This window comes from Puma concolor, chromosome A1 (genome assembly GCF_028749965.1).
Source record: "Puma concolor isolate L17-30 chromosome A1, mPumCon1.1.hap2, whole genome shotgun sequence".
In the NCBI taxonomy this organism is placed as follows: domain Eukaryota; kingdom Metazoa; phylum Chordata; class Mammalia; order Carnivora; family Felidae; genus Puma; species Puma concolor.
In genome coordinates this window covers 157531005-157603093 of record NC_141667.1, presented here as the reverse complement: position 1 = coordinate 157603093, position 72089 = coordinate 157531005, and the positions used below count along the sequence as shown (strand labels likewise).

Below are 72089 nucleotides of genomic sequence, written 5' to 3'. Positions count from 1 at the left end.
ATTTAAATCTTATTGATGTCTGAGAAGTATTCCATTGTATATTTATATACCACAACTATTTTATCCATTCATCAATCAATGGATTTATGGGTTCTTTCCATAGTTTTGCTATTGTTAATGATACTGCAATAAATATCAGCGTTCAGGTATCCCTTTTAATTTATATTTTGTATCCTTTGGGTAAATACTTAGTAGTGCAATTACTGGGTCTTGGGTAGTTCTACTGTTAACTTTTTGAGGAACCTACATACTGTTTTCCAGAATGGCCGCACCAGTTTGTATTCCCACCAACAATGTAAGAGGATTACAGTTTCTCTGCATCTGCTGCCAATACCTGACAGGTGTGAGGTGGTATCTCATCCTGGTTTTGATTTGTATTTCCCTGATGGTGAGTGATGTTGAACATCTCTTCATGTGCCTGTTAGCCACATGGATTTCTTCTTTGTAAAAATGTCTATTAATGTCTTCTGCTCATTTCTTCACCAGATTATTTATTGTATTTGTGGTGAGTTTGATAAATTCTTTATAGATATTGGATACTAACCTTTTATCAGATATGTCAAATTCAAATATCTTCTCCCATTCCATTGACTGCCTTTTAGTTTGGTTGATAGTTTCCTTCACTATGCAGAAACTTTTTAACTTGATAAGGTTCCAGTAGTTCATTTATGCTTTTGTTTCCCTTGCCACCAGCAGCATGCCGAGTAAGAAGTTGCTATGGCCAAGGTCAAAGAGGTTACTGTCTGTGTTCTCCTCTAGGATATTGAAGGTTTTTCCTTTCTCACATTTAAGTCTTTAATCCATTTTGAATTTATTTTGGTATATAGTGTAAGAAAGTGGTGAAGTTTTGTTCTTCTGTATGTGGCTGTCCAGTTTTTCCAATACCATTTGTTAAAGAGATTGTCTTTTTTTCCATTGTATATTCTTTCCTGCTTTGTTGAAGATTAGTTGGCCATACATTTGTGGGTCCACTTCTGGATTTTCTATTCCATTCCATCAATTTATGTGTCAGTTTTGTGCCAGTACTATACTGTCTTAATGACTACAGTTTGGAAATATAGCTTGAATTCTGGAATAGTAATGCCTCCGGGTTTGCTTTTCTTTTTCAAGATTGCTTTGTATAGTTGAAATCTTTTTCAGTTCCATACAAATTTTAGGAGTGTTTGTTGCTGCTCTGTGAAAAATCCTGGTGATAGGAATTGCATTGAATGCGTTGATTGCTTTAGGTAGTATAGACATTTTAACAATGTTTGTTCTTCCAATCCATGAGCATGTAATGTTTTTACATTTCTTTGTGTCTTTAATTTATTTCATATGTGTTCTATAGTTTGCAGAATACAAATCTTTTACTTCTTGGTTAGGTTGCTCCTAGATTTCTTATTGTTTTCAGTGCAATTGTATTTTTTTTATTTATTTTTCTGCTGCTTCATTATTGGTGTATAAAAATGAAAATGATGTCTGTACTTTGATTTTATATACTGTTACCATGACAAATTCATGTAATAGCTGTAGCAATTTTTTCATGGAGTCTTTCGGGTTTTCTACGCAGAGTATCATGTAATCTACAAATACTGAAAGTGACTTTTTCCTGCTGATTTAGGTGCCTTTTATTCCTTTTACTTGTATGATTTCTGAGGCTAGGACCTCTACTATTATGTTAAATAGTAATGGTGAGAGTGAACATCCCTGTTGTGTTTCCTGAGGGAAAGCTCTCAGTTTTTCTTCATTGAAGATATTAGCTGTGAGTCATAAATATGGCCTTTATGATGTTGAGGTGTGTTCCATCTATATCTGTTTTGTTAAAGGTTTTTATCAAGAATGGATGCTGGATTTTGTCATTGTCTTTTCGTTATATATGGAGAGGATCATATGGTTCTTATCCTTTCTTGATTGGTTTATGAATATTGAATGACCCCTACAGACCAGGAACAAATCCAACTTGATCATGGTGAATAATTATTTTAATGTACTGTTGCATTTGATTTGCTAGTATCTTCTTGAGAATTTTTGCATCAGTGTTCTTCCAGGATGTTGGCCTGTAATTCTTTATAGTGGGGTCTTTGTCTAGTTTTGGAAACAAGATAATTCTGGCCTCATACAATGAGTTTGGAAGGTGTCCTTCCATTTATGATTATTGGAATAGATTGAGAAGGGCAGGTATTAACTCTTTTTTTAAAAATGTTTGGTAAAATTCCCCTGTGAAGCCTTGTGGACCTGTACTTTAGTTTGTTGGGAGATTTTTGATTACTGATTTGTTATCTATGCTGGTCATGAATCTGTCCAATTTTTTTTTTTTTTTTTATTTCTTCCTGTTTCACTTTAGGTAGTTTGTATGTTTCTAAGAATTTGTCCATTTTTTTTTCAAATTTCCCAGGTTTTTTTGCTTATAGTTTTTCAAATATTCTCTTGTAACTGTTTGTATTTCTGTGGTTTTGGTTGTGATCACTCCTCTTTAATTCATTATTTCATTTATTTGGGTCCTTTCTCTTTTCTTCTTGATGTCTGTCTAGGATATTATCAATTTTATTAATTCTTTAAAAGAACCAGCTGTTAGTTTCATTGATCTTTTATATTGTTGTTGTTGTTGTTGTTGTTGTTGTTGCTGCTGCTGTTGTTGTTGTCATCATCTATATCATTTATTTCTGCTGCAATCTTCATTATTCCCCTTCTTCTTATGGCTTCAGGCTTATTTGGTATTCCTTTTCCAGCTCCCTTAAGCATAATGTTATGTTGTGTATTTGAGACTTTTATTGCTTCTTGAGATAGGCTTTTATTACCATATACTTCCCTCTGGGACTGTCTGTTTGTATTCCAAAGGTTTTGGACTGTCCTGTTTTCATTTTCATTTGATTTTCATATATTTATTTATTTAATCTTTAATTTCCTATGGGTTTAAGTCTTATGTTTAATTCTCTAATTCATTTTAGTTGATTTTTTTCACACCATAGTGTTCCAATTTTATTCTTGCACATTTGTTGTTGTATATCCAGTTTTCCCAATACCTTTTTTTTTTTAATAGAGAGACAGAGAGAGCCAGAGAATGAGCATGGGAGGGGCAGAGGGAGGTAGAGACACAGAACCTGAAGCAGGCTCCAGGCTTTAGGCTGTCAGCACAGAGCCCGATGAGGGGCTCAAACACACAAACATCGAGATTATGACCAGAGCCAAGGTCGGACGCTTAACCAACTGAGCCACACAGGTGTCCTCCTTATACCTTATTGAAGAGACTATCATTTTAGCATAGTGTGTTCTTGGCACCTTGCCAAAAACATATCCTAAATATGTACGTTTATTTATGGATATTCTATATTGTGCTATTGGTCTAAGTGTTTGTTTTTATGCCAGTATTATACCATTGTGATTACCATAGCCCTGTAATATTATTTTAAATTAGGAAGATTAATTCCTTAAGCTTTGTTCTTCTTACTCAAATGTGCTTTGTCTATTCAGGGTATTTTAAGATTCCATATAATTTTTATGTTTTTTTTTCTCTTTCAGTGAAAATTCTTTATTTTATTTTATTTTATTTTATTTTATTTTATTTATTTTATTTTATTTATTTATTTTTGAGAGACAGAACATGAGCAGAGGAGGGGCAAAGAAAGGGAGAAACATAATCAGCAGCAGCCTCCAGGCTCCTTTCTGCCACCACAGAGCCTGACACGGGGCTCGAACCCACAAACCATGAGATCACGACCTGAGCTGATGCTGGACGCTTAACTGACTGAGCCACCCAGGCACCCCACTTTCAGTGAAAATTCTATTGGAATTTTATAGGAGTTGCATTGAACATGTGAATCATTTTGGGGTGTCATGGATATTTAAACAAGTTTAATTCTTCCTCCCCATGAACGATAGGAAAATTTCCCATTTTTTGTTTCTACTTCAGTGGCATTTATGAATATTTGATAATTTGTAGTGTACATATTTTTGCCACCTTCAAGAGATTTATTCCTAATTGTTTTATTTTTTATGCAATTATAAATTGGGTTACTTAGTTACTTTTTGAGATACTTTGTTGTTTGCATATTAAAAAATAATTGACTTTTGTATGTTGATTTTATATCCTGTAACTTTACTCAATTTGTTCATTTTATTTTATTTGTTTCTTCTTTTTAGTATTTATTTTGTTCTTTTACTGATTGATCGATTGATTGACTTTAAATATAATTTATTGTCAAATTGGTTTCTATACAATACCCAGTGCTTATCCCAACAAGTGCCCACCTCCCTGCCCATCATCCATTTTCCTCTCTCCTTCATCCCCCATCTACCCTTAGTTTGTTCTCAGTCCTTAACTGTCTCCTATGGTTTGCCTTCCTCCCTCTCTGTAACTTTTTCCCCCTCTTTTCCCCCATGGTTTTCTATTAAGTTTCTTGAGATGCACATATGAGTGAAAACATATCGTATCTGTCTTTCTCTGCCTTGCTTATTTCATTTAGCATAATACCCTCCAGTTCCATCCACGTTGCTGCAAATGGCCAGTTCCATCCACGTTGCTGCAAATGGCCAGTTCCATCCACGTTGCTGCAAATGGCCAGTTCCATCCACGTTGCTGCAAATGGCCAGTTCCATCCAAGTTGCTGCAAATTGCCACATAATATTCAATTGTATATATAAACCACATCTTCTTTATCCATTCATCAGTTGACGGACACTTAGGCTCTTTCCATAATTTGGCTATTGTTGAAAGTGCTGCTATAAACATTGGGATACATGTGCCCCTATGCAGCAGCACTCCTGTATCCTTTGGGTAGATTCCTAGCAGTGCTATTGCTGGCTCATAGGGTAACTCTATTTTTAATTTTTTGAGGAACCTCCACACTGTTTTCCAGAGTGGCTGCACCAGTTTGCATTCCCACCAGCAGTGCAAAGGGTCCCCACTTCTCCACATCCTTGCCAGCATCTACAGTCTCCTGATTTGTTCATTTTAGCCACTCTGACCAGCGTGAGGTGATATCTCAGTGTGGTTTTGATTTGTATTTCCCTGATGAGGAGTGACATTGAGCATCTTTTCATGTGCCTGTTCGCGATCTGGATGTCTTCTTTGGAAAAGTGTCTATTTATGTCTTCTGCTCATTTTGGCATTGGATTATTTGTTTTTTGGGTGTGGAGTTTGGTGGGTTCTTTACAGATTTTAGATACTGGCCCTTTATCCGATATGTCATTTACAAATATTTTTTCCCATTGTGTCGGTTGTCTTTTAGTTTAGTTGATTGTTTCTTCTGCAGTGCAGAAGCTTTTTGCCTAGATGAGGTCCCTCTAGTTCATTTTTGCTTTTAATTCCCTTGCCTTTGAAAATGTGTCGAGTAAGAAATTACTGTGGCTGAGGTCCAAGAGGTTTTTTCCTGATTTCTCCTCTAGGATTTTGATGGTTTCCTGTCTCACATTCAGGTCCTTCATCCATTTTGAGTTTATTTTTGTGTATGGTGTAAGAAAGTGTTCTAGTTTCATTTTATGCATGTTGCTGTCCAGTTCTCCCAGCATCATTTGTTAAAAAGACTGTCTTTTTTCCATTGAATCTCTTTCCCTCCTTGCCAATGATTAGTTGGCCATACTTTTGTGGGTCAAATTCTGGAGTCTCTATTCTATTCCATTGGTCTACGTGTCTGTTTTTATGCCAATAACATGCTGTCTTGATGTTTACAGCTTTGTAGTAGAGGCTAAACTCTGGGATTGTGATGCCTTCCATTTGGGTTTTCTTATTTAACATTACTTTGGCTCTTCGGGTCTTTTGTGGTTCCATACAAATTTTAGGATAGTTTGTTTTAGCTTTGAGAAGAATGGCGGTGCAATTTTGATTGCTATTTCATTGAATGTGTAGATTGCTTTGGGTAGTATTGGCATTTTAACAATATTTATTCTTCCAATCAATAAGCATGGGTTGTTTTTTTTTTTTCCATTTCTTTGTATCTTCTTCAACTTCCTGCATAAGCTTTCTATAATTTTCAGCATACAGATCTTTTACATCTTTGATTAAGTTTATTTTTAGGTATTTTATGTTTCTTGGTCCATTTCTTACAAGTTGTCCAGTTTGTTGGCATGTAAGTTTTCATAGTATTCCCTGATAATTGCTTGTATTTCTGAGAAATTGGATGTAATAAATGCAATTTCATTCATGATTTAATCTACTTGGGTCCTCATTTCTTTTTGAGAAGACTGGCTAGAGGTTTATCAATTTTGTTTAATTTTTTCAAAATACAAACTCTTGGTTTCATTGATCTGTTCTACTGGTTCTTTTTTTTATTCTATATTGCTTATTTCTGCTAGGATCTTTATTATTTGTCTTCTTCTGTTGGAGTTGCATTGGCTTCGCTGTCCTGCTTCTAGTCCTTTAGGTATGCTGTTAGATTATGTATGGGATTTTTCTTTAGATAGGCCTGGAATACAATGTATTTTACTCTTAGGGCTGCGTTGCTGCATCTCAAAGAGTTTGGATTGTTGTATTTTCATTTTTATTTGTTTCAGTATGTATTTAATTTTCTTCTGTAATTGTCTGGTTAACCCATTCATTCTTTAGTAGGATGTTCTTTAACCTCCATGCTTTTGGAGGTTTTTTAGACTTTTTCCTGTGGTTGATTTCAAGGTCCCTAGCATTGTGATCTGGAAGTGGGCACGGTATGATCTCAATTCTTTTATATTTATTGAGGGCTGTTTTGTGACCCAGTATGTGGTCTATCTTGGAGAATGTTCCATGTGCACTCAAGAAGAAAGTATATTCTGTTACTTTGGGATGCAGAGTTCTAAATATATCTGTCACGGCCATCTGGTCCAATATATCCTTGAACGCCATTGTTTCTTTACTGATTCTGTGTCTAGATGATCTGTCCATTGTTGTAAGTGGAGTACTGAAGTCCCCTAAAATTACCACATTCTTATCAATAAGATTACTTATGCTTGTGATTAATTGTTTTAAATATTTGGGTACTACCAAATTGGTTCATAGACATTTATAATTGTTAGCTCTTCCTGATGGATAGATCCTGTAATTATTATATAATATAATATATATTGCAACATTTCACTCACGGAGTCCCTCTTAGGACCTCTTGTAGGGATGGTTTTGGTGGTGATGAATTCTTTCAGTTTTTGTTTGTTTGGGGAAAACCTTTATCTCTCTTTCTATTCTGAATGACAGGCTTGCTGGATAAAGGATTCTTGGCTGCATATTTTTCGTGTTCATCACATTAAAGATTCCCTGCCATTCCTCTCTGTCCTGCCAGGTTTCAGTGGATAGGTCTGGTATCACTCTTATGCTTCTACGTTTGTATATTAAGCCTCATTTATCCCCAGGTGCTTTCAGAATTCTCTCTTTGTCCTTGTATTTTGCCAGTTTTACTATAAGTCATGCAGAAGAAAGACTCAAGTTATGTCTGAAGGCAGTTCTCTGTGCTTCTTGGAGTTCAATGTCTGTTTCCTTCCCCAGATTGGGGAAGTTTTCAGCTATGATTTGTTCAAATACACTTTCAACCCCTTTCTCTCCCTCTTCTTCTTCTTCTGGAATTCCTATGATACAGATATTTTTCCATTTGTTTGCATCACTTAATTCTCTAATTCTCCCCTCTTGATTCTGGATATTTTTATCTCTTTTTCTCAGATTCCTCTTTTTCCATAATTTTATCTTCTAATTCACCTATTCTCCCCACTGCCTCTTTATTCTGCTCTGTGGCTGCCTCCATTTTATTTTGCACCTCATTTATAGCATTTTTAATTCATCATGACTATTTTTTAGTTCCTTGATCTCTGCAGTAATAAATTCTCTGCTGTCTTCTATGCCTTTTTCAAGCACAGTGATTAATTTATTATTCTAAATTCTTGTTCAGTTATATTGCTTACATCTGTTTTGATCAATTCTTTAGCTGTCACTTCTTCCTGGAATTTCTTTTGAGGGGAATTGTTCTGTTTCATAATTTTGGGTAGTTTTATGTACTTATGAGTTTTAAAAACTTGTTATGTGCTCTGCACCTGCAAGCACTGCTATCTTATATTACACTGTCCAAGGCCTGGCCCTACAGGAGGTGTTGTTTTTGGAGTGTGTCACTTGCTCTCTTTTGTTATGACTTTGGTTACTTTATTTCTCTACTCATAGGGATGTTTTGGACCCTCCACAAAGTATGATTTGATTTGTTCCTTGAAGTAGCCCTGGAATGGAAAACACAAACAGGAAACAGAGACATGCAAACACACAGACAAATAAACAAATGGACATACACACACACACACACACACACACACACACACAGTCTGAAAGCAAAAAAACAAAAAAACAAAAACAGAAACTCAAGCTACAAGTCAAGAGCAGGATGGAGGCGGTGCTGATGGAACAGCACATACAAAGAGAGAAATGACAGGGGTGGGGAGAAAGAGAAAATAAACATTGACCAGGCAGAAAGAGTAAATAGCTTAATCCAGAAAGAGAGAAAGGAAAATAAAGGAGGCTGGGGAGGTGGGGGGACTAAGATAAAGTTACCCAGACAGAGAAACTATATGGCTTGATTATTCCAGAGAGAGATAAAGGAAAGTACAGAAGGAGGTGTAGAACATGTATCAAGAGAATGGATTAAATACGTCTGCCTAAAGAAACCAACTACCAGAGTAACCAGCCTAGAAGAAGGAAAAGATAAGAAGGGAGAGTATATATAAATAACAAGAATTGTCCTGGAATTAATCCAGGCTATGCAGCATCACTGGTCTGGATGATGGAGCCATCTGGTTGCACAGTATCTATCTTGCTCCAGCAGGTATGCCGTTACTCAGCTCGGAGGGGTGTGGTTTGGTATAAACTGGTCCCACCTCCAGGATGGGCCCAGGGACTGATTATTGAGGCCCTGCCTTGGTTGGGGCAGTGGTGGGGGTGGGGGTTAGGGAATGGCGATTCCTTGGTCTTTTCTCCACAGACCTAGACCCGGTGGAGTTGTCCTCACTGTGCCACAGGTGTAGATGGGGTGGTACTTTCACTCAGCCAACTCCTCTGACCCTGTTCTTGGCTAGGATTCAAAGTCCCGCTCTGAAGCTCTGGCACTGGGGAGGCACCTCTGTGCAGCCCCATATGTGGGCCTGGCTGGCTTTGTGCCACAGCACTTCAGGGGGTCCTGCCTTTTCCTGCTGCTGACTGTGCTGCTGAACTCCGCTGTGGAGCTCAGGGATGGCGGACACAGGCAGGCTTTGTCCTTTCCCAAAGAACTCCAGGGAGGGGGCCCACTTTCTCCTACTGTGGAGTTAAGACCCTGACCTCTCACTAAACCCAGGGCTGGCTCCCCTCCTCCCCAGGTGCGTGAGTAGGGCAGCTGACCCAAGTCCAAAGAAAGCCCCTCAGTTAGAGATGGGATCCCTCTCAGTCCCAGTCTGAGATTTATCTCTTGTCCAAATATAGTCCTATGCTTCCCCAGCTGCTCTTTCTGTTCCCTTTGTCTCTCCGCAAAAGGGGATCCCCTCCCCTCCGTGCCTAAACGTCCTGTTTTATCTCCCCCAGTTTGAAATCACCCACCTGTAGCCCGTCAAGGATGTCCCCGTGTCTCCCCTTTAGACTCAGTCTCTTTTCCTTCCAGACTCTTGGGGTTCAAAGTACTTCAGCTTCAGCACTTCTTTGTTTGAGAGACACAGGAATTATAGGTCCCCCTACTTCTCAATAATGTTGGCTTGCCTCCGACTTAGGAGAATCATGTTTAAATCCAAGACACAAAGGGATGCAAAAATATATAACAATCAAATTGTAACTAGAAGAGCTACTGAGTGCTATTCCATTGTGTATATATGCCACATATTTTTTATCCATTCATCAGTTGATGGACATTTAGACTCTTTCCATACTTTGGCTGTTGTTGATAGCACTGCTATAAACATTAGGGTGCATGTGTCCCCTCGAGTCAGCATTTTGTATCCTTTTGATAAGGATTTTTTGCATCATGTTCATCAAGGACATTGACCTATAATTTGGTTTTCTTATACTGTCCTTGTTTCACTGTTATCAGAGTTATTCTGACCTGATGGGATGAATTTTTAAATGTTTTTTCTCCAATGTTTTGGAAGATTTTGAGAAGGATTGGTATTAAATGTTAGAATTTATTAATGAAACCATTTGTTATTAGCTTTTCTTTGGTGGAAAAAAAATATTCCTAATTCAATATTGTCTCTCATTATTGGTCAGAATATATGTTCTATTTCTTTATGATTCAGTCTTCAAAATGTGTACATTTCTATAATTAATTTATTTTTTCCAAGTTATATCATTTTTATTTTATTATTTATATACTAAATTCACATGATTCTTTGTATGCATATGATATCACCTTTCATTCCTGCTCTCTTACTTCTGATGTATTTATTTTTGTCTTTTCTCTTGATTAGTTTAATAAAGTTATTCAATTTTATCTATTTAATTTGGAAAAAAATTAAATCTTACTTTCATTGATATTTTCTGTTTTTATACTATTTATTTTATTTCTACTATAACCTTTGCTATTTTCTTCCTTATGATAACTTTAGGCTTTGTATGTTTTTTTTTTTTTCTTCCAGTTCCTTCAGGTGTAATGTAAGCTTTTTTTGAGATCTTTCCTTTTTGTTAATGTAGTCATTTATCACTATATACTTCCTGTTATAACTGATATTTTTATGAATCCCATAAGTTTTTTTGTATTCTATTTACATGGTTTTTGGTCTTAATATGTGCTGCACAATTTCTCTTTTTATTTCTTCTTTTATCTATTATTTGTTTGGCAAGGGGATGTTTAATTTTACATACTTGTGAATATCCAGATTTCTATTAATTTTAATTTTCCTATTATTGTGTTCTAAAAAAGCGCTTGACAAAATTTTAATATCCCTAGTCTGTGTGTGTGTGTGTGTGTGTGTGTGTGTGTGTGTGGTATCACATAATGTTTTCCCGAAAATATTCCATTTGTATTTGATAAGAATGGATTCTGCTCTTGTTGGATAGAATGTTCTTAGTATACTTCTTATTTCCATTTGTTTTAAAGTGTTATTCATTTCCATTGTTTCCTTATTATTTTTTTCTGTTGGTTTTATTTTTATGTATGATGTAAGTAAGTGGTCTAGTTTCATTGCTTTCTATGTTGTTGCCCAGTTGTCCAAGCACCATTTGTTGAAGAGATTTTTCCCATTGAATTTTCTTTCTGCTTTGTCAAAGATTAATTGATCATATAATTGTGAGTTTATTTCTAGATTTTCTATTTTGGTCTATTAATCTATGTGTCTATTGTTTGTACCATATTATTTTCATTACTACATCTTTGTAATATAAGTTGAAGTCCAGAATTATGATACCTCCAGTTTTGCTTTGCTTTTTCAAGAATACTTTAGCTATTTGAGGTCTTTTGTGGTTTCATAAAAATTTTAGGATTTTTTTTCTAGCTCTGTGAAAAATGTTGGTGGTATTTTGAGAAGGGTTGCATTAAATGTGTAGATTGCTTTGGATAGTATAGACATTTTAACAATATTTATTGGATATTTTATCATTTGTTTAGTGTTATCTTGAATTTGTTTCATTTTTTTAGTTTTCAGAGTACATGTCTTTCAATTATTTGGTTAGATTTACTCCTAGGTATCTTTTATATTTTGTGTGCCATTGTAACTGGGACAATTTATCCATTGTTCAATGTGGATAATGAAATTTTCTATTAGCATATTGCTGCCTATTTTTCCTCATAGTTTTGTAAATATTTCCTTTATATATTTGGGTTTCCACTGTTGGATGTGTATATATTTGTAATTGTTATATTCTCTTATTAATTAACCCTCTTATAAAAATATAGTTATACTATTTGCCTCTTGTGATTGATTTTGACTAAATGTGTATTTTACCTGATATAAGCATATCTACCCTATTTTCTCTTGGTTCCCTTTGGCATAAAATAAATTTTACCATATTATGTCTTTTAACCTATATGTGTCCTTAAAGGTCTCTTGTAGGTTGCAAATAACTGAGTCTGTTTTGTTTTGTTTTAACATTCAGCCACTCCATGTTTTTTCTGCTTTATTTTTATTGAAGTGTAATTCACATACAGTGTTAGATTAGTTTAAGGTGTACAATGGATGATTCAACAATTCTATACATTTCTCATAGTTCATCAAGTGAAGTGTACTCTTAACTTTCACTATTTCACCTATCTCCACATCCACCTCAACTCTGGCAAGCCACCAATTTGTTCTCTGTACTTAATAGTATTTTGTTGTTGGTGGTGGTATTGTTTTTGTAGCTGAGTCTGTTTTTTTTTTAATCTTCCACTCTATATATTTTAATTGAAGAATTTAGTACACTCACATTTAAAACACTATTGATAGATAAGAACTAATTATGTACATTTTATACAGTTTTCTGACTGTTTTGTGTATTTCTTGTAACATTCTTCCTTTGTCTAACTTTTTGATGTGATTATTTTCTGAATGGTGACTGATTTTTTTCATTATCTTTTGTGAATCTACCATTGACTTTTGCTTTGTCATTTCAATGAGGCTTGTAGAAAGCAGCCTATATTTAAGTTTATTTTAACTTCATAACAACTTAAATTGCACACAAAAAATCCACTCTTTTATTCCTCTTCACATATTATGTTTTTGATATAGAATTCACAAATTTCATGTTATGTATTCACTAATATATTAATGTAACTGTAGTTATTTTAATATTTTCCTTCATTTTACTGCTGTAAAATGTGTCTTCTGTCTGTTGGCCATCTGGATGTCTTCTTTAGAGAAGTGTTTATTCATGTCTTTTGCCCATTTCTTCGCTGGATTATTTGTTTTCCAGATGTTGAGTTTGATAAGTTCTTTATAGATTTTGGACACTAACGCTTTATCTGATGTGTCATTTGCAAATATCTTTTCCCATTCTGCCAGTTACCTTTTAGTTTTGCTGATTGTTTCCTTTGCAGTGCAAAAGCTTGTTACCTAGATGAAGTCCCTATAGTTCACTTTTGCGTTTAATTCCCTTGCCTTTCAAGATAAGCTGAGCAAGAAATTGCTGCAGCTGAGGTCAAAGAGGTTGCTGCTTGTTTTCTCCTAGGGTTTTGATGGTTTCCTGTCTCACATTTCCGTCTTTCATCCATTTTGAGATTTTTTTTTGTATGGTGTAAAACAGTGGTCTAGTTCCATTCTTCTTCATGTTGCTATCCAATTATCTCAGCACCATTTGCTAAAGAGACTGTCTTTTTTCCATTGGATACTTTCCTGCTTTGTCAATGATTAGTTGGCCATGCATTTGTGGGTTCAGTTCTGGGTTCTTTATTCTATTCCATTGGTCTATGTGTCTGTTTTTGTGCCAATACTATCCTGTCTTGTTGAGTACAGCTTTGTAGTAGAGGCTAAAGTCCTGGATTGTGAACGCATTCAGCTTTTTCTTTTTCAGGATTAACTTGCCTATTGGGGGTCTTTCTGGTTCAATGCAAATTTTAGGATTGTTTGTTCTAGCTCTGTAAAGAATGCTGCTGTTATTTTAATAGGGATTGTATTGAATATGTAGATTGCTTTAGGTAGTATCGACATTTTAACAATATTTGTTCTTCCAATCCAGGAGCATGGATTATTTTTCCTTTTTTGTGTTTCTTCTTCAATTTCTTTCATAAACTTTCTATAGTTTTCAGTGTATAGATTTTTCAACTCCTTGGTTAAGTTTATTCCTAGGTATTTTATTGTTCTTGGTGCAATTGTAAATGAGACCTATTTCTTGGTTTCTCTTTCTGTTAATTTAATTATTGGTGTATACAAATACAACCAATTTCTGTACATTGATTTTGTATCCTGCAACTTTGCTCAACTCAGTTCTAGCAGCTTTTTGGTGGTCTCTCAAGTTTTCTATATAGAGTGTCACATCATCGTGAAAGGTGAAAGTTTGACTCCTTCTTTGCCAATTTGCGTGCCTTTTATTTGGATGCCATTTTGTTTCTGATTTCTGAGGATAAGACTTCCAACACTATTTTAAACAACAGTGGTGTGAGTGGACATACCTTACATGTTTCTGATCTCAGGAGGACAGCTCACAGTTTTTCCCCATTGTGGATGATATTAGCTGTGGGCTTTTCATATACGACTTTTATGATGTTCAGGTATGTTTCTTCTATCCGGATTTCTTGGGGGTTTTTATCAAGAAATGATGTTTGGGGTGCCTTTTTGGCTCAGTTTGTTGAGCATCCGTGTTTTGCGCAGGTCATGATCTCACAGTTTGTGGGTTCAAGACCTATGTTGGGCTCTGTGCTGAAAGCTTGCTTCTAGCTTGGAGCCTGCTTGGTATTCTGTGTCTCCTTTTCTCTCTCTGCCCTCTCCCACACTCACACTTTGTCTCTGTCTCTCTACAATAAATAGATGTAAAAAAGTAAATAAAAAATAAAAGATGGTGTATTTTGTCAAATGCTTTTTCTGCATCTATTAACAGAATCATATTGTTCTTATCTTTTTTCTATTAATATGATGTATCACATTGATTTGCAAATATTGAACCAGTTCTGCAACCCAGGAATGAATCCCACTTGGTGGTGGAGAGTAATTCTTTTGATATATTTTTGAATTTGGTTTCCTAGTATCTGTTGAGAATTTTGGCATTCATGTTTATCAGGGATATTGGCCTGTAATTCTTTTTTGTGGGGTATCTGTCTGCTTTGGGAATAAAGTAATGCTGGCTTTATAGAATGAGTCTGGAACTTTTCCTTCCATTTCTATTTTCTGGAACAGCTTGAGAAGGATATGTATTACTGCTGCTTTAAATATCTGGTAGAATTCCCCAGGGAAGCCATCTGGTCCAGGACTCTTATGTGTTGGGAGGTTTTTGATAACTGATTCAATTTCTTTGCTAGTTATGGGTCTGTTAAAATTTTCTGTTTCTTCTAGTTTGAGTTTTAGTAGTGTGTGATTGTCTAGGAATTTGTCCATGTCCTCCAGCTTGTCCCGTTTGTTGGCATGTAATTTTTCATAGTATTTTCTGGCAATTGTTTGTATTTCTGTGGTGTTGGTTGTGATCTGTCCACTTTCATTCATGATTTTACCTATTTTGGGTCTTCTATTCTTTTTGAGATGTCTGGCTAGGGGGTTATCAATTTTGTTTATTTTAAAAAAACAGCTCTTAGATTCATTGATCTGTTCTACTATGTTTCTGGGTTCTATATTTTTTTTCCACTCTAAACTTTATTTTTTATCTTCTTCTGCTGGGTTTGGGGTTTCTTTGCTCTTCTGCTTCTACTTGCTTTCGGTGTGCTGTTTGATTTTGCATTTGGCATTTTTCTTGTTTCTTGAGATGGCCTGGATTGCAATGCATTTTCCTCTTAGGCCCGCCTTTGCTGCATCCCAAAAGGCTTGGACTGTCTGGTGTGTTCATACACATTTGAGTCCATATATTTTTAAATTTCTTCTCTAATTGCCGGGTTGACCCATTCATTCTTTAGTAGGATGCTCTCTAACCTCCATGCATTTGGCGGCTTTCCAATTTTTATTTGGGTTGATTTCATGTTTCATAGCATTGTGATCAGAAAATATGCATGGTATGATATGAAGTCTTTTATATTTATTGAGGGCTGTTTTGTGACCCAGTATGTGATCTATTTTGGATACTGTTCCATTTGCACTAAAAAAGAATGTGTATTATGCTGCTTTTGGATGAAAAATTCTGAATATATTCGTCAAGTCCAGTATATCATACAAAGTCACTTTTTCTTTATTGATTTTTTGCCTAGATGTTCTGTCCATTGTTGTAAGTGTAGTCTTAAAGTCCCCTGCAACTACAGTATTCCTATGAATAAGATTTCTTATGTTTGTGATTATTTATGTATTTGTGTTCCACTAAGTTGGGAGCATAGACATTTACAATTGTTAGCTCTTAATGATGGCTAGAGCTAACAATTATAATATAATCCCCTTCTTCATCTCTTGACACAGTCTTTAGTTTAAAATCTAGTTTGTCTGATATAAGTATGGCTACTCCAGCTTTCTTTTGGCTTCCAGTAGCATGATGGATTGCTCTCCATCCTCTCCCTTTCAATCTGAAGGTGTTCTCAGGTCTAAAATGAGTCTCTTTTAGACAGCATATAGATGGATCTTGTGGTTTTATCCATTCTGATACCTTAGGTCTTTTGGTTAGGGTATTTAGTCCATTTACATTCAGAGTTATGATTGAAAGATATGGATTTAATGTCATTGTGTTATTTGTAGGTTTAATGCTTGTGGTGATGTCACTGGACCTTTATAGTCTTTTCAGTGTTCCACTCAGATTCCCCCTTAAGGATCTCTTGTAGGGTTTAGTGGAGATGAACTCCTTCAGTTTTATGTTTGTCTTGGAAAGCCTCATCTCTGCTTCTATTCTGAATGACAACCTTGTTGGATAAAGCATTTTTGGCTGCATATTTTTTCTATTCAGCACACTAAATATTTCTTGCCACTACCTTCTTGCCTGCCAAATTTCAGTGGATAGGTTTGCTATTAACCTATGTGTCTATCCTTGTAGGTTAAGGCCTGTTTGTCCGTAGTTGCTTTCAGAATTCTCTCTTTATCTTTGTATTTTGCCAGTTTCACTATGATATGTCATGAAGATCAATTGTTTTCTCCAGATTAGGGAAGTTCTCAGCTGTGCTTTGTTCAAGTAAACCTTCTGCTCCTTTCTCTCTCTTTTTCTTCTGGAACTCCTATTATATGGATATTATGTTTCATTGAATCACTTAGTTCTCTAATTCTCCCTTCATGGTCCAGTATTTTCGTGTCTCTTTTTCTTGACTTCATCGTTTTCCATAATTTTATGTTCTATTTCACTTAATCTCACCTCTGCTTTCTGGATTCTTGCTTTCACTGCATGTAGTTTATTTTGCAACTCATTTACAACATTTCTTAATTCATTGTGATTCTTTCTTTGTTCCTTGATCTCTGCAGCAATAGATTCTCTGCTGTCGTCTATGCTTTTTTCAAGCCCAATTACTAATCTTATGATGATTATTCTAAGTTTTTGCTCAGTTATATTGTTTGTATCTGTTTTGAGCAATTCTCTAGCTGTCATTTCTTGCTGGAATTTCCTTAGAGGATAATTCTTTAGTTTAGTCATATTGGCTAGTTTCCTTTTTTTTTTTTTTTTTTTTTTTTGAGAGAGAGAGTGAGAGAAAGAGAGGGAGAAAGTGATCACGTGAGGGGGAGTGGAAGAGATAGAGAAAGGAAGAGAGAGAATCCCAAGCAGAGTCTGTGATGTCTGTGCAGAGCCTGATGTGAGACTCAAACTCACAAACAATGACATCATAACCTGAGCCAAAACCAAGAGTTGGACACTCTACTAACTGAGCCATCCAAACATTCCTCTTTAGTGTTTTAATAGGTTCTTATGAATTCTGCGCCTGCAATCACTACTATATACTAGTATATCATAATGCTGTCCAGGTCCTGGTCCTTCAGGAGGTGTTTTTGGAATGTGTTTCATGCTCTATGTTGTTGAGACTTTGGTTGCTTTGGATGTTCCATAAGGTGTGCTTTGATTTTTTTCATTGAAGTATTTCTGGAAAACAAATTTAAAAGAGGGGGATGGCTGTGGAAGAGGCCTTATCCCATGCAAAGAGAGAAATGACAGGGGTGGATAAAAGGAAAAGAAAAAAACTAATTTGTCCAGGCAGAGAATCAGAGAAAGTATATGAATTAGTCCAGAGAAAGAGAGGAAAATAAAGAATGAGATACAAAAGAGGTGTAAAAAAATAGATTAAAAATGTCTGCTTAAACAAACCAACAATCAGAATAACAGATTGAGAGAATGGAAGAAATAAGAGGAAGAAAAATCACACACACGCACACACACACATATTAAGAATTGATCAAGAATCAAGTCAGAGAATACAAAACCACAGGACAGATATCTGACGCTGCCTTGAAACTGGTGCCTGTGCTGGTCTGGAGGAGGGACTGTCTGGTTCTGTCACGTCAATCTTGTTCTGTTAGGTATGCAGTTACCAGGTATGGATGGGTGTGGTTTGATGTAAGCACGTCCCCTTTCCACTGTGTGCCCATTGTCTGTTCCCTGAAACCCCACCTTGTTGGCGATTGGAGAAAAATGGTGACATCCCAGTCTCTCCTCTCCAGACCAGGTGTCCCAAACCACTCCATTCAGGCCATCCTCACAGTGTCAGGAGGGCATGAGCAGGCTGGTTCTATTAAGCTCCACAGTCTCCCATGCCTCCCAGGTGCTTGACTGGGATTCAAACCCTTACGTCTTAAAGTATCCTGCTCCACATGCCCTGATTCTGGGGGAAGCACCACTCCACCCAGCCCACCAACAAAGGGCTTCTGGAAACTTACAGTGCCAAGCGGGCACTAGCAGGTTGCTATGTCCCACTCCACCATTCCCATGCCTCCTTGGTGCCAAGCTGGGATTCAAACCCTGATGTCTTAAAGGATCCCACTCCATATGCCCAGTTCCAAGGTTCTGTCACTGGGCCAGCCAGTTGGCAAAGGGACTCTGGGTGGTGGGGAGCCTTCAGGATCTTTTGTCCTTGGAATGGGTATTTGATTTCTTCCTACAGCACTCAAGAAAGAGAATTGCTCTCTCCAACTGCATCTGGGAGCTAGCTACCAAGCCCAGAACTGGCTCCTGTCCTCTCCAGGCGCTGGAACAGGGTGGAGAAAGGCCTGCAGTCAGAAATTGTTTTTTTCTCGTTTTTTTTTTTCTTTCTGTTCCCTGTGGTTTTTGTCTTGTCCAAATACAATCCTACATTTCCACAGTCTTTCTTTCTCTTCCTTTTGTCTTTCCACAGAAGGGATCTCTCCCTTCTGTTCCTACACTCCCCATTTTATGTGTCCTGGTTTGTAATCATGCACCTATGGTCTGCCATTTTGTCCCTGTGAGCCCCTGGAGATGTTTCTGTGAAATTTTAGCCAGGATTACTGGAATTTGAAGTCTTCTGGCCTCAGTACCACTGTGTTTGAGGGAGGAGGGAACTTTGGTCTGCTCTACTTCTCTGCCATGTTGACTCCACCCCCATATATGATCTTTATTATATTGAAGTATATTCCTTTTATTCCTACTTTTTTAGAGTTTTATCATTGAAGTATGTTGACGTTTTCTAATGTTATTTCTGAATTTATTCAGATGATTATATAAATGTTATTTATTACGTTATTGTAATATATCACTTTTTTTTTGCTTTGTCCATGTTGTATCATTCTTGCATCTCAGAGAGAAATCTACTTTATCATGATGTATGATTATTTTTGTGTGCTGTTGAATTTAATTAGGTAGTTTTATAGAGAATTTCTGCATCTAAGTTCAACATGGATATTGATCTATAGTTTATTTTTCTTGTGTGTCTTCATGTAGCTTTGGTATTATGTCAATGTTGGCCTTATAAAAAGAGTTTAGAAGTGCTCTTTCCTCAACTCTTTAGAATATTTTGAAATGGATTGGTGTTCATTATATCTTAAATATTTGGTAGAAATCACCAGTAAATCCTTTAGAAGTCATATTTGTCCATAGTAGTCTCATGATCTTATGTATTTCTCTAATTATCACTTTTTTAAAACTTTTTTTTAAGTTTCAGTTAGTTAATGCACAGTGTATTATTAGTTTTAGGTGTAGAGTTTAGTGATTCTCTAGTTATCAATTGTATTTTTCCTTTCATTTCTAATTTCATTTGTTTTTTTTAATTTCAGTTTTCTTTCTTTTTTTCTTAGTCTAGCTATTTTCTCTTCAATTTCATTTATTTTTTTGAAAAAAAGAGCTCTTATTTTTATTGGTCCTTTCTATTGTTTTATGTGCCTCATTTCATTTATTTTTGCTCTGATGTTTATTATTCCTTTCTTCTGAAAACTTTGGACTTACAGTGTTCTTTATTTTCTATTTTCTTGAAGTATAAATTAGGTTATATTTTTGTGATCTTTTATGTAATAACATATGCATTTGGCAGAGCCTTTGATTACTGAATTCAATTTATTTACATTTGGAATGATTATAGTTATGTAAGGAGTAACTATAATATCTTATTGACTGCTTACTCATTGCTTTGTATATCACTGTTTCTTTTTCTCTCTGTTCCTGCCTACCTTTTTAAGTTGGTGATTTTCCATAGAGTTCTTCTCTGTTGTCCCTTTATTTTTCTTAAATTTACTCTAGATTTTTCTTTGTGATTACCATACAGTTTACATTAAAAAGTGTCATAGATAACAGTTTGTGTTTTGTTTTGTATTTATTTATTTATTTTTTACTGATAGCAACTTATTTTAATTCATCCTTAAGGATCTATTGTTTTACTCCCCCTTTTATATTTTTGATGTGAAAAAGTAACTCAGTTTATTGTTTAGTTTTTATTCTGTTTATTTGTTAAAAATTATATTTAAAAAATTTTTTAACTTTTATACTATTGTTAAGTGGTTAATATACCATCCTATACAATTAATTTTCTAAATCTGGCTATATTTTTCACCTTTACTGGTGTGCTGTATATTTGCATATGTTTTCATGTCACTGATTAGCATCTTTTTATTTTGGTTTGAAGAACCCCTTTCAGCATTTTTTGTAAGGTAGATCTAGTAATCTGATCTTGATCAGCCTTTGTTCATATGTGGAAGTCTTTCTTGGCTAAAAGTTTTTAACCTTTAGCATCTATCATGGCCTGTGAGGTTTCTGCTGAGAAAACCACTTACAACCCAATGGATTTCCCTTGTAACTTAAACTATTGTTTTTCCCTGGTTGCCTTTAGTATTCTTTATATTTTATTTTATATAGTTTCACTATAATGTATCTGGAGAAAGATTTGGCATTGCTATAATAAAGTGAGCTTTTAGCTTCTTGGGCTTAGAATAAATGTGTTTAGACATGCTAGAGAAGTTTTCAGCTGTTTTTAAAAAATAAATTTTCAACCCCCTTTTCTTTCTTTTTTCCTTCTGGAATTCCAATTATTCTTGTGTTTGGCTATTTGAGTGAGTCCGATACATCATGCACCCATGTGCATGAGCAGGGGAGGGGCAGAGGGAGAAGTAAAGGGAGAATCCCAAGGAGGCTCTGCACTGTCACAACAAAGCTTAAAATGGGTCTTGACTCTGCAACCATAAGATCATGACCTAAACCAAATCAAGAGTCATATGCTTAACCGACTGAGCCATCCAGATTCCCTTACTAAGGAGATTCTCCTTAAGTGGGGTATTTTCAAAGTGTTATTGGCAGACTTACTACTGAAGTCCTGAGGCAAACAGTAGGAACTATTTTCCTTTAATGCCCTTTGATATTCTTAACTGCTTTTATCTCTTTCTTCTGCCTCACCACAGTTATGAAGTTCCTTTCTTAGAAATAACTGGTTCTGATGGATAAAAATAGGTTTCTCTAGCTGTAACCTACACAACTGAGGTATCCAGGCATTCACTTACCACTTTCAACCTTCTCCGTGAGAGAAGTCATCACTATTGGTGCTGGAAAACAGTCCTGTGCATTTTTTGACCTGGGAAAGTGGGTAGCTTTGGCACATTTTTTCCCTCTCTTTTCCATCCAAACTCACCTCTGTGAGGCAGGTTTGCCAAGAGAAGAACAGGTGAAGTACTATGGGCCTTCAGAGAAGGAAACAGTACCATGGTGACAGGTGTGTGTGTGTGTGTGTGTGTGTGTGTGGTGTAGTTACTAAGATCTTGTCCACAGCCTTACTAAGATCTTATTTTTGGATGCAATGGGGGGCAGGAGTTCTTTATGATCCCTTGGAATAGGGTGCTGAGGTACGCTTGTTTACATATGGATGTTTAATTAGTTGTTTAAAAAAAAAAGTAGATAGAAAAGTATTATGACTTAGGATACCATGATGCTGCCATCACTCTTAAGATTCATTTTGATTTCCCTTTTGATTTTTTTATTTATTCAGTAAACTGTGGTTTTATTTACACATATTTGTGAAATTTTCCATTTTACTCCTGTTACTATTTTCTAGTTTCATACTACTGTGCTCAGAAAATATACATGATATGATTTTGAAAGTCTTAAAATTAAATCTTGTTATGTGGTTTAACATATAATCTATCCTGGACAATGTTTTATGTGCACTTCAGAAGAAAATGTATTCTGTTGCTATTAGATGAAGTGTTTTGCATATGTCTGTTTAGTTCCATTTGATCTATAATGCTATTTGGACTGTTGTTTCATCATTATATTTTTGTCTAGATAATGTATTTATTATTGAAAGTAGGCTATTGATGTCACTTACAATTATTTTATTGCTATATGTTTCTCACTTCAAATCTGTTAGTATTTTTTCATGTATTCAGGCACACCAATGTTCAGTGTATAGATTACTTACTATTGTTAAATCTTTTTGATGAATTAACAAATTTATTATTGTATAGTGACAATCTGTCAAATGATTGTCAAGTGATTATATAGTGACAGTCTATCAAAATGATAGATTTGGGCTGTAATATTTTATCTGATTTAAATTTAATCGCCTCTGTTCTATTTTGACTACTATTTGCCTATAATATCTTATTCTGTCCTTTAACTTTCTACTCCTGTGTACCTTTAATGCTACATTGAATCTCTTGTATGCAGAATTTGTGTATGTGTTTTGTTTTGTTTTGTTTTTCCATTCAGCTACTCTGGGTCTTTAAATTACATTTAAAGTAATTAATGATATTTAAGTAATTATTATTATCTTTTTGTCAATTTTTTGACTGTTTTTTTAGTTCCATTTTTCCTTTATTTCTCTCACTGTTTTATTTTGTGATTTTTGTTTTTGGAGTGATATACCTTGCTTCCTTTCTCTTTGTCTAGCTAGGTTATTTATGATAAGGAACTCAGGCATTTGAGATGGTCTTACCCAAAAGATAAATTTTTGTTCCTTTCTTGCTATTTTCAATGAATTTTTGTCTTAATTGTGATAAGCACCAGATATTGTATGGAAATGAGTCACTATATTATACACCTGAAACTAATATTGTACTATATGCTAACTAACTGGAATTTTAATAAAAACATAAAAAAAAAGAATGCTGACAACAGACCAAGTCAGTATTTATAACACAGTGTACATTCATCATTCAATACTTTCAGATTGATCACATGAATTAATCAACTTTATAATCTTATTTGGTATCTACAGATTTAGAGTTCACTATTTAGCAATAAGTGCGACCAAGTTATTATTAATCTTAAAAAATGAATTTTTGTCTTAAGTTCTCACAATTTTGTATGTGATATTTGTTGGTTGGAAGCTATTTTAGTTTAATCTGTTTCACATTTAATCAATCTGCTTGAATTTGTAGTCTTATGTCATTTGCCAAGTTGGGAAATTTTTAGTCACTATTAATTTTGTTACTTTTTCATCTCTCTGTACTTCTCCTCACCACACTTTGATAAAATAAATATATATCCCATAGTTTATGAGGATATATTCATTTACTTTTAGTTCATTTTCTTTATTTTTTAATTGGGAAATTTCCATTGCAATTTTTTAAAGTACACTTTTTGTGTACCTTCTACTTTGCTGTTCAGTCCATCCATGAGATTTTATGTGGTTAGTGTATTTTTTGGCTATAAGATTTACATGTTGAGTTTTTTTTTCATATATTTTCTTGCTTATGCTAATAATTTCTATTTACTTGCTAAATTGTTGCTAATACATTTGTTTCAAGGGTGTTTATAATTTTTAGTGAAAATTTTATAATGGCTGTTAACAAATTTTAATTAAATAATTTTAGCATTTTAGGGGGGGGGTGCCAGCAAGATGGCAGAGGAGTACCCTAAACTCACCCTGTCTCATGTTTACAACTAGATATCACTCACATCCAAATCAACAAACTGGAGAGTGATATGAAGACTGCAGAACAGACCACAACTAAATATAGGGAAGAAGTTGTATGGAAAAGTTAGGAAAGACAGAAAAGGTGTTTGCTTGGAAGTGGCCCCCAGAAGGGATAGACGAAAAGGGAAAGTACCAGGGAGCCCACATACGGAAAATGAATTCTCATAATGCCTGGCCTTGAAAACCAGAAGGGCTGAGCTCCATGAGTTTGTATAACTGGTGGATCTTGCAGCCTGGAGCTTTAAAAACCAACTCAGCAATGGGAAAGTTGGCAGGGCAAGTGATAACAGGGTCCCTACCCTTAAAGAGTACGAGTAGATGCAACACAGAAGCCATACTTTGTACAATGGGAGGGGAAGATATTTATACTGAATTTGGGGCATGTTGGGGGAATTCTCTGAGAACAAAGGATCTGTTCCATTTTCTTCCCTTGTCCCCCAGCATAAACACAGAACCACTTTCAGAGGCAAGATTGCACTGACACTTGCTACATAGCTCTTGCAGTGTGCCCCACCCAGGAGTTCTCCTAAAGACCACCCACAACAAGACTACTGACCTCTGCCCAGGACTCAGCAAAAATTTTGTTATTGTTGCACATGTCCAACCAAGCTTCTGCCTCTGTGGATTGCAACCCCATGACCATTGTGTTTCTGGGGATCCTGCTTAGGACTTCTGGGTTGGTGCCAATTTTGCTAATGCTGTGTGTACATCACTCACCTGCCATCTTTCCCACCAGCCATTCTCTTTGCCCAGCTGCTGCACACACAGACACAAGTCACCATGCCAAGCCACCAGGCACACAGATGCTCTGCTCAATAACTATATGCACAGACAGCATGTGCCCCTGGCCACCATACTACTGGGAATCAACCTAGGACTAGTGGCTCTGCAAATCTTACTAATGGTGCATGTGTGCCCTGTCTAGCTGGCTAGTGCACAGAAGCCAACAGCCCCTAGCCCTTGATTGTGATGCACACAGAGCCCCAGGCCACCACCATATTTCAGGAGAGCCAGCCCAGGACTAGCGGCTCAAGGCAAAGTTTGGTAATGCTGTGCATATACCCTGTTCAGCCTCTGCCCACAGTGTTTCACACCCCCTACCACCACCACTACCCTTTTGTTCGGTGCCCCCCTTTGGCCACCCAGCTGTGGGGGATCCAGTTTAGGATTAACATCACAGTGCAAATTTTTCTAACAGCATCTTATGCAGTCATACTCCTTCAGAATTGCTCTGCCTGGATCTCATTAAGATCACAGAGAGCAAGCACAGACCACAGCAGGCAAAGACTCTGTTGCAGAGGTCTGCACTGAATAAAAGATACAATAGTGAAAAATAAGAAACACACATAGGAGTCTCCCCTGAAGTGTCAGATTCTAATGAACACAGGACAATGCACTACAGAACACTACAGGACCTCCTCTTCATAAAAATTACTTTCAAAAGCAGATAATGCAGCTAATTTTCTTAGTACACAGAAATACACACACAGAGGTAGACACAAGGAAGGGACAGAGAAATATGTCCCAAATAAAAGAACAGAACAAAATCACAGTAGGAGATATGAAATGAAAAAAATAAATAAGTAATATAACTGATACAGAATTTAAAGTAACAATTATAAAACATTTTCATATGACTTCAGAAAATGATGGAAATAGCAGTGAGAACCTTGACAAAGAGTTAAAAAAATAAAAATCTGAGATGAAGAGCTCAATAAATGATATTAAAAGTACAACAGATTGAATAAATAGTAGGATATAGGAAGCAGAGGAATATATCAAGGGCCTGAAGAATAGAGTAATGGAAAACAAACTGAATAGGTGAGAGAAAAACAAATACTGCATAATGAGATTAACCTCAGAGAAATCAGTGACTTGATCAAGCGTAATAATATTTTCATTATAAGGATTCAAGAAGGAAGAGAGAGACAAAATGTGTGTGTGTTGGGGGTGGGGGGCAAAAGGGGGAAGACAGAAAATGTATTTGAAGAAATAATGGCTGAAAACGTCCTGAATGTGGGGAAGGAAATAGATATCCAGATATAAGAGGTACAGAGATCCTCTAACAAATTCAATCCAATGAGGTCCACACCAAGACACATAGCAATTAAAATGGCAAAAAAAAGTAATAAAAAATGTTAAAGGTTGAAAGAGAAAATAAGAAAATTACATACAAAGGAAACCTCATAAGGCTATCAGTTGATTTTTCAGCAGAAACTTTTCAGGTCAGAAGGGAGTGGCATGGTGTATTCAAAGTTATAAAAGGGAAAAATCTCCATCCAAAAATAATATACACAGCAAGGCTATATTTAATAATAGAAGGAAAGATAAAGATTTTATCTGACAAACAATTTAAAACAATTCATGACCATTAAACTAACCCTATAAGAAATATTAATGAGGAATCTGTGAGTGGAAAAAAATAACTAAGAATAAGAAAAATAGGAAAGACAAAATAAAAAGATATAAAAGATGACACGAAATATCTGAAACATGGAAGGGAGAAGAGTAAAGAATGAGCTCAAAAATAAGGGACCATCAGCTTCATATAGACTACTCTATGCATAAGATGTTATATATAAACAGAATGGTAATTATAAACCAAAAAATAGTAATAGATATGGAAAACATAAAGAGCGTGTAATCCAAGTATATCATGGAAGAAAATAGGCAAACCATGAAAGAGAGAAAAAGAAGAAAGGTTCAGAGAAAAACAAAATAAATAAAACCTTACAAAACAAATAAAACATTGCAGTGAATACATATCTATCAATAATTGCTTTAAATGCAAATGAACAAAATAGTCAAAAGAAATAGGTAATAAAGTGGATAAAAATAGAATACTCATCTATACACTACCTATAAGAGATTCATTTAAGACCTAAAGACAACTACAGATTGAGAGTGAGGGGATAGAAAATATTTATCATATAAATGGATGTCAAAAGGAAGTTGAAGTAATAATATCTCTATCAGACAAAACAATGCACTTTAAAACAGAGTTCTCAGCAAGACAAAGGACACCATATAATTATAGGAGGGACAATTTGACAAGATGATATAACAACTGTAAATATATATACACCCACATGGGAACATCCAAATACATAAAACAGTTAATAGCAAACATAAAAGAACTAATTGATAGTAACACAATAATAGTTGAGGACTTTAACACTCTACTTACTTTGATGGAGAGATCATCCAAACAGATAATAAAAGAAGGAAACAGTAGATTGAATGACACACTGGACCAAATGGATTGAACACAAATATTCATAACATTCCATGCTAAAATACTGGAATACACATTCCTTTCAAGTGCACATAAAACACTATCCAAAATAGATCGCACATTAGGCCACTAAACAAGTCTCAACAAATTCAAAAACATTGAAGCAATTTCATGCATTTTTATGAACACAACAGTATGAAATCATAAATCAACCACCAGATAAATCTGTAAAGAACACAAAAACATGGAGGTTAAATAACATGTATTACTAAAAAATGAATGGATAAGCCAAGAAATAATAATAATAATAATAATTGTAATAATCGAAAAGTACATAGCAACAAACACAAATGAAAACATTATGGTCCAAAAGCTTTGGGATGCAGCAAAAGCCATTCTAAGAAGGAAGTTTATAGCAAGTCAGGCCTATATCAAGAAGCAATAAAAAACTCAAGTAAGCAATCAAAACTCACACCTAAAGGAGGTATAAAAAGAACAATAAACAAAGTCCAAAATCAGTAGAAGGCAGAAATACTAAAGCTTAGAGCAGAAAAAGAAAATAACATAGAAACGAAAACAAAAACCATAAAACAAAAAATAAAACATATCAAGGAAACCCGGATCTTGTTCATTGAAAAGATGAACAAAATTGATAAATCTCTAACCAGACTCATCAAAAGGATGTATGTATAGAGAGAAGACTGAAATTAAAGAAAAAAAATCACCAGGGAAAGCATAAATAACCAACACCACAAAAATACAATGAAATGTATGATAAGAGGTTACGAAAATGTCTAAGCCAAAAAATTAGAATAAATGCATAAACTCTTAGAAGGATGTAACCTATCACAACTAAAGTATAAATAAATAGAAAATTTGAACAAACGAATTACCAGCACTGAAATTGAATCAGTAATCAAAACATTCTCAACAAACAAAACCTACGACCAGATATCTTCACAGGGAATTTTCACCAAACATTTAAGGAAGAATTAGTAGCTGTTCTACTTAAACTATTCTACAAAATATTAGAAAGAAATCTTAAAAATTCATTGTATGAGATATCACTCTGATACCAAAGCCAGATAAATATACCACAAAAAAGGAGAAATACAGGTTAATAGACCTGATGAACATAGGTCCATAAAACATCAACATAATATTAGCAAGCCAAATCCAACAATACATTAAAAAAATCATTCACAGGACACGCTATGCTGGCAGCATGGAGACTGCTTAGGATTCTCTCTTTCCTCATTTCCCTCTTCCTTTCCCCAACTCACTCTCTCTCTCTCTTTCAAAATACATAAATAAACTTAAGGAAACAAAGTCATTCACCACAAACAAGTGGGATTTATTCCTGAGTTACAAGTATGGTTCAATATTCACAAATCCATAAACATGATACATCACATCAATAAGAGGAAGGATGAAAATCATAAGACCATCTCAATAGATTTAGAAAAAGCACTTGACTCGGGGCACCTGGGTGGCTCAGTTGCTCATTAGACTCTGGCTCAGGTCATGATCTCACAGTTCATGGGTTTGAGCCCCGTGTCGGGCTCTGTGCTCAGAGCCTGGAGACTTCTTTGGATTCTGTGTCTCCCTCTCTCTCTGTGCCTCCCCCACTTGTGCTGTCTCTCTCTCAAAAATAAATAAATATTAAAAAGTTTAAGAAAAAAAGGAAAAAGCACTTGACAAAGTACAACACCCATTCATGGTAAAAGCCCTCACAAAATAGGTTCAGAAAGATCATTCATCAACATAATAAAAGTCCTATATGAAAAACCCACAGTGAGCATCATACTCATGAGGAAAAACTGAGAGCTTTAACCCTAAAGTTCTCATGACAAGGATATCTGCTCTCAGCACTTTTATTCAACATTGTACTGGAAGTGCTAGTCACACCAATAAAAAAAAGAGTGGCATCCCAATTGGTAAAAATCAAGTAAAACTTTCAAAAAATAAAGAAAAGGAAATAAAACTCATTCATTTGCATGTTACATGGTGCCATATGTGTGTGTGTGTGTGTGTGTGTGTGTGACCCTAAAGACTGTATCAAAAACTACTAGAACTGATAAATGAATTAAGTAATGTTGCAGGATACAAGATCAATGTTCAGAAATCTGTTGCATTCTATACTCTAATAATGAAGCTGCAGAAAGAGAAATTTAAAAAGAATTTCATTTATAATTATAAGATACCTATGAATAAACTTAAACAAAGAGGTGAAAAATCTGTACTCGAAAGCTACAAGACATTAGTGAAAGAAATAAAAGATGACACAAGGAAATGCTCATGGATTGGGAGAACAAATATTAAAATGTATATACTACCCAAAACAATCTACACATTTTATTTAATCCCTATCAAAATACCAACAGAATTTTTCACAGAACTAGAACAGAGAATTCTAAAATTTATTTGGAACCACAATAGACCCTGAATAGCCAAAGGAAAATTGAAGAAGAAGAGCAAAACTGGAGGTATTACAATTCTTGAATTCAATTTATATTATAGTTGTAGTAATCAAAACAGTAAGGTACTGACACAAAAATGGTCTCATAGATCAATGGAACAGGATAGGAAACCCGTAAATATAGCCACAACTTTATTTTAAAATAATCTGCAACAAACCAGGAAATAATTTTCAGTGGTAAAAGGACAATCTGTTCAACAACTGGTATGGGGAAAATTGGTCAGCTACATATGAAACAATGTAAATGGACTACTTCTTACACCATATACAAAAGTAAACTCAAAATGGATTAATGACCTAAGTGTGAGACCTGAAAAGACCATAAAAATCTTTGAAGAGAACACAGACAGTAATTTCTCACAGACATATTTCTAGATATGTCCCCTGAGACAAGAGAAATAAGAACAAAAATAAACTATGGACTATGAAAAATTAAAAAACAAAACAAAACAAAACAAAACAACAAACTTCAGAACAGCAAAGTAAAAATGAACAACAAAAAAAGCAACGTACTGAATGGAAGAAGACATGTGCAAATGACATACCTGATAAAAAGGTTGGAATCCAAAATATGTAAAGACCTGTTACAAATCAAAACCCCCCAAAACAATCCAATTAAAAATAGGCAGAAAAATGAACAGATATTTCTCCAAGGAAGACATCTAGGTGACCAACAGGCCCATGTAAAGATGCTCACAGTACTCATCAACAGGGAAATGCAAATCAAAACTACAATGTGATTTCACTTCAAACCTGTAATAATCTAATATTATTAGTTTCAGCAGTAGAATTCAGTGATTCATCACTGACATATATCACATATTTAACATTTCATTTGCTGTTCTTTTGTGTATTTTTGTATTTTTTGTAAAGGTATTCAACTCATTGATTTTAAATAAAACTTAAATTATATACATATGCCCCTAGTCAAGTGCTTTTCCTAAATCTATTGAGATGGTGTCTCTCTCTCTCTCTCTCTCTCTCTCTCTCTCTCTCTCTGTGTCTATATATATATATATATATGTATGTATATACACACACACATACACACACACACAAATTTGAACCAAAAATATATATTTGTAAATACAATATAGGGGTGTCTGGTAGCTCACTAGGCTAGGTGTCTGACTTCATTTCAGCTCAGTTCATAATCTCATGGACTGTGTGCTCACGTTCTGCATCATGCTTTGTGCTGATACTGCAGAGCCTGCTTGGGATTCTCTCTCTCCCTCTCTCTCTGTCTTTCACCCACTTGCTCTCTCTCTCTCAAAGTAAGTTAAAAACATAAATATAATATATAATCATAATAAATATATATAACATATAATTTAATATACAAATATATTTATAATATATATTATATATACATATATATACACACACACACACACACACATGTTCACAACTGCTGTCAATACCTATCACCCATTTAACACTGCAAACCTTGCCTCCAGAAACTCTTAGCTTGTTCTGTATAGTTAAGAGTCTGTTTCATGATTTGCTTCTCTCCAAAATAAATAAATAAATAAATAAATAAATAAATAAATAAACAAACAAACAATCAACAGATACGGGCTTCTAATTCTGGTATCTAAAAACAAGTTGGAAAATTGTTCTTCCTTTTTAAATTTATTTATTTAAATTCAAGTTTCTTGACATACAGTGTAGTATTGGTTTCAGGATTAGAACCCAATGATTCATCACTTACATATAAAACTTGGTGCTCATCCCCAAAAGCACCCTCCTTAATGCCCATCACCCATTTAGCCCATCCCCTCACATAGCAATGCCCAGTTTGTTCTCCGTATTTAAAAGTCTCTTATGGTATGCTTCCCCTTTGTTTTTATCTTATTTTTCCTTCACTTCCCTTATGTTTATCTGTTGAGTTTCTTAAATTCCACATGGGAGTGAAATCATACGTTTGTCTTTCTCTGACTTATTTCACTTATAATACTACAATCTAATTCTATCCACTTTGTTGAAGATGTCAGGATTTCATTCTTTTATCACCAAGTAATATTCCATTGTATATGTATACCAAAATTTTCTTCATCCATTTATCAGATGATGAACATTTGGACTCTTTCCATAATTTGACTATCGTTGATAGCACTGCTATAAACATTGGCATGCATGTGCCATTACAAATCAGCACTTTTGTATCCTTTGGATAAATACCTAGTAGTGCAATTTCTGGGTGGTAGCATAGTTCTATATTTAAGTTTTTGAGCCACCTCCAGACTGTTTTCCCAAGAAGTTGCACCAGTTTGCATCCCCACCAACAGTGCAAATTTTTCCCTTTTCTCCGCATCCTCAGCAACATCTGTGTGAGGTGGTATTTCAGTGTGGTTTTGATTTTTATTTCCCTGATGATGAGTCACATTGAATGTTTTTTCATGTGTCTGTTAGCCATCTGGATGTCTTCTTTAGAAAAGTGTCTATGTTTTTTTGCCCATTTCTTCACTGGATTATTTGGGTTCTTTTTTTGGGTGTTGAGTTTTATCAATTCTTTATAGATTTGGGATATTAACCCTTTATCCAATATGTCATATGCAAATATATTCTCCCATTCTGTAAGTTGCCTTTAGTTTTGTTGATTGTTTCCCTTGCTGTGCGGAAGCTTTTTATCTTGATGAGGTCCCAATAGTTCATTTTGCTTTTAATTCCATTGCTTCCAGAGATGTGTCTAGTAAGAAGTTGCTGCAGCAGAGGTAAAAGAGGTTGCTGCCTGAGTTCTCCTGTAGGATTTTGATGGTTTCCTGTCTCACATTTAGATCTTCCATCCATTTGAATTTATTTTTGTGTATGGTGTAAGAAAGTGGTCTAGTTTCATTCTTCTGTATGTCACTGTCCAGTTTCCCCAGCACCATTTGTTGAAGAAACTTTCTTTCTTCCGTTGGATATTCTTTCCCTTTTTATCCCAGATTAGCAGGTCATACATCTGTGGGTCCATTTCTGGGTTCTACATTCTGTTGCATTGATCTATGTGTCTGTATTTGTGCCAGTACCATACTGTCTTGATGATTGTATATTTGTAATACAGTGTGAAGTCCAGAATTAAGTTGCCTCTAACTTTGGTTTTCTTTTTCAACATTATTTGACTATGCGGGGTCTTTTATGGTTCCATACAAAATTTAGGACTGTTCGTTAGATCTGTGAAGAATGCTGGTGTTGGGAGGAGCCAAGATGGCAGAACAGCATGGAAGATTTTTATGTGTCTCACATCCATGAAATACAGCCAGACCAACACTAAACCATCCTGCACATCTAAAAAACTGATCTGAAGATTAACACAAAAATCTGCACAACCTGAACCACAGAACTCAGCAAGTACACAGCACAGAGAGGTGAACTGGGGGAGTGAGAAGCTGTGGAGGGCAGGGAGCTGATTTTGCATGCAGGGAGAGGATGGAGATGGGGAGAGAGTATGGTAAAAGCACTCCCCTCCCAAAAGCAGCTGGAGAGAAAGTGGAAAAGTAGAAACAGCTGCAGGGATTGAACTAAAAAGGGAGAAAGGAGAGGGTTTAAATTCCATTAAGACTCTATAAACAGGAGGAGTACAGAGTCTAAAACTCCACAGCTCAATACCTGGTGGTGCTCTAGTGGGAAGGGTGAATCCCAGGGAGAAGAGCAGAGTCCAGAGGTCTTAGGGCCACACGGGGAGAGCTGGTTCCCCTGCTGGGAGGACACCTGGTAGAGGCTGTGTGGGTCCCACAAAGGCAAGGCCTAGTGGACCCAGGAGAACAACCACATTTTCTGGTGCTGGAACAAGGTCATTAAGGGTGAAGCCTGGTGCCAGATGTGTGCTGTTATTTTCCATAATCCTTGAAATGCTGCTGCTACACTATCTTGCAAAGTTTTTCTAGGGCGGGCTGGCACCTGAATGCAGTCTCTGGGCATTGGCAGCAGCACAGTCCAGCAAACATTCCTGGGTGTATCCAGCACCCAGCCATTGCTTGGTGAGACTCTCCTGCAGAGGGGCAGAACAGGTCAAAGCTTCAGTCCCTCAGAAGTAAGAGGTAGGGAAAAACAGCCACATCTGAGACAAAACTGAGGATGGAGGTGCTGCCTGGACTGTGTAAAAGCAGGGAGTGGACAGAAGCTGAAGACAAAGGACAGGTGCTTGATTGCTGATCAGGGAGAAGAGAGTTCGGATACTAGAGACTGGGGAGATGGGGACGCCATTTTCAGCACTCCGGAATATTTCATCCTAAAGGAACGTAATATACATACTTCTCCAGTGCACATGGAACGTTCTCTATAATAGACCACATAATAGGACACAAATCAGCCCTCAACAAGTACAAAAAGCCTGAGACAAAACATGCATATTTTAGGAGCACAACGCTATGAACTCAATATCAACCACAAGAAAAAAAAATTGGACAGGTAACAAATACTTGGAGACTACAGACCATTCTACTATAGAATGAATGGGCTAAACAATAAATTTAAGAGGAAATTAAAAACCTCATGGAAGCCAATAAAAATGATAACACCACGACCTCAGGGATGCAGCAAAGGTGGTGAAAGGAGGGAAGTATATAGCAATCCAGGCCTTCCTAAAGAAGGAAGAAAGATCTTAGATGCACAACCTAACCTTACGCCTTTAAGAGCTGGAAAAAGTACAGCAAATGAGACCCAAAACCAACAGAAGAGAGGAAGTAATAAAAATTAGAGCAGAAATTAATGCTATCAAAATAATAAAAAAAAAAAAAACAGTAGAACAGATCTATGAAACCAGAAGGTGATTCTTTGAAAGAATTAACAAAATTGATAAACCACTAGCCAGTCTGATCAAAAAGAAAAAGGAAAGGACCCAAATAAATAAAATCAAGAATGAAAGAGGAAGTGATCACAACCAACACAGCAGAAATAAAAACAATACTAAGAGAGTATTATGAGCAATTATATGCCAATAAAATGGGCAATCTGGAAGAAATGGACAAATTCTTAGAAAAATACACACTACTAAAACTGAAACGGGAAGAAATAGAAAATTTGAACAGACCCATAACCAGTAAGGAAATCGAATTAGTAATCAAAAATCTGCCAAAAAACAAGAGTCCAAGACCAGATGAATTTATAGGGGAATTCTACTAAACATTTAAGGGAGAGTTAACACCTATTTTCTTGAATCTGTTCTATAAAATAGAAAAGGAAGGAAAACTTCCAAACTCCATGAAGCCACCATTACCTTGATCCCCAAACCAGAAAGAGACCCCACTCAAAAGGAGAACTATAGACCAATTTCCCTGATGAACATGGATGCAGAAATCCTCAACAAGATATTAGCCAACAGGATCCAACAATACATTAAAAAAATTATTCACCACAACCAAGTGGGATTTATACCTGGGATGCAGGGCTGGTTCAATATCCACAAAACAATTAACGTGTTTCATCACATCAATACAAAAAAGGACAAGAACCATATGATCCTCTCAATAGATGCAGAGAAAGCATTTGACAAAATACAGCATCCTTTCTTGATAAAAACCCTCAAGGGGCGCCAGGGTGGCTCAGTCGGTTAAGCGTCCGACTTCAGCTCAGGTCACAATCTCGCGGTCTCTGAGTTCGAGCCCCGCGTCAGGCTCTGTGCTGACAGCTCAGAGCCTGGAGCCTGTTTCAGATTCTGTGTCTCCCTCTCTCTGACCCTCCCCCATTCATGCTCTGTCTCTCTCTGTCTCAAAAATAAATAAATGTTAAAAAAATAAAAAAAATAATAAGATAAAACCCCTCAAGAAAGTAGGGATAGAAGGAGCATACCTCGAGATCATAAAAGCCGTATATGAATGACCCAATGCTAATATCATCCTCAATGGGCAAAAACTGAGAGCTTTCCCCCTAAGGTCAGGAAGAAGACAGGGATGTCCACTCTCGCCACTGTTATTCAACAGTGTGTTGGAAGTCGTAGCCTCTGCAATCAGACAACACAAAGAAATAAATGGAATCCAAATCGGCCAGGAGGTGGTCAAACTTTCACTCTTCGCACATGACATGATACTCTACATGGAAAACCCAAAAGATTCCACCAAAAACCTTCTAGAATTGATTCATGAATTCAGCAAAGTTGCAGGATATAAAATCAATGCACAGAAATCGGTTGCATTCCTATACACCAAAAATAAAGTGACAGAAAGAGAAATCAAGGAATCGGTCTCATTTACAGTTGCACAAAAAACCATAAAATACCTAGGAATAAATCTAACCAAAGAGGTGAAAAATCTATACGCTGAAAACTATAGAAAGCTTATGAAAGAAATTGAAGACACAAACAAATGGAAAAAGATCCCATGTTCCTTGGTAGGAAGAACAAATATTGTTAAAATGTCGACACTACCAAAGCAATCTACATATTCAATGCAATCCCTATCAAAATAACACCAGCATTCTTCACACAGAGCTAGAAAAAATAATCCTAAAATTTGTATGGAACCAGAAAAGACTCCGAATAGCCAAAGAAATCTTGAAAAAGAAAACCAAAGCAGGAGGCATCACAATCCCAGACATCAAGCTGTACTACAAAGCTGTAATCATCAAGACAGTATGGTACCAGCAAAAGAACAGACACTCAGATCAATGGAACAGAATAGAGAACCCAGAAATGCACCCACAAACGTATGACCAACTAATCTTTGACAAAGCAGGAAAGAATATCCAATGAAATAAAGACAGTCTCTTCAGCTAGTGGTGCTGGGAAAACAGGACAGTGACATGCAGATGAATGAACCTGGACCACTTTCTTATGCCAAACACAAAAATAAACTCAAAATGGATGAAGACTAAATGTAAGACAGGAAGCCATCAAAATCATTGAGGAGAAGGCAAGCAAAAACCTCTTTGATCTTGGCCGCAGCAACCTCTCACTCAACATGTCTCTGGAGGCAAGGGAAACAAAAGCAAAATGAACTATTGAGACCTCATCAAAATAAAAAGCCTCTGCACAGTGAAGAATACCATCAGCAAAACTAAAAGGCAAATGATAGAGGGGGAGAAGATATTTGCAAATGACATATCAGATAAAGGTTAGTAACCAAAATCTATAAAGAACATATCAAACTCAACACCCAAAAAACAACTAATCCAGTGAAGAAATGGGCAAAAGACATGAATAGACACTTCTCCAAAGAAGACATCCAGGTGGCCTACCAACGCATGAAAAAATGCTCGATATCACTCATCATCAGGGGAATACAAATCAAGACCACAATGAGATATCACCTTACTCCTGTGAGAATGGCTAACATTAACAACTCAGGCAACAACAGATGTTGGCTTGGATGCGAAGAAAGAGGATCTGTTTTGCATTGCTGGTGGGAATGCAAAATGCTGCAGCCACTCTGGAAAACAGTATGGAGGTTTGTCAAAAAATTAGGAATAAAACTACCCCATGACCCAGCAATTGAACTACTAGGTATTTACTCAAATAATTCAAAAGTTCTAATCCAATGGGTACATGCACCCTGATGCTTATAACAGCATTACCTATAATAGTCAAATTATGGAAATAGTTCAAGTGTCCATCAACTGCATAGTTAAACCAGAAGTAGTGTACATATTCAGTGGAATATTACTCAGGAATAAAATGAATGAAATCTTGCCATTTGCCATGAAATGTATGAAGCCAGAAGGATTTATGGTAAGTGAAATAGATCAAAGAAAGACAAATACCACATAATTTCAGTAATGTGGAATTAAAGAAACAAAAGAAATGAGCAAGGGGAAAACAGAGAGGCAAACCATAACACAGAACCTTAACTATAGAGATGAAACTGATTGTTACCAGAGGTGATGTGTGTGTGGGATGGGTTAAATAGGTAATGGGGACTAAATATACACTTATGATGAGCACTGGGTGTTGTTTGGAAGTTTTAAATCACTATATTTTATACCAGACCCTAATTTTATACTTCACATTAACTAACTGGAATTTAAATTAAAAATTAAAAAAAATAATAGGAGAATTTAACATTTTACTTGTATCAATGAATAGATCAAACAGAAAATTCACAAGAAAACAGTGGCTTTGAATGACATTTTGGAACAGATGAAACTAACAGATACATTCAGAATTTTTCATCTTCAAATAGCAGATTACACATTATTTTCAAATGCACATAAAACATTCTCCAAAATAAAACATTTATTAAGCCACAGAACAAGATTAACAATCACAAGAATACTGAGGTCATACCATGCATCTCTCTGACAACATCATTATGAAATTGGAAATCTGGAAGAGCACAAAAAAATCTGAACAAGAAAAATATGAAAGAACACAAAACTATGAAGGTTAAACAATATGTTACTAAACAATGAAATCTAAGATGAAATAAAAAAATACTTGAAGATAATGAAAATAAAAACACAACAGTCCAAAATATATGGTATATAACAGAACATTTCTAAGTAAGAAGTGATAGGCAAAAAAAGATTTCAAAAAGCAAAAAAAAATAAAATAAAATAAAGAAACTACCTAATGTTATGAAAAAAAGAAGCTAGAAAAAGAAAAGCAAACAAAATCCAAAACCAGTAAAAGGAAGCAAATAATAAAGATTACAGCTGAAATGAACACATCAGAAAATAAAAACAAAAACAAAGAAAAAAAACCAATAGAACATATCAATTAAATGCAAAGCTCATTCTCTGAATGACCTGCAGAACTGATAAACTCTTAGCCAAACTCATTAGAAACAAGAGAGAAAAGACTCAAAAACAAATCAGAAATGAAAGAAGAGAAATGACAATGAATAGCACATAAATGCAAAGAATTATAAAAGGGTAGTTAGAAAAATTATATGCCAACAAAGTGGAAAATCCAGCAGAAATAGACAAATTCCTAGAAACACACAATCTTCCAAAATTAAATAAGGAAGAAATAGAAAATTTGAACACCCTCATTTCAGCAATGAATTGAATCAGTAAAGAAAATATTACCAAAAAACAGAAGACCAGGACCAGATGACATCAAAGGTGAATTCTACCAAACGTTTAAGAAGAATTAATATCCATTCATCAGTTGATGGACATTTAGGCTCTTTCCATAATTTGGCTATTGTTGAAAGTACTGCTATAAACATTGGGGTACAAGTGCCTCTATGCATCAGCACTCCTATATCCCTTGGGTAAATTCCTAGCACTGCTATTACTGGGTCGTAGGGTAGGTCTATTTTCAAATTTTTTTGAATATGAAATTTATTGTCAAATTGGTTTCCATACAACACCCAGTGCTTATCCCAAAAGGTGCCCTCCTCAATACCCATCACCCCCCTACCCCCTTCCCACCCCCCATCTACCCTCAGTTTGTTCTCAGTTTTTAAGAATCTCTTATGCTTTAGCTCTCCCCCTCTCTAACCTCTTTTTTTTTCCTTCCCCTCCCCCATGGTCTTCTGTTAAGTTTCTCAGGATCCACATAAGAGTGAAAACATACGGTATCTGTCTTTCTCTGTATGACTTATTTCACTTAGCATAACACTCTCCAGTTCCATCCACATTGCTACAAAGGCCATATTTCATTCTTTCTCATTGCCACACTGAGATATCACCTCACGCCAGTCAGAGTGGCTAAAATGAACAAATCAGGAGACTAGATGCAGGAGAGGATGTGGAGAAATGGGAACCCTCCTGCACTGTTGGTGGGAATGCAAACTGCTGCAGCCGCTCTGGAACAGTGTGGACATTCCTCAAAAAATGAAAAATAGATCTACCCTATGAGCCAGTAATAGCACTGCTAGGAATTTACCCAAAGGATACAGGAGTGCTGCTGCATAGGGGCACTTGTACCCCAATGTTTATAGCAGCACTCTCAACAATAGCCAAATTATGGAAAGAGCCAAAATGTCCATCAACTGATGAATGGATAAAGAAATTGTGGTTTATATACACAACGGAATACTATGTGGCAATGAGAAAGAATGAAATATTTTTAATTTTTTGAGGAACCTCCACACTGTTTTCCAGAGTGGCTGCACCAGTTTGCATTCCCACCAACAGTGCAAGAGGGTTCCTGTTTCTCCACATCCTCTCCAGCATTTATAGTCTCTTAATTTGTTCATTTTAGCCCCTCTGACTGGCGTGAGGTAATATCTCAGTGTGGATAAATAAATTATGGTTTATATACACAATGGAATACTACTTGGCAATGAGAAAGAATGAAAGATGGCCTTCTGTAGCAACGTGGATGGAACTGGAGAGTGTTATGCTAAGTGAAATAAACCATACAGAGAAAGACAGATACCATATATTTTCACTCCTATGTGGATCCTGAGAAACTAACAAAAGACCACGAGGGAGGGGAAGAAAAAAAAAGTTAGAGCGGGAGGGAGGCAAACCATAAGAGACTCTTAAAAACTGAGAATAAACTGAGGGTTGATGGGGGGTGGGAGGGAGGGGAAAGTGGGTGATGGGTATTGAGGAGGGCACCTGTTGGGATGAGCACTGGGTATTGTATGGAAACCAATTTAACAATAAATTTCATATTAAAAAGTAAGAAGAGTTAATCCTATTCTTCTCAAACTCTTCAAAAAAAATAGAGTAAAGAGAGTTTCAAAATTCATTCTATGAGACCAGCATAACCCAGATACCAACCAAAACGAAAGATTACAAAAATAAAGAGACACGGTGTTGAGTATCCTTTAAGAATACAGATGCAAAAATTCTCTAGAAACAGTCGTTCAATATTTGCAAATCAATCAATGTGACATCATTCAACAAAAGAAAGATTTTTTTTTAATTACCATTTCCATTGATGCAGAAAAAGATTTCACCAAGTATAACATCCACTCATATTTTTTTTTAAAAGTAATTTAGTGGGAACATACCTCAACAAAATAAAAGTCATATATCAAAATTGATAGCTAATTTAATACTTAATGGTGAAGAACTGAGAGCTTTTCCCCTGAGATCTGGAACAAAGCAAAGTCACTCTCATCACTTTTATTCAGCAAAGTAGTGGAAATCCCAGCCACAGCAATCTGAAAACAAAAAGAAATGAAAGGCATCCAAATTGGTAAGGAAGAAGGGAAATTTTCACTATTTGTAGATGACATGATACCATATACAGACAACTCTAAAGACTCCACCAAAAACCTACTAGATTTGCTAAATAAACTCAGTAAGGTCACAGTATACAAAATCAGTATGCAGAAATCTGTTGCATTTCTACAAACTATTAATCAGGTAACAGAAAGAAATTAGGAAGACAATCTCATTTACAATGGCACCAAAAATAACAAAATACCTAAGAATAAACTTAACCAAAGAGGTTGACATATCATTTAGTCCATGAGCTTCAGAGGCTGCATCATTGAAAGAGAACTATATCAATATCTCACACAATACTCTTGAAATGGAGTGAGGGTAGATATATACAATATAAGAAAAATATTTTATAATGTGAAAAAGGCTACTTATAAACTGTCCTCTATTTCACAGATAAGAGTTTATAGCTGATGGTGAAGTTTTAGATTATATTGGTTAAGATTTCCAGTTTATTAATAACAAAAGATTTTAAAAAGACATGAGGAGAGACACAGAACAGTGCAACATAGATACCTATTACCTTTTGTGGTTGTTTTTCGGTCTCTTAATTGCATTCTTCTTCAAAGCTCCAGAAGGAATTTCTGCAATAGCAAAGTTCATCAACTCCCATGATGGGCATAATAAAACCAGGATAGACTTGCTTTCCTGTTTATCTTTATGCAGTTAACCATGGCCACACTCCATTACTCATATGGATAAGGGTTGCAGCATCATCTGATGCTGAGTTCAATCATATAAAAAGAACTGCAAAAGCAAAAAGGTAATTCTTGTTTTTGACTTGTTCTCCTTCTGATGCATACCATTAATTCTTGAACATATTTTCTCAACTTTTCCCCATCATCTATTTTTATGTAGAAAAGCAAATGCGTTTTTTAAATTCAAGTATAATTAATGTACAGTGTTATATTAGTTTCCATTGTACAATATATTGATTCAACAATTTATACATTTCTCAGTGCTCATCAGGATAAGTGTACTCTTAATTGCTCTTTTTTGATTGAATATTTAATATAACAATAATTTACTGCAACATGTTAAGAAACAGGCTTTTACTTCCATTATGTAGGGACAAAAGACTACACATTCCTTCTATAATATTGGATGATTTTGTTTTCTTGAAGCTGAAATTTTACAGAATAACTAAGACTGACTCTTCTTTGAGTGGGAATTATTTCTGGGAGTTAAAAACTGAAACAAATGTCTCAATAATATTTATTTTCTTAGATGAAACTAACAGTGAGGGGTTATTCCGAATTGTAGACTGTGGAAGGAAGATAGTATTTTAGAGAGCTAAGACAGCATTATAGGCTCTGAGCCCCAATATCTGAGTTGAGACACAAATCCTCCCTGAGATAAATTATGTTGTGCTAGGCAGATGCCCTAGGAATCTGAATTATTTAATTTGTAAAAGGAGAAAATAAGGTGAGGATGTACCTCAGTGACTCTTGGGAAAGATAAAACATCGTAACACAAGAGAACAATTTCTGGGATGCTGTCACCTCAAATAAAGATTTGATGCTATTCTGTTACCACTATTAATAATTCTCCCAAATTAAATAGTGCACTGTTCTGTTTATATTAAACTAAAGAAATTGGATTCAGAAATGTAGGAATAAACATGGAGGCCAATTACCTTACATGGTACAGACGGCATTCTATTGTCTGTCTGGTGTGCCAGGTGGACTCTTCAGAGTGACTTGATCACAGTCACTATCATTTACCAAATTGCAATAAAGATTTATTTCACTTTGACCACAAATATTGACTCAGAAATCAGGTATATTTTGGGTCACCTGAGTGGTTCAGTAAGTTAAGTTTCCAACTTCGGCTAAGGTCATGATTTCACTGTTTGTGAGTTTGAGCCCCACGTTGGGCTCTGTGCTGACATCTCTAAGCCTGAAGCCTGCTTCAGATTCTGTGTCTCCTTCTCCCTCTGCCTGTCCCCCTCTCATGCTCTGTTTGTCTGTCTCTCTCTCAAAAATAAATAAATATTTTAAAATATTTAAAAAAAAAAAGAAAGCAGGTATATTTTGCTCCTATTGGGCTGTTTTTAATTTTACAGTTTCATCTGCCATTAGGTGTGGTTTTGGCAGATTATATTTTTAAATCTAATGTGTACCAGATTTTCTGGATATTTATTTAAGGTGTAAAATAATTTCCACTGTTGTCTACTGCTTTAGCACCCCAAAACTAGGAACTGTTAATAAGTTGAATATTGTAATTAGTCTTTGGAATCATAAGAGTATAGAATGCTTCGAAAGTTGGAGATTATTCCTGAAATATTCCTGTACCATAACCACTTCTCAACTTTTTCTGGAGAGAAGAAACAATACTCCTTTTTTTGTTGTTGGTGGTGAGTACTTTGAAAATTTAACATTTAACATGTCAGAAATTGAAAAGCTGCAAATGTTTATATTCATAAGAGAATATGGAAAATAATTTGTTAGTGATTCTATTAAGAAAGGAAAGATAGGGGCGCCTGGGTGGCTCAGTTGGTTGGGCGTCCGACTTCAGCCAGGTCACGATCTCGCGGTCTGTGAGTTCGAGCCCCGCGTCGGGCTCTGGGCTGATGGCTCAGAGCCTGGAGCCTGTTTCCGATTCTGTGTCTCCCTCTCTCTCTGCCCCTCCCCCGTTCATGCTCTGTCTCTCTCTGTCCCAAAAAAAAATAAATAAAAACGTTGAAAAAAATTTTTTAAAAGAAAGGAAAGATATATTTTACTACTATTGTTCTTTCTTATTTTGAGCTATTTTAAAATTCTACTTTAAATCACACACACACTCACACTAACACACACCCACACACACACATACACACACACACAATAGTTTTGCCTGAATAGATGGACTGTGACCTACTTCAGTGTAACCAATTTAAATTTTCTCTTATTTGTCTTTAGCATTTAACAAAGATGTAGGGTTTGAGTAGCAAGATATAAGAGGGGAAAGGAATTAGAGTTAGAAACAACTCAGTGTTGTTAAGATTTTCTCCATGCATCTCAGCTTCTATGAAAAAATATGTTGCTATAGACAATAAGGTAGATAATGCTTATGGAAACAACTAAAGCCTAGTCTTGTAAATGGAAATGATCTCCTACATGCCAGAGCTTTCCTCCTTAAATTTAAAATAAATAGTAGGAACTTTAAATAAATGAAGCTGGATGAGTATATACTAGACAAAATTAAGGTAGGACTCCCCATAAAGATCTGTTGAACCAAAGTTAAAATAAGAAATACATATATGTAGTCTGGGACTATAGAAATTACCAAACCCCAATTATTATGTGTATGAATAGATACTAAAATTAAGCAAACCAAAGAAATTCATCTTATAGTATTAAACAAAAAATGATAACAACCATCTCTTACAGAGAATCTACACAATAATTATTGAAGATCTTAACTCTTTAACAATATATGGACTCATTAATCTGTAACTAGTAATGTCTAAGCACTTTTACTATTTTAATCTGGAATATACTTAAGATTTAACCTTATTATCCTCTTTTATGTAAAGTGGACAAAAGAATGGTAGGTAGAAGATAATCTGAACCTACAGTTATAGTCCAGACTCAAAGTGTTAGCTCCTAAATTGATGTCCCTATCATATCTTAGGGGTTGGCCATTGGTGAGGACTGTTCCTGTGGGTGCATGGCTTACTCCACAGAACATCAGAGATCACATTCTGCCTGATTGTTCAGGCAAAGGGTATTCAAACTTTTGTTATGAGTATTCTCCAAATTATGTTTCAGTTATTTTCTAAATCTTGCTTATATGGAATGTATCTCTCAGAGTTTTTAAGATCCAGTTGGATACTTAAACCAGAGAAGTTGATTTCATCTTAACTTCTATAACAAAAAAAAAGTCTAGAAATAAGGGGTTTTATTCTTTAAGACAGTGATTCACTTTTTGTATTTTTGTAGGGAAGTGATTCTGCAAATTCCCATACTCATTGATAAACAACACTATGATCAGGAAATTTCAAAATACTGAGCTTAAGGAGGAAAAAAAACACAAAAATGAAAGAAAAACACAATGTCATGGACTATATTTCTTATGCTTTGCCTTTATTCCTGTGACTTATTTATTCCATAACTAGAGGCCAGTATCTCCCATTCTTCTTCACCCATTTTGTCATTGGTACATCAGTTTCTTCTCTGGCAACCATCAGTTACTCCTCTGTATTTATAGGTCTGACTCTGCTTTTTAAAAATTTTTTTATGTTTATTCATTTTTGAAAGACAAAGAGAGACAGAGCACAAGCAGGGGTGGGGTGGAGAGAGAGGGGTCACAGGATCTGAAGCAAGCTCCAGGCTCTGAGCTGTCAGCACAGAGCCCAATGTGGGGCTCGAACTCATGAACCGCGAGATCATGACCTGAGCAGAAGTCAGATGCTCAACCCACTGAGCTACCCAGGCGCCCCCACCCCTTTTTTGTTGTTTATTAATTTGTATTTTTCCATTCTACATATGGGATTGAAATCATGTGGTATTTGTCTTTCACAGCCAGATTTATTTCACTTAACATAGTACCATCTAGGCCCATCATGTTGTCAAAAAGGGCACAAACTTGTCAGTCAGAGAAAGACAAAAACCATATGATTTCACCCATATGTGGATTTAAGAATGAAAACAAATGAGCAAAGGGAAAACAAGAGAGAGAGGCAAACCAAGAAACAGGCTCTTACTACTGAGAACAAACTGATGGTTACCAGAGGGGAGGTTGGTGGGAGATGGGTTAAATAAGTGATGGGGATTAAGGAGTGCACTTGTTATATGGAAGTATTTAATCACTATATTGTGCACCTGGAACTAATATTACACTATATGTTAACTAAGTGGAATTGAAAGAAAAACATGAAAAAATAAATGTCATAAAGATTTGAAAAAAATAATAAACCTAGAGGTGCATATATCTTTTTGATTTGTGTTTTTGTTATCTTTGGGGAACAAATATTTTTGATTCACATATGTGAATTCTTAGAATTCAATTAAATTTGTTCAATTACAGGTAATTTTTAATCCTAATATACACTAGCCCTTGGAAAGTCCCCTTGTTACTATACTGGGTTGCCACCTGTAAACATAAACACACACACACACACAAGCTCACTAAAAATTTATTTCAGGTGATCATATTCCATTAGTGATCTATTAACTCCATAGTTTTCCTTGGTGATCCGGGTGATATCCAATGGAGAACAACACTTGGGTGAACAACCATACTGGACGATCAGATTTTGACCTAGTGGGACTCTTCAGTCAATCCAAGCACCCAGCTCTCCTTTGTGTGGTCATTTTAGTGGATTTCCTGATGGCTTTGTCTGGAAACATCATCCTGATCCTTCTGATATACTTTGATGCTCACCTTCATAATCCCATGTACTTTTTTATCACCCAGTTGTCTCTCATGGATGTGATGTACATTTCTGTCACTGTGCCCAAGATGCTCATGGACCAGGTCATGGGTGTGAATAAGATCTCAGCCCCCGAATGTGGGATGCAGATGTTTCTCTATTTGACACTAGGAGGTTCAGAATTTTTCCTTCTAGCAGCTATGGCCTATGACCGCTATGTGGCTATCTGCCATCCACTCCGTTATCCTATCCTCATGAACAATAGGGTGTGTCTCCTCCTGGTGTCTTCTTCCTGGTTTCTGGGATCTGTGGATGGATTTATGATAACCCCCATCACCATGACCTTCCCCTTCTGCAGATCTCGGGAGATCTATCATTTCTTCTGTGAAGTTCCTGCTGTAATGAAACTTTCCTGCTCAGACACTTCCCTCTATGAGACATTCATGTACCTCTGTTGTGTCATCTCACTCCTCTTCCCTGTGACAGTCATTTCAAGCTCCTATTCTTTCATCCTCTTCACCATCCACAGGATGAAGTCAGCAGAGGGGCGGAAAAAGGCCTTTGCCACTTGTTCTTCCCACATGACCGTGGTTGTCCTCTTCTATGGGGCTGCTGTCTACACCTACATGCTCCCCAACACCTACCACACCCCTGAGAAGGACATGATTGTATCTGTCTTTTACACCATACTCACTCCTGTTCTAAACCCTTTAATTTATAGTCTTAGGAATAAGGATGTTACAAGGGCTCTAAAAAAAATGTTGAATGTTAAGTCTGTCTCTCAGGAAAGTATAAAATAGGAAATATTTGTACTAATGTTTTGTTTTTCTTCACTGTACAGATTAAAAATAGGATCCAATGCCAATGTTTTTCCTTAGATTCTCATACCATGATGTGTCATTACCTGTTCATCCTTTTTGGAGGCATCTTTTCCCTATAATGGAATGCTCTTCATTTTTACACTTCTGCACTCAAATATTTGTACAACTGTATTGTATTCATGCTATATTTTTCTGTAGTTCATAGCTGCACTGTGATTCTGTGGGAAAATATGCATATTCTTTGGAAATAAATAATTAAATATTTAGAAACAAAGATCATAATGTGTGCAACTGATGAGAGAGAAAGGGAGAGAGATGGAGAGAGAGATGATAAAGCAAACGGGGTATAAAGTTAGTAAGTGAATCTAGGCAAACGGTGTATTAATTGTACTATTATTAATATTTATACGAATTTACTATTACCATTATTCATACTAATTTTCTGTAAATTTGAAATTATTTAAGAATAAAACGTAAAATATCAGACTTTTGTCTATTTTAAAAAGTTGTCTTTACTGCATGTTGGTCGTGTAAATAACAAATCTTAGAAATCATGCTCATGTCATCATGGCTGATCTTTACTACAACAATTCAGTTGTTGGGATGAATTTAATTAGGGCAAATTTATTCTTTAGCTCCCAAACCTGAAGATATCTAGTGGTGAGTGCCTCTCTAAAATCATTAGCACATTGTGGTAGGAGGTACTGTGGGAAAAATATTAACCCCGAGAAGGAGGACTTAGGGAAGCTTTCCAGCATAAGGTGGTTGGTACTGCCACTGAGATCTGGAGTATGTAACTTATCATACAAACAAGTAAAGTCCATCTAACATTCAATCCTTCACTTAGTCAAAAAACATGGTTTATTCTATATTAAAATGAAAATAATAACTAACAGCTAAGTGAATTTCACATGTACATAACAAATGTCTACTGTCTCAAGGGAATTTTATCCATAGGTGTAATTTTTGCAAATAGTTGTAATAAACTACACAAACTGGTTTGAGACACATGTGGAAAAGGTACAACTCATAAGGACACACCAGTTCTACCTATGACATATAAGTTCAACCAAACAAAGAGTCTGAAAAGAGACCCTAGACTCAGTGTTGAATGGTGACTAGATACTACCTTCATGAGTATAGGAGGCTGGGACACAGGATCTTCCTCAAAGACATGATGCCACATAAAAGGATCACTATGAACAAAGTTCAAGTGGTCGATCTAGAAGGAGAAGAATGCTCCAATGGCACCTCCTTTCTGGCTCACTTTATAGCCTCAATTCTTCTCCTTTTGCGACCCAGGTATTTACAAATGATAATAAAATGATGACACATGGATTTAAGAAGAGTGAAATTAGTGGGAATCAATTGGAGAAGAGCAACACTGGAGGTATGGAGACAAGTTGTGTGAGGACAATAAGATGAATAGTGTTGATGTAAGTGGAATGGACCATTCCAATTGGAATTATGGGGTTTGGGGTGTAAGCAGGGTCTTGTAAAATCTGTTCCATAAAACCAGAAACTTGGTTGCATGTGTACCAGTTTCCAATTAGCTGTGACAACTTGTGAAATATCAAGTGGTTTCAAAAGTAGAGATTCCCTTGGGGTGCCTGGGTGGCTCAGTTGGTTAAGCGTCCGACTTCGGCCCAGGTCATGATCTCACCGTCTGTGAGTTCAAGCCCCGCATCGGGCTCTGTGCTGACTGCTCAGAGCCTGGAGCCTGTTTCAGATTCTGTGTCTCCTTCTCTCTCTTACCCTCCCCTGTTCATGCTCTGTCTCTCTCTGTCTCAAAAAGAAATAAACGTTAAAAAAAAATTTTTAAAAAGTAGAGATTCCCTTTTTCTCTTGATACTCTCAGTTCCTTCATGACTGTAAAATAGGTATCTTGCAGTATTTGGGGAAATGAAGCTAGAAAAAATTTTTGCAATATTTTTGTTGCAAATGAAATACATAAAATATGCACACCCTTTAATTCCAAAATAAATGAGTAGTATATATGCCCCTTCCTTCAATTTGAACTGTAACACACACATTTAAAATTTAAAACACTGTAAACATGAGAAACAAAATTTAGTCAAACAAAACAAAATGTGTTATTGAATATTTTTTTTCAAAAATAGACTTTACTCTATCTCAAACAAAAAATAATGAGATTAAAATATTTTAGAATGATGAATTCTTTCCTAAATAAAGTGCTCAAAATACAATTTTTCATAGTTTATACTAATGATTTACAAGAACTGTGGAGTTAGAAAATATACCTAATATTCAGAGTTACTAGACATAGAGGAAATTTGCTGCTTCAATTTTTTTGTATCTAAAATGTAAGCAACAAGTGGAAAGAGTTTCTTGAACTCATATGCACTTGCTTACAGCGCTACATAAGTAGCTGTGCGCTGAAGTAGTTTAAAATGTGCAACATGATTCCACCAGCATCTTGCCAGACAAATAATTTTTAACCCATGAAAACAAGCCCTCAGTGTTCCTGCACTTTCCAAAAGACATGAAATACAATTATTTAAATTATTACCAAATTTAGTAGTAAACCATGGATTAGGTGGAGAAGCTTGCATTGTTTTTCACAAATATTCTGCTTTTTATTTTTTTATGGCATATTGCATTTATTTGTTTGTTGTTGATTTTACACTGTGTATCAGCCACTGTTCCAATGATGTTACATATATTAACTTATTTAAACCTTTTAAACTTCTTGAAGCAGATATATTTTGTTGTGGTGGTAATGGTGGTTAAATTTAACTGTGATAAGAACATCTATCATGAGATAAACCTTTCAACAATATTTTTAAGTGTACACTATAGTATTATTGACTCTAAGAAAGGTGTTTTTATTATCTCCCTTTTACAGAGAAGGAAACTAAGGCACCAACAGGTTAAATATTTTGTTTGAGGCCATTAGGTAGTAATGTCCAAATGAATATTTGCTAATAAGCATGAACTCAGAGATAGTTGAGTAACTGGGCATTTCCACGGTGAAAAATGGTGTATTTCAGTTATAGTGACTTCCATCATCTTTGCTCTAGACTGAAAACTTGGTGGTATTAAGTTCTAGAGAAAATCATTTTCTTAGAATTCAATTTATTCATGGATACTGTACATTTTCTGAGAGAATATAGAAGATGTCACACATTGTTTTCAAATTATTTCTCAAATGTGAATAATTATACTTTAATTATGGTATGATTTTATAATGCTATAAACATAAATGCCACAAACTTGCAATATAAAGGACAAAATAAAGCATTATTGTTATAAAATCATAACCACAGAAGTTTTTTTTCCCATAGTTTTAGAAGGATTGGATATTCCCTCTATATAGATGTTAGCCTCCCAGGAAGTTCCGGTTGCTCGGTATAACAAGTTATTGCTAGATTATAGATTTCAAATTTGAGTTGTGAAAATATGTATACCACACATGCGCATATTAGAGATAATGATAAATATCAGTTAACATCTTAAGCAAAGCTCTGAATTGTCCAGCTAATAATTAATTTCACTGGTTAAACATTAAAGAACATCAACCCTAGGCTTTGAGCAGAAGATATCTGGTTAAAAGTGGTTCCCTAGATTGACTACAAGGCGTAAAATTCAGGCTGACTTATAAAATGGTAACTAGTTTCATTTGTGAATGGTAAATAATACTCTATAAGCAAGACAGAATGTTATATGAGTAATTAACTTGCATGCATTTCTATGTATATATGTACATATTTATACAAGCATATGTATGTTGACCTTGTATGTGCATATTTGTCTAGCTTTTTCATTTATTGAGGTTTACTGTGTACCAGGCACTGGGCTAAATACATTCTAGATTTTTTTTTTTTTTTACTTTTTGTCAACTAATATTTTAAAAACTTATTTTAGTATATATAACATACAATGTTACATTAGTTTTTCACGTACAACGTGGTGCTTTGACAAGTTTATATGTTATGCTATTGTCACTGCAACTGTAGCTGCCATTTGTCACCATACAACACTATTTAAATATAATTGACTATAGTCCTTATGCTGTGCCTTTTATTCCTATGACTTATTCATTACATAACTGGAAGACAGTATCTCCTACTCTCTTTCACCCATTTTGTCTATTACTCCACCTGTTTCACCTCTGGCAACCATCAGTTTGTTCTTTGCATTCATAGGTCTGATTCTGCTTTTTGTTTATTCAAGTGTATTTTGAGATTCCAAATATGACTGAAATAATATGGTAGTTGTTTAGTCAAATTTATTTCACTTAGGCTAATGTCTTTCTGACTCATCTAAGTAATTGCAAATGGCAAAATGTCCTTACGTTTTAAGGCTGAATGATATTCCATTATATACCACATTCCATATTTTGCCACATTTTTTATTCATTCATTGGTTGATGGACATTTAATTTGTTTCCTTATTTTATCTACTGTAAATGATGAAACAATAAACATGGAAGTGCAGATACCTTATTGAGATCCACATTTCAATTAATTTAGATATACACCCAGAAATGGGGTTGTTGACTCTTGGGTGGCTCAATTGGATAAGCATTGGACTTTGCCTCAGGTCATGATCTCACAGTTCATGGATTCAAGCCCTATATTGGACTCTGTGCTCATGGCTCAGAGCCTGGAGCCTGCTTCAAATTCTGTCTCCCTCTCTCTCTGCCCACCCCCCAGTTGGGCTCTATATATCAAAAATAAATAAATAAACATTAAAAAAAGAAGTGGGGGTGCTGAATCCAATTGCAATTCTATTTTCTTTTTTAAAAAAAAATGTTTTAATGCTTATTTATTTTTGAGAGAGAAAGAGAGAGAGAGAGACTGGGGGAGGGGCACAGAGAGAGAAAGACACAGAATCTGAAGCAGGCTCCGGGCTCTGAGCTGTCAGCACAGAGCCCAACGCTGGGTGCAAATTTGCAAACTGTGAAATCATGACCTGAGCTGAAGTCGGACACTTAACTGAGCCATCCAAGCACCCCTAATTGTAATTGTATTTTCAAATTTTTGAGAATCCTACATATGCTTTTCAAGGTGACTACACAAGTTTAAATTCCCATAGTATACAAGGGTTACCTTTTCTGCACATTCTGACCAGCACTTCTTCTTCTTTGTTGTTATTAATAATAAGCATTCTAACAAGTGGGAGGTAATATCTATTGCAGTTTTGATTTGCATTTCCCTGATGATTAGTGATGCTGATCACAATTTTATATATCTGTTGACCATGTGTCTCCTTTTGAGAAATATCTACTCACTTCCTTTGCCTATTTTTAATTGAGTTGTTAGGGAACTTTTTTTTGTTACTGAGTTATATGGGTTCCTTATATATTTTGGATATTAACAATTTGTCTAAAATGAGGTCTGCAGATATTTTCTCCCATTCCCTTGTTGCATTTTTATTTAATTGTTTCCTTTGCCATAAATAAGATTTTTAGGTTAATGTGACACTTAGCTACTGTAGCTTTTGTTACTTGGACTTTGGGTATTATACCAAGAATTCTTTGTCCAGTACAGTGTCCAGAATTTATGGTTTTAGAGCTTATGTTTAAGTATATTTTTTAGATATAATTGACATAACGTTATATACCTTCTGGTGTGGAACATAATCCTCAGTATTTGTATATATTGAAAAATGATCACAATAAGATTAGTTAACAAGAATTGCCATACATTGTAACAATATTTTTCTATTGATGAGAACTTGTAAGATCTACTACCTGAAAGCAACTTTCAAGTATGCAATACTGTGTACTAATAATAGTCACCAACAGTACATTTCATCTGAATGCTTTATTTTATAACTAGAAGTTTGTGCCTTAAGACTATCTTCACCCATTTCACCTTCCCGACTTTCCACTTCTGGTAACAAACAAAATGGTCTATGTATCTATGGGATTGATTTTTTTAATTCCACATATAAATGAGATAATTTGGCATTTTTCTCTTTTTATATGACTTGATTTCACTTAGCATAAGATTCTCATGGCCTATCCATATTGTCAAAAATGAGTTTCTGTTTTCATGGCTGAATAACACTCCATTGTATGTATGTACATTTATGTGTATGCATATGTTTGTGTATGTGTGTATTATAGTTTTAAAAATAATCCATTAATCTATGAACTCTTAGGTTGTTTCCTTTTTTTTAAGTTTATTTATTATGAGAGAGGGAGAGAGAGAGACAGGTTGAGAGAGAGAGAGAGTCAGAGAGAAATGGAGAGAGAGAGAATCCCAAGCAGGCTCTGCACTGTCAGTGAGGATCCCGATGCAGGGCTCAAACTCATGAGCTATGGGATCCTGACCTGAGCATACATATGACATTTTTTTTTTTAATTTTTTTTTCAACGTTTTTTATTTATTTTTGGGACAGAGAGAGACAGAGCATGAACGGGGGAGGGGCAGAGAGAGAGGGAGACACAGAATCGGAAACAGGCTCCAGGCTCTGAGCCATCAGCCCAGAGCCTGACGCGGGGCTCGAACTCACGGACCGCGAGATCGTGACCTGGCTGAAGCCGGACGCTTAACCGACTGCGCCACCCAGGCGCCCCCATATGACATTTAACTGAATGAGCCATCCAGGTGCCCCAGATTGTTTTCGTATCTTGGCTATTGTAAATAATACTTCAATAAGTATGGAGGGGTGTGTGTGTGTGTGCGTGTGTGTGTATATGTATATATATATATATATATATATACACATACATATGTATATATATACACATACATATGTGTGTGTGTGTATATATATATATATATATATATATATATATATATATATATATCTTTTTACTATAGCCATCCTCACAAGTTTGAGGTAATACCTCAGGGACATATTGATTTGTATTTCCTTTATTATTAGTGATATTGAGCACCTTTTCATGTTACCTGTTGGCTATCTCTATATCTTCTTTGGAAAAATGTCTACTCAGATCTGTTCATTTATAAATCAGATTGTATGGTTGTTGTTGTTGTTGTTGTTGCTTACTTGTATGAGTTTGTTATATATTTTGGATATTAACTTCTTACCAGAAAAATAATTTGCAAACATTTTCTCCCATTTAGCAGTTGTCTTTTCATTTTGTTGATATTTTCCTTTGTTGTGAAGAAGCTTGTAAGTTTGATGTAGAGCCAATTATTTTTTTTTCTTTTTTTACCTTTGCTCTCAGTGTCAAATAAAAAAAATCATCACCAAGACTGATAACAAGGAGATTACTGCTTATTTTTTTCTCTTCTATGAATGGTAAGATTTCAGGTTTTACATTCAAATCTTTAATCTACCATGAGTTAAGTATTGTATATGGTGAAATATAGGAGTTATTTATTTTTTTAATGTTTATTTATTTTTGAGAGAGAGAGATAGAGAGAGAGAGCATGAGCAGGGGAGGGGCAGAGACAGCAGGAGACACAGAATCCAAAGCAAGCTCCAGGCTCTGAGCTGTCAGCACAGAGCCCAACGTGGGGCTCAAACCCACGAACCATGAGATCATGACCTGAGCCAAAGTCAGACATTCAACTGACTGAGCCACCCAGATGCCCCTAGGAGTTATTTATTTATTTGTTTTGTAGTTGACTGTCCAGATTCCCTAACATTATTAATTGTAACTGTCTTTTCCCCATTGTATATTCATGGATTCTTTGTCATAAATTAATTTACTGTATATACATGGATTTATTTCTGGGTTCTCTATTATATTCCATTGAATGGTGTGTCTGTTTTCATGCTGATACCAAAATGTTTTGAGAACAGTGACTGTAATACAATTTGAAATCTGGGAACCTGATATCTCATTTTACTCTTCTTTCTCAAGATTGCTTATTCAGGACCTTTATTTATTCCATAAAAATTTTAGGATTGTTCTCTTTCTGTGAAATTTATCATTGGAATTTTAGGAAGGATTTCTTTGAATGTATAGATTGCTTGAGTTAGTGTGGGGATTTTAATATTAATTATTCTAACCAATAGAAATGGCATATTTTTCCATTTGTTAGTGTGTTCTTCCATTTCCTTCATAAATGTCTTATAGTTTGCAGTTCACAGCTGTTAAAACTGTTTAAATGTTTTCTTGGTATTTTGTTGTTTTTGATGCAATTATACATGGATTTTTTTTCTTAATTTCTCTTTCTGTTACCCTGCTAGTGAATAAACAGCAATATTTATTTGAGTATTTACTTTATATCCTGCAACTTTATGAATTCATTTATTCTAGTAGATATTTGGTACAGTCTTTTTTTTTTTAATGTGTTTTTATTTATTTTTGAGACAGAAAGAGAGACAGAGCATGAGCAGGGAAGGGGCAGAGAGAGAGGGAGACACAGAATCTGAAGCAGGCTCCAGGCTCTGAGCTGTCAGCACAGAGCCCAACCAGGGGTTCGAACTCACGGACTGTGAGATCATGACCTGAGCTGAATTCGGACGCTTAACTGACTGAGCCACCCAGGCGCCCCTGGTGCAGTCTTTAGGGTTTTTTAAATGTAATATCATGCTGTCGGCTAATATTCATTGCTTTGCTTCTTCCTTACAAATTTGGAAAACTTATTTATTCTTCTTGCCTAGTTGCTATGGCTCAGACTTCTAATACTACATTTAATAAAAGTCATGACAGAGAGCACCCTTATCTTGTTCCTGATTTTAGGGGAAAGCTCTTATCACCTCTTAATATAATGTGAGCTGTGATCTTGACATATGTGGCTTTTATTATGTTGAGACATATTTCCTCTATACCCATTTTGTTGAGAATTTTAGTCATAAATGGATGTTGAATTTTGTTAAATGATTTTTCTGCAACTATTGAGATGATAATGCTTTTTATATTTCATTTTTCTAATGTGACTTATCACATTGATTTGCAGATTCAACCATATCTTATCCCTGTAATAAATCCCACCCACTCATGGTGTATGATTTTTCTAATGTATCTTGATTCCTCTACTGTATCTTCTATGGTATTACTGAAATTGGTTTGCTCCTATCATGTTTCAGAGTTTTGAACCTATGTTCACCAGAGATAATGACCTATAATTTATTTTCTTGCCTGGTTTTGGTGTCAAGATAATACTGTCCTCCTGAAGTGAATTTGGAAGTGATTCCTCCTCTTTTATATTTCGGAGGCTTCTAGAAGGATGGCATTAATTCTTCTTTAAGTGGTAAAATTCACCAGGAAAGCCTTTTCATCCGGACTTTTATTTGTTGAGAAGTTTTGGTTACTGATTCAATGTCTTTATTAGTAATCATTCTTTTCAAATTTTCTACTTCATTTTAAAAAAATTTTAAATTTATTTGTTGGTACTGTGTAGTTTATTTTTTGTAGTTTCTAATTTTTATTTAAATTCCAGTTAGTTAACATACACTGTAATATTAGCTTCTGTTGCACAATATAATAATCCAACACTCCCATACAACACCTGGTGCTCATCACAAGTGCACTCCTTCATCCCAATTGCCTATTTAATCCATCCCTCTTCCCACCTCCTTATGGTAATCTGCGAATCACCAGTTTGTTCTCTATAGTTATGATCTGTGTATTGGTTTACCTCTCTCTCTCTCTTTTTTCCTTTTGCTCATTTGTTTTCTTTCTTAATTTTCACATATCAGTGAAATAATATTGTATTTGTCTTTTTATGACTGACTTATTTTGCTTAGAATAATACATAACTTTCTAGTTCCATCCCTGTTATAACAAATGACAAAATTTCATTTTTTTTTTATTTCTGAGTAATAATCCACTACTTATCCATTTTCTTATCCATTTTTCTGTCAGCGGACAATTGGGCTGCTTTCATATCTTAGCAATTATAAATAAGGATGCTATAAATATGAGGGAAAATGTATCTCTTTGAATTAATTTTTTTGAATATTTGGGTAAATACCCAATAATGTGATTACTGGATCTTGTGGTAGTTCTATTTTTAACTTTTTGAGTAACTTCCATAATGTCTTCCATAGTTGCTGCACCAGATTGCATTCCCTCAACAGGGCACAAGTGTTCCTTTTTTTCCAAATTCTTGCCAGCACCTGTTGTTTTTTTTTTTTTTTTTTTTTTTCCACTCTGACAGGTATGAGATGATAGGTCATTGTAGTTTTGATTTGCATTTCACTAATCATAAGTGATGATAAACATTTTTCCATGTGTCTGTTGGCCTTCTGTATGTCTTCTTCTAGAAAATATATATTCAGGTACTCTGCCCATTTTTTAAAGTTTTTTAATGTTTATTTTTTCTTGAGAGAGACAGACACACAGAGCATGAGCGGGGGAGGGTCAGAGCAAAAGAAAGACACAGAATCTGAAACAGGCTCCAAGCTCTGAGCTGTCAGCACAGAACCCAACATGAGGCTCAAACCCACAAGCCATGAGATTATGATCTGAGCCAAAGTTGGACGTTTAACCAACTGAGCCACCCAGGAGCCCTTGGTACTCTGCCCATTTTTAAATTGAATCTTTTTTTTTTTTTTTTTTTTTTTTTTTTTTGGTATTGAGTTCTATGAGTTATTTCTATAGTTTGGACATGAACCCCTTATCTCATATATCATTTAAACAGATCTTTTCCCATTGAGTTTGTTGTGTTTTTATTTTGTTGATTATTTCCTTACTGTTCAGAAACGTATTTTATTATAGTCCCAATAGTTTATTTTTGATCTTGTTTCCCTTGCTTCAGCAGACACATGTAAAAAAAAAAAAATGTTACTTTGATTGATGCAGAGAACTTAATACCTGTATTCCCTTCCAGGATTGTTATGATTTCAGGTCTCTCATTGACATCTTTAATCCATTTTGTGTTTGTTTGCATTGTGTTAGAAAGTAGTTTAGTTTCATTCTTTTACATAGAATGTCTAGATTTACTTCTTGCCTCCTATGTCACAGATAAACTGACCATAGAACTACAAGTTCTATGTGCCTACACTTGTGCTAGCTCCATATTGTTTTGAATACTACTGCTTTGTAGTAAATCTTGAAATCTGGAATTGTGGTATCTCCAGCTTTATTCTTATCCAGTATTGCTTTGGCTCTTTGAGGCCTTCTGTGATTCCATACAAATTTTAATATTATGTGTTCTAGTTTTGTAAAAGTGCTGTTGGTATTTTGATAGTAATTGTATTGAATCTGTAGATTTCTTTGGTTATTATGGATATTGGGACAACATTAATTCTTTCAATCCATGAGCATGGAATATTTCTTTTTCATTAGTGTGTGTCACCTTCAATTTCTTTCATCATTTTTTTATAGTTTTCAGAGAACAGATCTTTCACTTCTTTGGCTAAGTTTGTTCCTAGGTATTTTATTCTATTTGTGCAATTGTGAAATTTTTAAATTTCTCTTTCTGTTACTTTCTTCTTATTGTATAGAAATGTTACCAATTTCGGGGTATTCATTTTATATACTGCAACTTTACTGGATTAGATGATTACCTCTAGTGTTTTTGTTTTCATTTGTGTGTGTGTGTGTGTGTGTGTGTGTGTGTGTGTGTAATATTTAGGATTTTCTACGTATAGTATCATTTTACCTGTGAATAGCAAAAGTTTAATTTCTTTGCCAATGTTTCTACCTCTTATTTATTTTTCTCATCTGATTGCTATGGCTAAGATTTCTAGTACTACATTGAATAAAAGTATCAAGAGTTGATATTCTTCTCCTGTTCTTGACCTTAGAGGAAAAGCTCTCAACTTTCACCATTAAATATGACGATACCTGTGTTTTTTGTTTTTTTTTTCATGTATGGCCTTTATTATCGTGAGGTATGTTCTCACTAAACACATTTTATTGAGACTTTTTATCACAAATGGATGTATATTTGTAAAATATTTGTTTCCGGATCTATTTAATTATCATGTGGTTTTTAATCCTTCATTTTGTTTACATGGTGTATGATGTCGATTGATATTTGAACATTAAACTGCCCTTGAATCCCAGGAATAAATCCAACCTTATCATGGTGAATGATCTTTTAAATGTATTATTGTATGTGAGAAGTCTAGACTAGACCAGAGTCCCGACACCATAATGGACAGGTCAGGCCACCTCAATGAATTTGTGACTTCAGCAAGCCCAGTTTCCACAAGCCCACAGAAACCCTAGATGTACTGGGGCATAGAAAAAAATCTATGCTTTAATAGGACTGAGGAACTGTGACAACACTTTCTCCCCCTCCCCCTTGAAAGCATATCTGGAGCAAAGTCCAACTCAGAGTGAGCTTACAACCTTAGCCAGACCAGGGTCCACAACCTTGTGCTAGCCACCCTGTGCTGCTGGGACACAGAAAACAAGCCATAATATTGCATCTAAAAAATTAATTTTTATTTCATCTTTATTTACATATATATGTGTATATATATGTGTATATATATGTATATATATTTCAGATATAAATATCATGTTTCATATATATATTTAATTTGTCTTCTCTTGTTTTGTTTCTTATTGGTTTTGTTCTTTCTTTCAAGTTCTCTTTTTTCTTTTTTTTTGTTTTCTTTTACTTTTCTTTTTAAATGACTTCTCCTTTTCCTTATTTTATAAATTTTCTTTTCAAATTTACTATTGTTTTCTTTTTTCTCTCTGTGAATACACAAAGTTTAAAAGAATAACTAGCATATACAACCACAGTTTCAGTCAGCCAGCAAAAGGAACCAAGCACTCATAGTCTACACAATGAAGAATATACATAAAACCACTCCCTAAACTTGAGAAGTAGCCATTTCCCCTAATCCATAAGGGGAAAAGAACATAGAAAATCAAGCAAAATAGGAGACACAGGAATGTTATCCACAATAAAAAACAAGAAAAACCTCAGAAATAGAATTAAGTATAACAGAGATAAGTAATATTCCTGATAAAGAATTTAAAGGAATGATCATAAAAATACTCAGGGGCTGGAGAAAAGAATGGAAGAACTCAGTGAGAATTTTAATAAAGAGATAAAAAATAATAAAATGAATCAATCAAAACTGAATAATAAATAACTGGGTAAATATATAACTGAAATTAAAAAATACACTAGCAGGAATCAATGATAGATTAGACGATGTAGAACATATCAGTAATCTGGATGACACAGTAGTGGAAAACACAGAAATTAAACTGTAAAATGAGAAAATCATTTGTCAAAATGAAAATAGATTAAGATATCACTTGGACAATACTAAGTGAACATACATTTACATTATAGGGGTCCCAGGAGAAGAAGAGAGAATGTAAGACATAGAAAACTTATTTGAAGAAATAGTAACTGAAAACTTACCTAACCTAAGGAGGGGAATAGATCACAGAGAATCACAGAGAATTACAAACAAAATGAACCCAAGGAGACCCACACCATGATATATAATAATTGAAATGTCAAAATTAAAAATAAAGAGAATATTAAAGCAGCAAGAGAGAATCTAAATTATCTACAAGAGAAAATTTATAAGTATCAGCTACTGTTTCAGCAGAAACTTTTTAAGACAGAAGTGAGTGGCATGCTGTATTCAAAGTGCTGAAATGAAAACAAAACAAAATAAAACAAAACAAAAACCTACAACCAAAAAACTCTACCCAGCAAAATTATAAACCAGATGTGAAGGAGATAAGGAGTTTCCCAGACAAACAAAATATACAGAATTTTATTACCACTAAATCAGACTTGAAGAAATTTTAAAGGGATTTCTTATAATGGAAAATAAATGGCTATAATTAAATATTAGAAAAATATAAATAAAAAAATAATATAAGTCAGGGGTACCTCGGTGCCTCAATCAGTTAAGCGTCTGACTTGGCTCAGGCCATGATCTCGTGGTCTGTGAGTTTGAGCCCTACATTGGGCTCTGACAGCTCAGAGCCTCGAGCCTGCTACAGATTCTATGTCTCCCTTTCTCTTTGCCCCTTCCCCACTCACTTTGTCTCTCTCTCTCTCTCTCAAAAATAAACATTTGAAAAAGATAAAATAAGTCAATAAATATATAAAATGCTAAGAAGAGAGGGAAAAAAAGGAAAGAAAATAATTTTTTTTCTTTTTTTCAGAATATGTTTGAACTTAAATGGTCATCAAATTAATAATTAATATGAAATATTAGTTATTTAAGATGTTATATATCAATTTCATAGTAACCACCAACTCAAGACTTATAATGGAAAAACAAAAAATAAAGAGAAAAAAACAAAATTATATAGATACTAATTGAATAAAAAGAAAAAGAACAAGAAAAGAAAGGAACAAATCACTACAAAAACAACCACGAAACAAATTTTAACAATGGCAACTAGTACATACCTATCAATGATCACCTTAAATGTAAATGACCAATGTTTCAATCAAAATATACAGAGTGGCAGGATAGATACAAAACTGGGACAGATCTATAGGCTGCATACAAGAAACTCACCTCTGATGGTCACACAGACTGAAAGTGAAGGTATGGAAATACATTCATCATGCAAAAGGGCGCCCCCACCCCCAAAAAAGCCAGTATAGCAATACTTATATTGCATGAAATATAATTTAAAATAAAGACTGTAACAAGAAATAAAGACGGACATTACATAATGATAGAGGAATTAATCCATCAAAAAGATATACCAATTGTAATATCTATGCATCCCAAATTGAAGCATCTAAATACATAAAACAGTTAACAGACATCAAGAGAAAAACTGATGGTAATACAATAATAGTAGTATCCACTTTCAACAAAGGATACATCATCCAGACAGAAAATCAATAAGGAAATACTATCTTTGGATGACACATTGGACTAGATGGGCATTACAGATATGCAGAACATTCTATCCAACACTAACAGAATACATATTCTTTTCAAATTCCCATGGAATATTCTCCACAATAGGTCACATATTAGGTCATAAAACAGGCCCCAATAAAGTTAACGTGATTAAAATCAAACCATGCATCTTTCCAACCACAATGCTATGAACCTAGAAATAAATCACAAGAAAAAACATTGAAAATGCAAAACGTGGAGGAAAAACAACATAATACTAAACAAACAATGGGTCAAAAAAATGCAAACCAAAATACAAAAATACATACAGAAAAGTGAAAAGAAATCGCAATGTTTCAAATCTCTTGGACAGTGGAAACAGTTCAAGATAGGAAGTATAGAGCAATATAAACCTACTTCAAAAAACAAACAAAACATCAAATAAACAATCTAATCTTAAACCTAAAGGAACTATAAAAAGAAGAACAAAGCCCAAGGGGAGTAGCAGAAAGGAAATAATGAGGACAAGAGAAAAATAAATTAAAAAATGTAGACACAAAATCAGAGACTCATTGAAACCAAAAGTAATTTCTACAAACAATAAACAAAATTGACATTTAGCAAGATTCATCAAGTGAAAAAAAAGGACAAAAATAAATAACACCAGAAATGAGAGAGATGAAATAATTACTGCTACCACCAAAATACAAATGATTATAAAAATATTAGGAAAAAGTATATGCCAACAAACTGGACAACCTAAAGAAAGGGATAAATCCTTAGAAAATTTTAATATTCCAATATTGAACCAGGAAGGAATAGATATTCTAAATACACTGATTAAAAATAATGAAATTGAATTGGTAATCAAAACCTGTCAAAAAATAAATGACCAGGACCAGAGAGATTCACAAGTAAATTCTAACATTAAAAGGAGTTAATATATATTCTCATGAAAATATTCCAGGAGGAACCAAGATGGCGGAATGGCATGGAAGTTTTTTGTGTCTCACGTCCACGAAATACAGCCAGATCAACACTAAAGCATTCCAGAACACATAGAAAACTGGAGCATTAACACAACAATCTGCACAGCCTGAACCACAGAATTCAGCAGGTACATGGCATGGAGAGGTGACCTTGGGGAGCGAGAAGTTGTGGAAAGGGAGGTGCTTTTGCGGGTGGAGAGGACAGAGACGGGGGTTAGGGGAGAATATGGGAAAAGCACTCCTTCCCAAAAGCAGCTGGAGAGAAAGTGGAAAATTGGAAACAGCTGCAGGGACTAAACTAAAAAGGGAGAAAGGAGAAAGGAGAAAGGAGAGGGATTAAATTCCATTAAGACTGCAAACAAGGGAAGCACAAAGTCTGCAACTCTGCAGCTCCATACCTGGCGGTGCTCTGGTGGTAAGGGCGAATCCCCAGGAACAGAGTGGGGTCCGGGAGGTTCTCAGGCCACACAGGGAAAGGCCGTTCCACTGCTGGAAGGACATTTGGTAGAGACTGTTGAAGCCACCTGGTCCCAGCAGACCCCAGAAAACAGCCACATTCTTTGGTGCTGGAACAAGGTCGTTAAGGGTGAAGCCTAGTGCCTGATGTGTGTTGTGATTTTCCATAATCCCTGAAAAGCTGCTGGTACACTATCTCGTGAACTTTTTCTGGGGCAGGCTGGCACCTGACTGCAGTCTCGGGGCACCGGCAGCAGCAGGGTCCAGAAAGTGTTTCTGGGTGCAGCCGACATTCGGCCCATTGCTCATTCCGACATTGCTTGGTGAGACCCTCCCACAGAGGAGCAGAACGAGTCAAAGCCACAGTCCTTCTGAAGTAAAGGGCCAGGGAAAACAGCCGCATCTGAGACAAAACTCGGGAGAGAGGTACTGCCTGGGGCTTGGTCACAGACAGTGAAAAAGGGGGGAGTGGACGAAAGCTGAAGACAGAGGATGGGTGCACGATTGCTGATCGGGGAGAACAGAGTTCCGATACTAGAGACTGTGTAGCTGGGTGACGCCATTTTTACCACTCCCGCGCATGGGCATATGCACCTAAGAGTGCCACAACACTCCACCCCAGTAGGCTAGCAGCGCCATGTAGTGGAGAATGGAGCTGTTCCACTGAGCCCCGCCCAACTGGGCCAACCTTGCTCTTCAAGAACACAAGTCTCACCACCTGCTTAGTTTATGGACTATAAAGCACTCATAGTCTGACTTCTAGGGGAAAAACGAAGTAATTTCAGTTCTATTTCAATCTGTTAACAGGTCCATCTATTCAATTTTCTTTCTTTCTTTTTTTTGTCTTTTTCATTTCTTTTCTTTTTCCTGAATACAGTAATAGAAAAAATTCATGCTTATTTTAAATGTTTATTAAAAATGTTTTCCTTTAGGGGCGCCTGGGTGGCGCAGTCGGTTGGCGTCCGACTTCAGCCAGGTCACGATCTCGCGGTCCGTGAGTTCGAGCCCCGCGTCGGGCTCTGGGCTGATGGCTCAGAGCCTGGAGCCTGTTTCCGATTCTGTGTCTCCCTCTCTCTCTGCCCCTCCCCCGTTCATGCTCTGTCTCTCTCTGTCCCAAAAATAAATAAACGTTGAAAAAAAAAATTTAAAAAAAAATGTTTTCCTTTAATTTTTTTACTATATTTTTTACTTTTGCATAAATTTTATCAAATTCTATTTTACTTCCATCATTTTATTTTCATCTACTTCAGTGTGTTCACTTTTTCAAATTTTCTAACGATTTCCTTTTTTCCTTTTTCTTTTTTCTTTGTTTCGTTTCCTTTCTTTTTCTTGAATGCTGAAAGAGAAAAAATTCATTTTTACTTTCAATCTCTATTAAAACTATTTTTCTTTAATTTTTTACAATATTTTTTATATCTATGTAAATTTTTTCAAATTATATTTTACATCCATCATTTTATTTTAGTCTACTACAGAGTACTCACTTTTTCAAATTTTCAAAGGATTTCCTTTTTCTTTTCTTTTTCTATTTTTCATGTCTTTTCTTTTTCTTGAATGTGGAAAGAGATGAAAATCATTTTTATTTTTCATTTTAGTTAAAATATTTTTCTTTAATTTTTTTCTACTATATCCCTTACTTTTGTGTGAATTTTTTCAAATTCTATTTTACTCCCATCATCTCATTTTTCAGTGTATTCATTTTTTCAAATTCTCAAACGATTTCCTTCCCCCCCCTTTTTTCTCTAATCTGTCCAACCGCTTTCAACACCCAGACCAAAACACACCAAGGATCGAGCATCATTTCTTCGATTTGTGTGTGTGTGTGTGTGTGTGTGTGTGTGTGTGTGTGTGTTTAATTTTTTAATTTCAATTTTAATATTTTTGTAATTTTGATTTTTCTATCTCACTAATTCCTTTTTTCCATTCAAAGTGACAAAACGAAGGAACTCACCCCAAAAGAAAGATCATGAAGAAACGACAGTCAGGGATTTAACCAACACAGGTACAAGCAAGATGTCTGAATCAGAATTTAGAATCACGATAAGAATACTACCTGGAGTCAAAAATAGATTAGAATCCCTTTCTGCAGAGATAAAAGAAGTAAAAACTAGTCAGAATGAAATAAAAAAATGTTGTAACTGAGCTGCAATCATGGATGGATGCCGCAGCAGCAAGGATGGATGAGGCAGAACAGAGAATCAGTGATATAGAGGACAAATTTAAAGAGAATAATGAAGCAGAAAAAAAAAAAAGAGGGAGATGAAGGCAAAAGAGCATGATTTAAGAATTAGAGAAATCAGTGACTCATTAAAAGGAACAACATCAGAATCAGAGGGGTCCCAGAAGAGGAAGAGAGAGAAATAAGGGTAGAAGGGTTATGTGAGCAAATCATAGCAGAAAATTTTCCTAACCTGGGGAAAGACACAGACAGCAAAATCCAGGAAGCACAGAGGACCCCCATTCGATTCAACAAAAACTGACCATCAACAGGGCATATCATAGTCAAATTCACAAAATACTCAGGCAAGGAGAGAATCATGAAAGCAGCAAGGGAAACTCAGTCCCTAACCTAAAAGGGAAGACAGATCAGGTTTGCAGCAGACCTATCCACAGAAACTTGGCAGGCCAGAAAGGAGTGGCGGGATATATTCAGTGTGCTGAATCAGAATAATATGCCTCCAAGAATTCTTCATAGAGCACTGCTGTCATTCAAAATAGAAGGAGAGATAAAAAGTTTCCCAGACAAACAAAAATTAAAGGAGTTTGTGACCACTAAACCAGCCCTGCAAGAAATTTTAAGGGGGACTCTCTGAGGGGAGAATAGATGAAAAAAGGAAAAAAAAAAAAAGACCAAAAACAACAAAGACTAGAAAGGACCAGAGAACACTACCAGAAAGTCCAACTCTACAAGAAACATAATGACAATACATTTATATCTTTCAGTACTCACTCTAAACGTCCATGGGCTCAATGCTCCAATCAAAAGACATAGGGCAACAGAATGGATGAGTAAACAAGATCCATCTATCTGCTGTTTACAAGAGACCCACTTTAGACCTAAAGACAACCTCAGATTGAAAATAAGGGGATGGAGGAACATCTATCATGCTAATGGTCAACAAAACAAAGCTGGAGAAGCCATACTTATATCAGACAATCTACACTTTAAAATAAAGACTGTATCAAGAGATGCAGATGGGCATTATATCATAATCCAAGGGGTCTATCCATCAAGAAGACCTAACAATTGTAAACATTTGTGCGCCAAATGTGGCAGCACCCAAATATATAAGTCAAGTAATCACAAACATAAAGAAACTCATCGATACTAATACCATGATAGTAGAAGACTTCAACACCCCACTCACAACAATGGACAGAGCATCTAATCAACAAATCAACAAGGAAGCAATGGCTTTGAATGACACACTGGACCAGATGGACTTAAGAGATATATTCAGAACATTTCATCCTAAAGCAGCAGAATATACATTCATCTCCAGTGCACATGGAATGTTCTCCAGAATAGAGCATATACTGGGACACAAATCAGCCCTAAGTAAGTAGAAAAAGATTGAGATCATACTGTGCCTATTTTGAGACCACAACGCTATGACACACAAAATCAACCACCAGAAAAAATTTGGAAAGGTAACAAATACTTGGAGACTGAAGAACATCCTACTAAAAAAATGAATGGGCTAATCAAGAAGTTAAAGAGGAAATTAAAAAGTATATGCAAGTCAATGAAAATGATGACACCACAACCCCAAACTTCTAGGACACAACAAAGGTGATCAAAAGAGGGAAGTGTATAGCAATCCAGGCCTTCCTAAAGAAGGAAGAAAGATCTCAGATACACAACCTAGCCTTACGCCTTAAGGAGCTGGAAAAAGGACAGCAAATAAAACCCCAAACCAGCAGAAGACAGGAAATAATAAAAATTAGAGCAGGAATTAATGCTATCGAAACCAAAAATAAAAAATAAATAAGCAGTGGAACAGACCCATGAAACCAGAAGCTGGTTATTTGAAAGAATTAACAAAATTGATAAACCACTAGCCAGTTTGATCAAAAAGAAAAAGGAAAGGACCCAAATAAAATCAAGAATGAAAGAGGAGAGATCACAACCACACAGCAGAAATAAAAACAATACTAAGAGAGTATTATGAGCAATTATATGCCAATAAAATGGGCAATCTGGAAGAAATGGTCAAATTCCTAGAAACATATACACTACCAAAACTGGAACAGGAAGAAACAGAAAATTTGAAGAGACCCATAACCAGTAAGGAAATTGAATTAGTAATCAAAAATCTTCCAAAAAACAAGAGTCCAGGGCCAGATGGCTTTCCAGGGGAATTCTACCAAACATGTAAGGAAGAGGCAACACCTATTCTCTTGAACTGTTCCAAAAAATAGAAATGGAGGGAAAACTTCCAAACCCTTTCTATGAAGCCAGCATTACCTTGATTCCAAAACCAGACAGAGACCCCACTCAAAAGGAGAACTATAGACCAATTTCCCTGATGAACATGGATGCAGAAATCCTCAACAAGATATTAACCAACCAGATCCAACAATACATTAAGAAAATCATTCACCACGACCAAGTGGGATTTATACCTGGGATGCAGGGCTGGTTCAATATCCACAAAACAATTAACCTGTTTCATCACATCAATACAAGAAAGGACAAGAACCATATGATCCTCTCAATAGATGCAGAGAAAGCATTTGACAAAATACAGCATCCTTTCTTGATAAAAAAAAAAAAAAACTCTCAAGAAAGTAGGGATAGAAGGAGCATACCTCGAGATCATAAAAGCCATATATGAACGACCCAACGCTAATATCATCCTCAATGGGGAAAAACTGAGAGCTTCCCCCCTAAGGTGAGGAACAAGACAGGGATATCCACTCTCGCCACTGTTATTCAACAGTGTGTTGGAAGTCGTAGCCTCTGCAATCAGACAACACAAAGAAATAAATGGAATCCAAATCGGCCAGGAGGTGGTCAAACTTTCGCTCTTTGCACATGGCATGATACTCTACATGGAAAACCCAAAAGATTCCACCAAAAAAACTGCTAGAATTGATTCATGAATTCAGCAAAGTTGCAGGATATAAGATCAATGCACAGAAATCAGTTGCATTCCTATACACCAACAATGAAGTGACAGAAAGAGAAATCCAGGAATCGATCCCATTTACAGTTGCACAAAAAACCCATAAAATACCTAGGAATGAATCTAACCAAAGAGGTGAAAAATCTATACACTGAAAATTATAGAAAGCTTATGAAAGAAACTGAAGAATACACAGGAAAAAAAAATGGAAAAAGATTCCATGCTCCTGGATAGGAAGAACAAATTTTGTTAAAATGTCAATACTACTCAAAGCCATCTACGTATTCAATGTAATCCCTATCAAAATAACACCAGCATTCTTCACAGGGCTAGAGTAAATAATCCTAAAACTTGTATGGAACCAGAAAAGACCCCGAATAGCCAAAGCGATCTTGAAAAAGAAAACCAAAGCAGGAGGCATCACAATCCCAGACATCAAGCTGTACTACAAAGTTGTAATCATCAAGACAGTATGGTACCAGCACAAGAACAGACACTCTGATCGATGGAACAGAATAGAGAACCCAGAAACGGACCCACAAACGTGTGGCCAACTAATCTTTGGCAAAGCAGGAAAGAATATCCAATGTCATAAAGACAGTGTTCAGCAAGTGGTGCTGGGAAAACTGGACAGCGACAGGCAGAAGAATGAACCTGGACCACTTTCTTACACCCTACACAAAAATAAAATGGATGAAAGACCGGAAGCCATCAAATACTCAAGGAGAAAGCAGGCAAACGCCTCTTTGATCTTGGCCACAGCAACTGCTACCTCAACATGTCTCTGGAGGCAAGGGAAACAAAAGCAAAAATGAACTTCTGGGACCTCATCAAAATAAAAAGCTTCTGCACAGCAAAGGAAGCAATCAGCAAAACTAAAAGGCAACTGACAGAATGGAAGAAGATATCTGCAAATGACATATCAGATAAAGGCTTAGTATCCAAAATCTATAAAGCACTTATCAAACTCAACACCCAAAAAACAACTAATCCAGTGAAGAAATGGGCGAAAGACTTGAATAGACACCTCTCCAAGGAAGACATCCAGATGGCCAACTGACACATGAAAAAATGCTCAACATCACTCATTATCATGGAAATACAAATCAAGACCACAGTAAGATACCATCTTACACCTGTCAGAATGGCTAACATTAACAACTCAGGCAACAACAGATGTTGGCTTGGATGCTGAGAAAGAGGATCTGTTTTGTATCGTTGGTGGGAATGCAAGCTGGTGCAGCCACTGTGGAAAACACTATGGAGGTTCCTCAGATAACTAAAAATAGAACTACCCTATGACCCAGCAATTGCACTACTAGGCATTTATCCACGGGATACAGGTGTGCTGTTTCGAAGGGACACATGCACCCCCATGTTTATAGCAGCAGTGTCAACAATAACCAAAGTATGGAAAGAGCCCAAATGTTCATCAATTCATGAATGGATAAAGATGTGTTGTATATATTTATATATATACACATATATGTATATATATGTGTGTTTGTATATATTTATATATATACACATATCTATGTGTGTGTGTGTATTTATACACACACACACACATATATGTATATATATATATATATATATATACATACATACATATATATACACAATGGAGAGTTACTTGGCAATGAAAAAGTATGAAATCTTGCCCTTTGCAACTACGTGGATGGAACTGGAGGTTATCATGCTAAGTGAAATTAGAGAAAGACAAAAATCATATGACTTTACTCATATGAGGACTTTAAAATAAATAACAGATAAACATAAATGAAGGGAAACAAAAATAATATAAAAACTGGGAGAAGGACTAGACAGAAGAGAGTTGTACATATGGAGAACAAACTGAGGGTTATTTGAGGGGTTTGGGAGGGGGGATGGGCTAAATGGGTAAGGAGCACTTAGGTATTTACTCCTGAAATCATTGTTGCACTATGTACTAACTATTTTGCATGTAAATTAAAACAATAATAATAATAATTTTCAAAAAAGATATGAATATACAAACTGAGGGTCTATAAAATCCTTCCTTCTCTGTCAATTATTGGTTTAGTTCCTTGCTTGTAGGGGGATTATGGTCAACTATTAAAGGTCTCTTCGTTTGATTTCTCCTTCTTATAGCCATATTAATCTTAATATGTTGCCTTTTTTAATGTCTCTGCTTGGTGCCTACACTCCATTGCTACAATGACTTCACATAGACAGAATGGACAGCTCACTCTTACGACCTACAGAGATACTACTTTATCATCTTCAGTTAATTTGGTGGCCTCTGTCTTTTGTAACTCCATATACATCCCCTGAGTGACAAACATTGTCCCATAGATATTAACATTTCCATATTCCTACTCAGCAACAAGAAGCTACCAAAGATGAAACCTTCCATCTTCAACAGCCTTAGATATTTAAGGGTCAAACTTTCTCAGGGGGGGAAATGATGAGGTGGCAAAGGGAGCTGAGGGCAAAATACAAACTCACACCCCACAACCCCTCTCTGGGTGGGGTATGGGTGACATTCCTCAGGCAGTCCAAGAACAAAGGAAAGGGAAAAACACATGTTAACCAATACAGATTACAATCATGCAGGACATGAGTCTCCATCAGATTGCAACTGTCTTAATAATTTACAAGGAAAAAAAGCAATCTTATCAATAGCAAGACTCTCAAAAACCTATAGACTTCATTTTCTGGAACCCTAATATCACCCTTCCCTCCACAGGATAGAAATTCTTCTATAGTGAGTCACTCCTCACCCTTAAAATGCAGCTCTTTCTGTCCACAGGTCCTGTCCCTGTGCTATAATAAAAACACCTTTTTGCACCAAAAAGATACTCAAAATTTTTTTCTTGGCTCTTCTTGATTCACAAACCCCACTTCAAACCACATTACGTGTATGTGTGTGTTTGTGTTTTTAATTTGCTTCTCTGCCATAAATGTACATACCTTCCTGAAAAATATCTTCTGTAAATTGTGAATACTTCAGGATTTTTATCCAAATTTCTTTCTAGGCCATCTGACCTGCAGCTTCTGTTCTGTTTCTCCTGCTCAGATTACTTACCTGGGCCTTAGCTATACAGATGTTTTCAAGGAATCCTTCACCATCACCCCTCTTCTATGCATCCCTTGATGTCTATATCCAGATCCTTCCTCTTTCTTGATTTACTCCCTCTTAGTGGAGCATATATTTCAATAGATTCCTAAAATATGTGCATGTGAGGAAAACTTTTGAGACTTTAATGTCTGAAAATGACTTTATCTTCCTACTTAATGTAAATTTGGCTAAAAGTAGAATTCTAAGATGAAATTTTTTGCTTCATCATTATAAGGAATCACTCCATTGTTTTCTAACCTTCAGTATTGCTACTGAAATACTTTAATATTTCCCTGTCTTCTGCTATTTTCTGTTATTTTCCTGTGAAATCCTATTATTTGAATTTTGACTTTTTCAAATTAAAATTCTAACTTTATTATCTTTTCCACATTTTTCCTATCTCTTTTTTTTTTTAACATTATTATCTCCATTGTCATAACTTAAATGTTCAGGAGCTCTTTTGTTTTTACTCATCTAAATACATTTTTATAACATCTTTTTCTGATTTGATATATGTTCTTAATTCTGAACAGACTAATTATACATCCTTTTTGAGTTCTTTTGTTTGATGCGTACTCTATTATTTTTCCTACTTATTTTTTTTTCTTTTATTTAGAATCTTTCCTGAAAAGTTTATTGATGCCTGTATCTATTCTCTTGGGAATATCCCTGAACATAATCAAATCTTAATAATTGATAAGCTACACTGAACTATGGAAACTCAAAATATCATTATCTCTAGATGTATTCTTTGGATTATTCTCCTCTGAAAGGAGTCAGACTGAAGTTTCCCAGCATTTTGAAAACTAAAGTAGGAAAAAGTGTGTCACAATTCAGTGTATTGACTTTCCATGTACATGCCCATGCTATGGCAATTTGTTGAAATACAAAATCCTTTGGTTTCAACATCTCTATAAAATGTTTTTTTGCCAGGTAGAGGAAGAGCAATTGTCCAGCTAAATAAAGTGGTTGTGAGAATTAGAGGCCTAATTTTACATGTAGTCTATATATAGAGAGACTAATACCCCAGCCTCCCTTACAGTTATACCTGTAGT

At 35.5% G+C, this 72089-nt stretch overlaps 1 protein-coding gene across 1 annotated transcript; it reads left to right on the top strand.

Annotated features, from left to right (window-relative positions):
* Nucleotides 1-45688: 45688 nt before the first annotated feature.
* Nucleotides 45689-46651, top strand: LOC112856903 (olfactory receptor 2T29-like). Its single transcript, XM_025920203.2, has one exon. The coding sequence runs from the start codon at nt 45689-45691 to the stop codon at nt 46649-46651; it is 963 nt and encodes a 320-aa protein (XP_025775988.2).
* The last annotated feature ends 25438 nt before the right edge of the window (nt 46652-72089 follow it).

Coding starts and splice junctions, on each gene's coding strand:
- LOC112856903 (XM_025920203.2), top strand. CDS start 45,689: ATGGAGAACAACACTTGGGTGAACAACCATACTGGACGATCAGATTTT.